Source organism: Populus trichocarpa, chromosome 16 (assembly GCF_000002775.5).
Source record: "Populus trichocarpa isolate Nisqually-1 chromosome 16, P.trichocarpa_v4.1, whole genome shotgun sequence".
Classification (NCBI taxonomy): Eukaryota; Viridiplantae; Streptophyta; class Magnoliopsida; order Malpighiales; family Salicaceae; genus Populus; species Populus trichocarpa.
The window spans coordinates 4,139,531-4,211,619 of NC_037300.2; the positions used below are offsets into that span (position 1 = coordinate 4,139,531).

A 72,089-nucleotide genomic window follows, 5' to 3' on the forward strand; every position below is an offset into this window, starting at 1 on the left:
CATTATACATAATAACACTAGTCTTTAGGTTGAGTGTTTTACAAGGAAAATATATCAAGTCGAATGTTTGCATTCCTAATATTCAAGCTAAAGATAGAGACTCCTTATTATGGAAAATAATATGTAAATTTTAGCCTTAAGTTATTGATGTCGTGGATTGGTCTATTGGTAATGGAGCAGATATTTAGTTTTGGAAGGATAAATGGTTGAAAGGATTTGGGCCATTAATCAATCATGTTTTGCAAGAGATACCGAAAGAGATATTAAATGCGACTGTTGTTGAGATGGTTTCCATTACTAATTAATAGAGGTGGGAAGAGTTTGCTCATTTAATTCCAATGCAGGTGGTAATGGTTATGGCTAGCTATCCCCCTTCAACTAATATAATGGAAAGTGATTCAGCTTTTGGCGCAATTCTTCTAATGATATATTTTCTATTCGGTCTGCTTATGTTGTCAAGGTGGAGACATTGAACCAAAAATGCTACATAAAGCCAATTTGAAAACTAATTTGGAAATGGAATGGGCTAGAACATATTAAGATATTTATATGGACTGTTGCACATAATAGCCTATTAACGAATGAGAATTGAGTACGTAGAAACCTGACTGAAGATCCTAATTGTCAATTGAAAATGGACAATGTAATTTATGTATTGAGAGATTGTTATTTTACTCATATGGTATGAAAAATGTTAGTCAAGTGCAATGATAGGTTAAAATTTTTCAATGTAGATTTAAACCAGTGGTTAATAAATAATCTGACATCTAGTTAATACAGCAAAAAAAAAGTTCTATGGGCAATATTGTCTGGGATTGCTATATGATATTTATGGAAATGGAGGAACTTGAGAATTTTTAACAAGGAAGCTATTTTTCATTCTAACCCATTAAATGCTATCAAGTGTTTTGTGGCAAATATCAAGGATACTAATGAGACTATAGTTGGTCATTCAAATAAAAGTAAACAAGTTTGTATGGTTGGCTAGAAATATTCCTAGTTGGAGTGGACAAAATTAAATAGGGATGGTTGTAGCAAAAGTGACCCGAGTAATGTCAGAGCAGGAGAACTTCTTCGAGATATTTTTAGAACTTAGATTATTGGTTTTGTTATCAACATCGAAATTTGTTCATTGATCAAAGTTAAACCGTGAGTGATAATTATTAGGTTAGAACTTGCATGGGTGTTGAGTAATAGTAAGTTAATTTTGGAGTCAAATTCTATTCTTGTTATAGATTTTATAACAAAAAAAAAACTGTGAAAATATATTCAAACCATATGTTAATAGCAAGGCCATAAAATTGTTGGCAAGACAGTGAGAGATTAAAGTACAACAAGTATTTTAGAAAGCTAATTTGGTAGCTAATTTTAGGTTGTTTGAAAGTTATTTAGATATTGATCACTGAATTATTAATGACCCTCTATTGATTTGTATTTGATTTTGTATTACAACTTCATTAAGTCTATTCTTTCTCGATTAATTTAAATTTTTTAGGATTGTAAGCCCTAATTTTTTAAAAAACAAATTGTGATTCATCTAAGCATGAATTGAAGCACACTAATTACCTAGATTTGTGCAAAAGTATTCATTAGAAATGTCATTTAATATGGTGTATTCACAAAAATATCCTTAAAGATTTTTCTCATGGTATTTAGAAGAAGATAAGTTAATATTATAAATAAAATAGATTATATTAAAACGAGTTTAATAAAAAATTTAGATCATTAATTGTTTAGTTTAATGACACTCTGTTAAAGAAAAAAGAAGGGAGAATTGAGTTTAAATCACACTTATCATAAAAAATAAAAAAATAAAAATTATGACATGAGTTTAGATGGTAAGTATAATACCTTTTATATTATTACTATTTTGATGTTAGAAAATTGTGTGAGAATAAATTTTTTTTTTTGGATATCTAGTTTGAGTGTAAAGAAAAAAGAAGAGAGTATAAACAGCTCAAAATATTTTTTCATACTATATTTAAATGTGTTTTGTTAAAAAAAAATAATATTCATAAATTGGAGGTGAATTCCAGATAAAATAATCAGGGGGGGGGGGGGGTGGTGGTTGTAATTCAGGAATAGTTGACTAGACTCCTGAGCAGAAGACTATAGGTGGCTGTTTCTGAAATAAAGAAGGATTTGTTGTTGGAAATTACCACCCAAAAATCCCCCACTTAACAGGACACCAAACACCCCCTTAAGTCAAAATCACACACAACACGAATCGGACTCCTCCATCCATCAAGAACAAGCCATCTCTCTGACTCTCGAGAATCTCAATGGCTACCCCGCAGTTCTTCCTCTCCTCATCGAAATACTCAGACAGCTTAACAGTTGTCGGAATCTCAATCTGCACTGCTATTATCTGCGAAACCATTTCATGGATCCTTATTTACCGAACAAACTCTTACAAATCTCTCAAATCCTCCATCGACAAAGCCTCTAAAAAACTCGAAACCATGAAAACCGATACCGCTAAAATCACCACCAAGAAATCCAAAACCAAGAAAATCGACCGTGTCGAATCTTCTTTGAAAGAATCAAGCCGTGACTTGTCCCTTTTCAAATTCAAATCTGGGGCTGTCGTTGCTTTAGTTTTGATCGTTGTTTTTGGGCTTTTGAATTCGCTCTTTGAAGGTAAAGCTGTTGCCAAATTGCCCTTTCAGCCTATCACTCTTGTTATGAAGATGAGTCATAGAGGGTTACCTGGGACTGATTCCACCGACTGCTCCATGGCTTTCTTGTATTTTTTGTGTTCCATTAGTATTCGTACTAATTTGCAGAAGTTTCTTGGGTTTTCTCCGCCTCGTGGTTCTGCTCCTGGTGCTGGTTTTCTCCCCCTTCCTGATACCAAGACCAATTGATTCATCCATCTTCGGGTTTGTTTTTGTTTAATTTGATGGATTTTTAGTTTTTTTTCGATTTAGATTATGAATTCTACGATTCTCTTCGAATGAGAAATTATTATTGTTGTTGTTGGATAATAATTTGATAATGGGTTCTTAGAACTTGACTGAAATTATGATCTATCGCCGTTTAATTATGGTTGGATTGAATTCAACCGTTGATTATTAGTCTAATAAATTAGATTTATCTGCTCAGTTATCTTGATTATGTGATGTTTTTATTGTTGATGGAAATTGTTTAATTATCATCATTTATGTTTTTATTTTATTTTATGAACTAGAAGATTTTCAATTGTTTTGATTGCGTTGTATGTTACAGTGAGATTGTAATTTGTTTAGCTAAATTTTGTTTAATAATTAGAATCTTAATTCATTTAACAAATTAGCATACAAAGTTACCCCCTTGCGATGGTTTTTTTTTGCTTGCCATAAATGTAGTGCCTTTTAGGCTTTTATTTATTATCTGATAAAAGTATGTTAGTCATGCAAATATTTAAGATCATTTATTTAGAGCTTGGATGTGCCGTTTATATATTTCTCCGTTTATCAAACAAAGAGTTGTTGAAAGCTTAGAATACGTATGGAAACCAAGAATTTTAGGTGCTTATTGTTGTTCTTGGTTTAACATTCTGAATTGAACAGCTATATGTAGTGATTAAGATTCAAGGACAGAGATCTTCAATGGTAAAATTAATACGGATTATTGATTACTTGAAAGTTAAAATTTAGTGGTTTAGAAGAAGCCTAGCTTTACCTTTACTTTTTCTGTGATTTAACTGGTAGGATGAGGTTCAAATCTGAAGTTGATTTTACTGATTTATGAAAGTTGTGCATCCCTATTTATTTTTCATTATAGATTACCCTTTCTTGGTTTCCAAGATCAGAATGATTGTTTTGTGGCTTAAAATGCACCTTTGGTATCTGTATGATGTGGTTTGAAGGTGTGTTTGGTAATGCGTGCAACCTGCTTTTCGCCTGAAAAAACAAATTTTTAGGTGTTTTTCAATGATTTTGATGTGCGATGTCAAAAATAAAAAAATTATTTTGATGTGTTTTCAATTGAAAAGTACATTTGAAAAACACAATATACCGCATTACCAAACACACATCGAGTTAGATAGCATGGGGATGACACTTGTTAAGGGACATTTTGGGAAGTCGAGTGGAGGAATAAAAGTGTCCTTTTTAAGCCATTCTATCTTTAAATGTGTTCTTAAACATAACCATTCTAATTCAAATGATGTTTCAAACATTTTCACTGCTCTGAATTTACAGATTCCGTGCTGTATAGGAGGTGCATCTTTATAAGTTTTCTTGCAAATTTGCAATGGAACTAACGAGTTGGTGTGGTTCCCTTGTGGTTCTGGATGCTTAAAGTCCATATTTTGTAAAACTTCTCCCATGCCTTTTAATCTTTATTGGAAAATGATTTCGCATAGCCGGGAGAAAGTTTATGCAAGGCTTTGCTCCGGGATTTTCTGGTTAGTAGTTGGCATTGTGCATGGCATTCAGATACTTCTGTTCCGATCAACTCTATTACCACAGGACTTTCCACTTTTGAAGATTACTGATTACTATATAGTCTTCTGAAGGCAGGACAGAAGCATTTCGTAATTGCTGAATAGACACAGTCCAATGCACGAAGTGATTGAGAAACAGAACTAAGGCTTTGCTCCGGGATTTTCTGGTTAGTAGTTGGCATTGTGCATGGCATTCAGATACTTCTGTTCCGATCAACTCTATTACCACAGGACTTTCCACTTTTGAAGATTACTGATTACTATATAGTCTTCTGAAGGCAGGACAGAAGCATTTCGTAATTGCTGAATAGACACAGTCCAATGCACGAAGTGATTGAGAAACAGAACTGCATCTTGTATGTTTGGTATTTTGGTGTAGGGTGTTTTTCAATTGAATATGTTTAGTATTTTGGTGTAGGATGCTTTTCAATTGAAAATTCACCAAGGCTTGTGAGGGCAAAAGGGTTTGTGGCTGCATACAAGATATATTCAGCCTTTAGTGTGTAGCATAGACTCGAGGACCATAGCCCCTAAAGCCGGCTAGGTGGCTGACCAGCCAAGGATCTGGGTTGTTGGGTCATGGATTAACCCATTAAGCATATGCTGGTCTTAGTGGGTTGATAATGTTTTTTAGGATAGGTTCCAAGTGATTTTGTTTTTTTTTTCAAAGTCAACATTTAACTGGAATAGATATTGATTAGATTAATTGAATATAATCGGATTAATTCTTTATTTTGTTGAACTCGAAATTTGTTTAGTGCATGTTCCAAGGACACGTAGTAATAATTGTTTTTTAAAGTATTTTTTATTTTTAAAAATATTAAAATAATATTTTTTTAAAAAAATAATTAATTTTGATATTAGAATATAGCTAAAAACACTAAAAAAAAAAAAAATCAAATCAAATAACAAAATTTAAATTTTAATGAAAAACAGGTATACTGGACCATTTATCTTGCTCCTACATATAACGATTGCTATGAACGACAAGTCATGGAAAGTTCAAAAGTTATAGATGCACATCAATAAATTCTCTGTAAAGCCTAAACAAATCATGTCGGTTGAGAGTGTTTGAAATGAAGAATGACTTTCTTTTTTTCCCCTTCCTAATCATAAACAAAATATATATCTCTTGCTAGTTTTTTTTAGCTTGAAAAGTTTGTGTTCAATAAACTTTTACTAAAATCACTCGCACACTAAAAAACAAAAGCAAAAAATGGGAAAGCATGTTAAAAAATAAAAAAGTTTGGACAAAATCAAAGCGATGTCTCATCAAAAATAAACTCTCAAGGAACAATCAAAGTGACGAGATTGATCGTGAAGTGATCTTGGATAATCTAAATTCCTTGAACATCTTTCAAGTTTAAGAAATCCTTTTCTTTTATAGCTCGAAGTCGAAGGAAGGATCTCAACCAATACAGAGAATTCTTTAAAAGTGGATCATGGTTTTTTATTTATTTAGAAACTCTATTCATTATTATGACGATGGGTGGCAGTCCCTCGAATGAATTTAAGTGATTAAGAATATTTGACAGTTGATACAAAGATTTGTAAGAATGTAGTAATACTCCCTCCGAGGGGCAACCTGGAGAACTAGTATAAAATTCTGATGTCCGTCTCACGTTCCCTCTCTCTTTTAAATCATCTTATTTGTTGTGCGCTTGCGTTCTTTTGACTTTAATTCTCAAATTATTCTTCACAGGGTCACTTAGTTTTAATCTTTTTTAACACTTCAATTACACACACACACAAACTTTGCTTGATATAGCATTCACAATTGGATCCACCTGAACCAACCACTGTTATTAGTTCATACAAATATTAACAGACAGGCTCAAATTTAGATCAACGTATTTCAAGTACCAATAAAAGCATCATTTCAAATACACAAACACTCCTAACTTGGAATGAGCTATGCACAACACAATTCTCTACACACTAGACTCTCAAGCCGACTACCTGAAGACTGTTATGTGACTCCCTCAAAAGCCTTAAATCGTCACTCTTTGTTAAAATTCAGATTCCAAAACCGTCAGTTGTCTCGGAGCCATCCATTTCAGCTCTTTGGTCCATCTCAGCTCCTTGGGATTTCTTCAGCTTTGCAACGAGAACCCACATGTTGGCAAGTTCATTTTCCAGATAGGATTCTCTTTGTTTGGATTCCTCGACTTTCCTTTGAAGTTCAGTCTCTCTTTGATCCTTCTCGATAAGGGCAGCTTCGTATTGAAGTTCTCTTTCTCGACTCACGGCGAACTCTCTCTTGAGTTCCGAGGCTGCCCCAACTTGGTCTTGGCGTTTCATGTGATTGTCTCTTCGGCCATTGCGAACAGTACTGCCAGTTCTACGCTGAGTGGGCGAGTTCTTCAATGCTGTCAACTCAGCAGTTAATCTCTCATTATGATTCATGAGCTTGGCAACTTCTTCTGATAATGCCTTGAGCTCAACAGCAGCAGCTGAGGCTAGCCCTTTGGCATATGAACTCTCCTCAGCCAATTTTTGGTTCTGAGTTTCTAACTGCTCTTTCGATTCTGTTAGTGCAGCAGCTTTTTGCTTCAGTTCTTCTATCTCAGTGGTCTGATCAAGGAAAAGCAATGATTCAACTTGTTGTACTAGTATGAGAAATGAAACTTCAAAGGCATCAAATAATGGAAATTATGCTGTGAAATTTGCCACTAATAAAAACAAAGTATGAAGATCTACAAAAAGCCAGGCATAGAATTTTCCAACTATATGTCTGCAATTTGCCAAAAGCTTATTTTTCTTGACAATCCACCATAAGTACAAATGGCAGAAGAATACATTTCTTCATGCAAATAATTTGTTTAGCTTCAATAGAACAACAAACCTCGCTTTCATCTGCTAGGCTACGTGCTATGCTCGATACATAGTTTCCTAGAGACGGTGATCCTCAAGGTCTACAAGGTTCTATTTTGGTTTCGTAAGACATGAGAAACTTGTTAACATTTCAATGGTATTATCAGAAAATTTAGCACCGGAATTTAGAATACAATTTTCCTTTCTTAATTTCTTTCTAGGTGGGGAAGCACGATAAAAGGAAATAGTGCTCTAGCAATCAAAATAATACTTGATTGGGGTGCCAAAAGGTTTAAATACAAACCTGTGCTTGTAGAAGCAAATCTTCATTTCTATCTTTTGATGCTGCAGTTTCCCTGTCCCCATGATGCTGTGCATGAAAACTTTTTAGTTCGGAAATTCGTTGAGAGTAACTTGCTAGAGGGCTAAGCTTTTTCGACTCCAGTGCATCTGAGAGCTGCTGCTTCAAAGAGACTACTGTTTCCTGCAATCCTTCACATTCACAGATCTGGAGACACAATATCAAGTTACAGCCGGCCATAAACTGATAACACAACTTGCAAGACAGTGAAAGCTATATATATATATATATAATTGTCAACTTTTTGACCTTTTCATTGAGCTGCTCTTGAATTATACGATTATCTGCTGCTTTAACCTGAAATGGTAAACAGCAACACAACAATCATCAGACCAGATTAATAAAATCAGATGTCCAAAAGAAGACCACAAGTATGGATAATTGACAAAAAATAAAATAAAATAAAAAAATATTACCATTATTAAATAAGCTCACACAACTTAGGAACTAACCCATGACTATAATGTGTACTGTTTTCATTGATGACTCCAATTTGTTATGCAAATGAACTTAAGATGGAGGATGAAAAGTTTTCCAATTAGTCTTAACAAACAAGCTCAAATGATTTTTTCAATTGGTTATCAAACATGTTTTTATATGCAGTGCCAAGCTAATACAATTTTTCTCAGGTCAAACTGTATAGGTAGATCACCTCAAGTTCAAATGACTTCTCATTCAACTGCGCTGTCAGTTCAGCAATCGTCTGCAAGCACACAAGGACAAAAAGCTTAAAGGTGGACTTGAAGCCATACATGAGGAGTTTGTGCTACCATAAAGGAACTAAACTTACTTGTGATGCTTCCAAGTTATCCATATTGTTGTGAGAGGCCATGATGGAATCAGCAATTTGCTTTTCCAACAAAGCTATTTGTGCATTCTTCACCTTGATTTCATCACTCAACTTCTTCATCTCCAACTTGAATGCAAAAGTACGACAAAGTGAAATTTCTCAGTTCGTCAAGAGCAAATAATAATGAAAGGAGGTATAGAAACAGCCAAATACCTGAATCTGTTCCTTCTGGGGATTCCTTGAAGCCTCCTCAGATAATCGCTTCAAAGCACTTGAATGGAGTGCCACCTCTCCAGATAAAATTTTCTGCTGCTCCCTTAGAAGATCAATCTGATCACTTGTTTGTATGCTAGTCTAAAAATAAGGAAAGCATGAAAATTAAGCATGCAGACCACCATAAGGCATCCCCAACCAGAAAGATAACACAAGTAAATGAAAGGACCATTAGCATACCGAAGGAGTTTCTTGCCCAAGGAAATTGTCCTCAGGAACCTCTCTATCCTGCCTGACCTCAGATAGAAGATCAGCTGATGGAGAGCTTTCTGTAAGTGAAGGATGTGAAAGTCTGGATTCTGTATGATAATTGCAATTTTCTGCTTGATGTGTTGAAGGTGCACCATTAGATTTAACTCCACTTGATTTGTCACTGGTGCTCATTCCCAACCCACTATCTCGTTTCTAATCAAGGGCGATAAATATTTTTGAGATAAAAGCAAATTGAATTCAAATGTACTAGAGCTGAATTTTACAAAAGCAGAGCACTTCCAATCAATTAAGGATCACTCGTTATAATGACAAGTTTAACTAGTTTTACAAGAGAACCAGTTAAACTCAAGTAAAACATGCATAAAAACTTTTAGCTATGCATACCCGTAGCTTTAACCAGTTCAGCAACCCATGCTTTCGGGTTTTCTTCTCTTTCAGTGTCTCATCTACACTTTCAGTATTCCCTTCTAGAGAAACATACGGGTCAATGTTTTCGTCATCCAATATCAAGTCCCGCCTCTTGTACGGTAGGTATGCAAGCTGCAAATTACACATAAACAACCACAATCGGATAAAAGCAAGTGCAAACAATGGGGGTAAAACCCTGGTATACAGAGGCTCACTCTACCCCTTAAGAGTTCCAGACTAGGAAATAGTAGAAATAAAAGCCATTATCCAACATTTTATACAAGAATTAAGTCATAGTCCAAAAGAAAAATAGATTGAAATACAAATGAAATCAAACAAATTCGCTCTTCATACCTCTTCTTCGCCAAAGGAATGTCTCCTCCTTGGACCTGGGCGGTGAGAGATCCTTGATGGATGTGAAGCTTTTGTGGACACCAAAATTAACTTTGTCAACCGCTGTATTCTGCTCAATAGAGCTGCTTTAGCTTCCTCTTCTTGTTCCAATCTTGATTGCAGTTTCACTTGACCATCTTCTAGCTTTATATTTAAAATCCAATCAAGGAAATTGTATCATAATGCTAGTTAAATAGACTAAATGTATCAGACCATTATGCATCAACTATGTCATGTCCAACATTGGGAAACAAGATGAAAAAGTAAGGAGAAAAACAAAAACAACAAATGATAATGTTGCACTGAGAAAAGGACTACAATAAACTAACATTCATATCAAACATGACATAAATTAAATCTTCCAGTTATCTTTTGAAAATCTTATAAAATTAAGAAAGAATGTTCATGTGATGGTAGAACTCTCTATGAAGTACCTTCTGCTTGAGGAGGACAATGTCATCTTCTACAATGTCATTCAATTGAGGAACTGTCACAATACCCCTTTTCAATTGTTCCAACTCTTCCTTTAAACAGCGTATCTCATTTTGGTACTTCTTGATAAGCGATTTCTCATCAATAATCTGTGAATTATTAAACATTATTTCAAATGTTGGCAAATGAGATTGTTTGAACGAATGCATACAATCTATGGAAAACTACCTTGTTCTGTGCTGCTTGAATCTCAATGTGCTTTGCACGGTGGGCAAATTTTAAAGTATTGTGTGTCTCTTCCAAATTACTTGATGAGGGAGTGACAGTGCAAATGAGCTGTTTATTCAGACAGGAATGAAAAATGGGTCTCTTAAATGCAAGCAACAACTGTTCTGAAGGACAATGGTGTGAGTACCACACATTATAAAAAAAGACAAGTGCTTTCTTTTACCAAAATTTATCAAGCACTTACTGATACACGCCCATGACCACTTATTGAAGACTGAAGAAGCCTTGTCAATTTTGAGTCCCTGTATGGAATATGAGTGGCTCTCCCATCTGTCAACTTCGATATAACCTATGCAAGTCACAAATTACACATTCCAAGGTAAGTTTATCCATACAATTTAATCATTTATGATTGAAAATTATTTGGGACTATCAAATGAAGCATATAGCATCTTTTCATGAGGAATTATAATGGCATAAAAGTCATAGGTCATTTAATTCTAAATAACAGGCACCAAATTGATGGTTTCCATTAAGCACAATATCTTGCCAACACGATGGGGCAGCTGATAGTGAAAACCTGATATTCTAAAATTAGAACATATTTACGTACAATCAAGGTGTGCATGTACATGTACATGTGGGAAGGACAAAGAGAGAGGAAAAGAAGGATAGAGTGCATTCAGATCTTGGCACATTTAAAGAGCATAAATATCAAATTATGATATCAAATCTCTAAAAGCACATGGACCTAGAAGCATGAAAAGATAGATAAAACAAATCAATCAATCTTGAGGTAACCCAGTCATACTGGTTTCTCCTTTTCTATCATGTTCCTGGCTCAGGATAGTTTTAAGATTATATATCATGTAGAATGTGGTCAACTATTGTTGCACAGATGAATAATAAAGGTCTAAGAGGCCTCACTGTTCCAAGTGTCAACAAACTTTTATTAATATAGGATCCTTCTTTCCGTCTCAAACCAGTAGTTTCAGCCTTCGAGCTTTCAGAACCTGCCAGATCGATGAGGTTCTGCAGGTATAAGTACAATATTGAAAAGTTAAAAAGAATTTATTGACATCAAACATAGCAAGCAAAATCATTAATCATAGTAAATCAAGGGGAAGAAAGAGCTGTTGTAATTCAAGAAACGGGAAAAAATCCAGTGACAAACTTAAAAAGGCAACCAACAAGTCTTTTGACATCAATTCTAGATATAAGCCTTAGGAATTACCAGCTGGGACAAATTTACAGCCTCTCCTTTGCTATTTTCACCATACAGGCTACTCTCTATTATCTGCATTTAGAATAGTTGGAAACAGTTAATGGAAAAGGATAAAACCCAATGAGATGGATATATAAATGACCAAATCATCAATAGTTGATTAAATGTATTATTCCAAAACAGGGTTGAAAATGATTTCCTGCAATACTTAAAGTTGTGACAATATTGAAAGAAGAGTAGCATTCAACTATACCCCATAAGGCATCTTCCGTTTTGGAAGGTAATGCCAAATATGGAATGAATAATCATGACCTTAAAACATACTCTTAAGGCTGAAACATTCATGCATAAAAAAAGTCATGAATCAGGTTGTGGACCTTGATAGGAAAGAACCAAATTACATTTTGATGATGACATGTTACAAATAATGAAATTTAAGCAGACAAGGAATGCATGAATTATTAAATTAGAAATCTTTATCTCTTCCTTCCCCAAGCTCAGTTATTGAAGGAGAAGGTACCAGCAACAACAGGTTTCAATATAGGGCAGCTCAGAGTATATGGAGATTTATAAGAAAGAATCGTTAACATTGCTTCAGGAGTGCCTTTGAGAAATCTCGAAGAAGATACAGATTTTATTTTTTATTTTTTATTTTTCATCTTTTTCATTGATTTTTTATCTGCACTCAAAGGCATAATTCAGAAACTGCCAGAAAGACTGGATATTGACCACCGAGAGGGCAGGTGGTGAAAAGATGTGGATAAGTGAATCTTCAAATATTTCAGGAAAATGGATAAGTTTAGCACGCAGGTTGATGAATATGCATGTGCAAGTTGGTTAGATGTATGCTAGAACTATAAAAGCCACTTGCAAATGCAATGTAATATAAGAAACTTGGAAAGCTTAGAATTATCTTAAAGGAAGAGCATATGAAATGCAACAATCAACTAGAGCTGCATGAAGATAGTGGAATACCAGTGTAAATATTGTATGGCTCCTGCTGCTGAGTAAATTAAAGTTTGTAGACCCAACATGTCTGTGCTCTGTGTCAAAAGAAAAATCCCAATAAGAAACTGCGGAAAGAATTGCGATGTCATGGAAGTAGACATTGCAGTTTTGCTAAACATAAAGGAAGGGAGGGAATCAAATAGCATCTGTGGTAAGACAAACGAGTTCACCAATTTGTAACCTTTTCTACCGGTCAACTTTCAACAAAATTACCTACTGCATTAACCTTCACAGTTCTACCAGTATAAGTAATGCATGTCAATTTTTGAAGGATACAATATAGAATTTTCCATAGATGTCGGCTCATTACTTGCATAAATGATTCAATTTAAAGGGCTATACGCCAATTAGATTCTAATTTATATAGTTTTTTTTCCCTCCAAAAACTTGAGATTTTGGGTTAAATTAGTTTTGGTAACACAATTATTTTGTTGTTGGAATCATCATGCGCTTACTGCATATGGTGTGACTTGAGAGTTACCTTCTCCAGCTGCTATAAGGGAGAGGGCATGAGCGGGGGATAATACAACTTCTTCTTTTATTCCCTCGACAAAGGTTCCCTACAGGCAAGAATCAAAATAAATTAAAAGAGGCTTCTTTCCAACAACTAAAACTGACATTTATGAGTAATTAGCTGGCTACATCCATTAAATCTCTATAGTAGGAATTGAAATTTATACCATTTACCAGCCTATTTTTCATTAAGTTGCCCCCCCCCCCCCCCCAAACAATATTTTGAGGACAGAATACAAGGGTACTCATGATCTAGATACTGATTCTGTCATAAATGGGGAACCAGTGGTATAGACAATTGCCCAGCCAGCACATGACCATTCAGTTTTCCATTGAGGTCCTCCTCAACCAGCTACAGCATATCATGTAAGTAAGAAATAAAAATCTGCTGCCTCTGATAATCAACTGCTCCATGCAAGCACAGATAGAGTTGCCTCTGATGATGCAAAGACAAAGTACTCCATATAACACCAGATGCTTCAAAATCCCATTCCTTAACCAAGAGTGTGAACTGATATAAATAATGAAACAGCAAACTGAAAACCCACAGTAGCAAAAGTGTAAGAGACACCCAGCAACAGCCCATTCCACCTAAGGAAACAAGCAGGCTAGCAGCTTGCACCATAAGATGTATGCATATTCCAAGACCTTGCACAATTTATTGTATGATAGAGGGAGCTCCCAGTCACAGGTGAATTATCACTTGATGTTGTGCCTCGGTAGTAGAGAGGTGGGTCTTGCCATCATTTTCATTATTAAATAAATACAGCCCTCACAACTTTTTCTTCATTTAACGTGGCAAACCATCATCACGAGAACCTAGATTCATCTGAGGCCCTCTTTGAACTGCTGTTCATAATTTCGCAGGACATGGTGCCCACCTCTACATTGATATGGTCTCATAATTTATAGGTAACAGTTGAGGGAATGGTGTCACCATGTGGAGCCTTTTGTGCAATCATTAAATGTTCGAACATAGGCCAAAACTTGTTCCACTTAACTTAATGTCATCCAGACTAGAAAATGAAGCATTAAAAGCTGAAATACCATGCCAACAATAGCAACGATGTCAATGGCATTTGTGCAGACTACTTGACTACATGATTGTCAAGTCATAGAAGTGCCCCAAAAGTAAGGTTATGTTGTTGTATAAACTATAGAAGGATATGAGAAGACTAAGATGCCCAAACTTTGGGAAAACTACATATACTGGATGGTTGTTGGCCCTCTTTGCTTGGCTTTCAGGCTTGATGATTGTTAAGCATTTATTGATATATTTATATTTAATGTACGAAAAACTCAAAGTTGTTAAACAAATACTCTAGCAAGTTGCAGTCGGGCAAGCAACTGCAAATAGTTAATTGTATTCTGGTATTAAAACAACTGTAAAAGTTGTTGCCAAGAGCATGATAGTATCAGTGTGGAAGGTAGCATAGAAAAACATAATATGGAGTTGGTAAGCAAGTACCTGAGCATCTTCTCTTATTCTTAAATTTTGTCCTGCTGGATTCAACAAGTCATTAACAACCTGAAATGAAGAACACCAAATAATAGAGAAGTTTTAAACGGAGCATCAGTGGAGCTAGCTCATATCCAACAATAAAAGGTAAGAATAAGGAAGATTTATCGCAGTATTATAAAGACAGTAGCTAGAGAGAATGGGAAGCGGCTGACCTCATTATAGATCTCCAAGTATGAAACACGGAGAAGGAACTCTCGGTTTGGAGTCTAGAGCAAAGAGAAATGTTAAATTGCTTGCATTCAAACTAGGATCAAATAGAGTCATATAGAGAGGTCAAATTCATTGTAAAGTACCTCTTGAATGATACCAAAAGCATCCTTCACTGCTAATGGTATAATTCCAGGCGACCTTTGATCCCCCTGCCATTGTTATATGGATCAATGTAAGCATTGTGTTTTGAAATTAGTAAGCAGGCCATGAATAATCCACCTCAATTGCACAGACAACAACCAAAAATATACAGGCCAAGGAAAATATGGCATTTTCATTTTATATTACATGAGTTGTAAGCAGGGAATGATTTATAGTTTGTTCTTTTTTTCCTTCAATCCAAGAATGATACTATGAGATTTAAGGCATGGAAATATGCACCCTTGAATTCATACATGCATACATGTGTGTGTGTAGATATTAGGAATATATGACATTTCTATTTAATTTTGCATGCATCTTGTATGCATCGTAAGAGTAAAACAAAAAAGTATCTCAGGTAGTAAAATCTCACATGCATGGTATGGGTTTTCCCACTGCTTGTCACTCCATAAGCAAAAATGGTGCCTGTAAGAGCATGCAAAAACAAAGGTAAAATATTGTAAACATAAAAGGAATGAAGAAATCGAAGTTCCTTAGCAGAGGGATATCTATTTTGTTTACCATTGATCCCTTCCATAGCACCATTGACAACATGCTGCGCAGCAACATCATATACATGGCGTGTTGTAGTTGTAGGACCGAATACCCGATCTAAAAGCATGGGAAAGTAAATAGACAAAAATAAAATGAATATGTGTTATATAAAAAAGGTTCATTTGGCTATTATCCCTAAAGGGGAAAAAATGAAGAGACTAATTGCTTATTAACTAATCCTGGGTAGCAAAAATCCCTACATTTTTTGCTTTCTGATTTTGGTAATGTTTCTGGCATGAGACTTGAGAGGAATAGAATCCTCCTAGAAACTCAAAAGAAGTATATAACCATATAGTCTGAACAACAATGTCTTTATTGTACCAATAAAGCCTTCGAAAGATCAGTTATCAAAATTGAAACACAAAGCTAGTCCATCTACAATGTGTTCTCACATTCACCACCATGATGCAACAACTACGGAAATATCATTCAGAGTTTCACAAACAAATGACTAAAAACATATAACCTTTGAATTGATTACCCTGCGGCCATGGACTTCGGACAACATTGCAATTTCAGTTCCAATTAAACTCATAGCACCAACAATCCATTATATGGCTTAATTTCTTCAAAATTACCATAAAAGACACCTCTCAATCAATTCAATAAAAAACAAACAAGTTCTCGACCACATTCTAACTTAACTTCGAACTACCTATCGACGCATAAACTAATCCCTAAATGCATCAAGCTTACACTACCAATGCCATTCCAATTCAATCAATCAAAACTAACTCTCCTGTCCATCCAAACAAATTACATACATTCAAAGAAATCTTAACAACTTACCATAAGCATACGCGATAGACGGATTATATTCATTACGCACGATAGTTTCTCCATCTGCATACCACGCAATCTCTTCTCCTTGCCTAATTTCCCTAGGACTAAACACCAAAAAAATAGCAAAAACAACCATTACTTATTTTCAATAAAATGAAAATAAAACTTTACAAAAAATGCACGAACCTTAGAGGCCGAAACCGGACAGTGACAGTTACATTTTCTTTGGATCTTTCAGTATCTAAATTAGCACTTTCAGAGTAAAAATACTGTGGTTTGCTTAGTGCCGAGGAGGATGCAGGCGAGCTTTGACCGTCAATTGAAGTCTCTAGAAATTGCTTAGAAGATGATGTTGTTGATGTCGACGGTGAATTCGCTGCTGCTTTCTTTGAATTATTAATTATATTTGATCTTCTTGATTTTGATCCCTGTGTGGTCGCCATTGTTAATTAATCCGAAGCCAGTCCTCCAATTAACTGTAAAAACAAGAGGAAACAAAAAGAAGAAAAAAAACTTGAAGAATTATGTTTGGAAGCTGAGAAAATGTTGAGAAGAAAGAAAATGACAGAGAGGTAGGTCTGTTTGGTTGCTGAGAAAAAAAAAATATTAATAGCATTAGTGTATAAGAAAAATAAAATGAGAGTAAGAAATTATTACCTTTTAAAAAAATTAGAGGAGCAGCAGCTGCAGCATTGTAGAATAATAAAAGAAAATAAATAAATAAATACAGAGAGAGAGAGAGAGAGAGAGAGAGAGAGAGAGAGAGAGAACGAGGAGTGGTCGTTTTGGATTGTTAGAGAGGGGGAGAGGGAAGCTAAAGAGTGAGAAAGAAGGACATCATCATAATCACCAATCATCAGTCAGAGAGAGAGAGAGAGAGAGAAACGTGGATAATAGACCCTTTTTCCTTTCTTTTCACTGCTGTTTCTTTTTTTTTTAGCTATTTCTGCTTTCTATTTTTTCTTGCCTTGAAAGCGAGGACGATGCCCTCAATCTAAGGCTTGATTGCATTTTATATCCTTTTTGGTTTTTTTAGATCTTAACTTTTTGAAAAGGAGGTTACAGGTAATCTGAGGACTAATTCGCTCACCATTAAAGTCAGAAAGGAAATGCAATAACCTTATTTCGAGATAGTGTAGTTTTTTTTTAATAAAAAAAATATTTAAAAATTATTTACAAGATATATTTTAAATCAATTTTTCTGACAGAATTTATCCATTTTATTGATTAGTCGTAGCGAAAGAGCAATCTCTTGAGCATGATTAATTCTCTTTAAGTTATTTATTTTGTTATATATAAAAAGAAGAAAAGTAGATAGTAAAAGAGCGAAGGATTGGCAGCCGAAAGAAAGAATTTACATATACCGTAATTTTATAAATATAAGAAAAAAGAAAAAAGAAAAGTAAGGTTTTTATTTATTTATTTATTTATTTTTCTAAAATACTTCTGAGACAACGGGAGGGAGACAGAGTTGCCGGGGAAACAAGACGAGTCACAGGAGTCGCGTGTGAGAGAGGTGGTCGAGGGCGGGGCTGCTGTGGGTGGGTCCCATAAGGAGTTGTATACGTGTTGGCTGTTTAAAGCTCGCACATCTGATTTGTCAACGATTTTCTGTTAATTTTTTCTTTATGTTAACAATATAACTTTCTGTTGATTAGAGTAAGAAGTTTATTGTTTAATGCATTTCTTGCTCCGTCAATGGAGTGTTCTTTTTTTTTACTTTAGTATTTTGAAAAAAAAAAAAAAACAGATAAAATAACAAAGTTTAAAAAAATATTTAAAAAAATAACATAGTTTGGAGAGATTCTAAAAACATATCAAAACTTTAATAAAAACATTACCGGTATCTTTAGAAAAATCTTAATAATTTATAAGAAGCTCTAATACCATAAAAAAATTTGAAAAACTCTAGATTTGCTTACAATTTGGACAACTTGTGCTATTTATTTTTGTTATCATTTGTGATTTTTTTTAGTATTTTTAAATTTATTTTATTAATATTATTATTAATAGTGTTATTATTAAAGTTTCAATGTTTCTCTCTTCTCTCTCTTTTTATTATAAATTATGTGATCTTATTTTAGAATCCGAGAGACTCGAAGATCAATACTGCTTGTCATTTTACTGCCTGTGAAAAATATTGTATGTTTTATCCTCGGCGTCTTACTGCTTGTCATTTAGTGCTCAGAGATGGTCTTGATTCAATCAATTTTACAAACACACATTCAAAGAAATCTTGACAACTTACCATAAGCATACGCGATAGACGGATTATGTTCATCACGCACGATAGTTTCTCCATCTGCATACCATGCAATCTCTTCTCCTTGCCTAATTTCCCTGGGACTAAACACCAAAAAAAATTAGCAAAAACAAGCATGATGTTCATCCACGATATTGTCTTGATGTTCTTCTAATAATTTAAAATATTTTTATTTTTTAAAATTAATTTTAAATACTATTGTATCAAAAGGATATAAAATCACCATAAAAAAATTAATTTAAAATTAAATATATCTATATATATATATATATATATATATTTTTTTTTTGTAAAAATGTAGTTGGAACAAAATATCATACGGCACTGAAACCTCTAAAGAAATTTTGATTTGAATAAGAGACCAAGCTTGCATGTGTTTGAAAGCTTCTGTCATTGTGGTCTTTGGTCCATACAGTACTAAGGTTGTTCCAACAGCAAAGATTATCTGTAATGAAATAAAAGAATAGACGAGGATATTGAAAACAACAACAACAACAATAATAATAAAAAAAGCAAATCATATTCATCTAATGGTTGTTTTAACAAGCAAGACAATAATATTTATATATTCAACCTCCAATTCCAATTGATAAATGCAATTTGTTGCTACGGTGGTCATCAGCCTGGAAGAATTATGTTAAAAAAGGCTACCTTTTTTTATTATTTTTTGGGCATGAAGTCACTAATATTCCATTACGCAGTCACATTGTGTGAGCTGCTTCATGTGGATTATTTAATTGGTTCAACCTCAAATGTATCCTTTTCAACAGCCTGCATGCAGTTTTTCCACCCATAATTTTGGCAACACTTTCACAATTCTTATATACGAAAATTACCATAGTTTTTAGACCCGACCCGATCCAAAACCCAGATTTCAGGTTTTGACCGGGTTGCCCGGATCAATTCTTTTTTAAAAAAATTAAAATGACATCGTTTCAGTAAAAACAAAAGTCAACGGGTTGCAGCCAGGTTTTTGACTGAGTCAATCCACCGGGTCACACCGGATTTTTCCTTTCCCTGTTTTTTCTTCAACCCGGCTCGGTTCCAGCTTCAGATCGGCCGGGTCCCGGGTCGACCCGCCAGGCCGGCCCGGGTTTTAAAAAGTTAAGCATATTCACAATTCTTCGAGGTATCGTTTTGTAAAATTGAAACAAAAGTTTTAATATTCCTAATATATGAAAGGAATGAGGTTTAAATAAAAATGAAATCTAAACATAGTTTTATTTCTCTTAAGGTGAGAATAAATAAATAAAAATTAGAACGAGATTTTTTTTTCGAAAAAACAGTATGGTATTACCAGTCGTTATGTAACCACCGGTTCCACCTCCATCATTATCAGGGCCGCCAATATCAGTAATAGTGATAATATATATTTTTTAATTTTTTTATTATTATTACAAGTATTGCCACTTTCATAACCTTTATATATCATTGTTACGACTCCATTAAAATCTAATTTTTTGTTGGGATTAATTAAAAGGTTTGTTTGAGGATACATTCACACTTGATTTAGCAAATATACATCTAATAATTTCCTCGTACAGTTTTCTCTATTGTCGTGTAATGATAAATGACTATTCTAATAGCCTAAAATCAGAAGACCTAATAGGGAAAAAAAAATAATACAGTACATAGTATCTTTTTAAAATGATTTTTTAATTAAAAATATATCAAAATATTTATGTATATATATATATATATATTTTTAATATAACCCATCAAAATCATCAAGAAAAACATATAAAAACATTAATTTTTATAAAAAAAATAATTTTAAAAACATTTTAAAAAACAAATACAAAAACAAATTATTCCTTTTAAAAAAAATTAATTGAAAATATATCAAAATAATTTTTTATATTTTTAATATAGATCATAAAAAAAATATATAAAAAAACATTATTTTTTATAAAAAAATAATTTAAAAAATATTTTCAAAAACAAATGATTCCTTGAGAGTCTAGCTAGTTGGTACGTTGGTATAGGCATGGCGCGCGTTTTGTACTATTTTGGACGTTAAAATTGAATAAAAACGCCGGGGATTGGCATTTATCAGGCTCGCCGGCAAGACAGACAGCATGGAAGTGATCTACAAATGCGCAGGCACTGTTAAACTGGCACTTTGATAATAAATCCTCACATTACAGCCATTTGAATTAATGGTTTTTCTTTTTGATATTAATGTTGTTTTCAAAACCCTACAGAGTTGATGAAAAGGACGACTCTGCAAACACCATGCATGCCCTATCGTCTCATTGCTAGTTTTACACATACCAGAACACAAGTTATTTTGAATCATATATATTCCATTAGTTTTCTAGTGAAATGACATTCTGTGGTCACTCATTTCTGTTTTTTGCAAGGGAATACTGGAATGCTACCAAATGAATCTTTTGTTTTTTTCTCAAAAGAATGTACTATTTCCATTCAAATAATTCGTTTTGTTGGATTGCAATAGATTGTGCGTATCTTATTGTTTTTTAAAGTTGTTTTTGCTTGAGAATAATTAAATAATATTTTTTTATTTTTTAAAATTTATTGACATCAGTATAGAAGAGAACTTAAAAATATTTAAATATTTTTAAAACAGCATTTCTGCCAAGAAAAAAACTAAAACAAATAAAATATTAATTAATTAAATTCATATAAATTCGTTTCATCTATTTTCTCATGAGGATAGAAAAAAGAACGTAGGGACAGTTGTAATGTGAAGTGAAATCAAATCATAGATGTGCTTTTAAAACTTTGATTAGATATAAGATTCCATGATGTAGTAGTGTAATGCAATGTGGTTTAAACTATATTTTATTTTAATTATGGTTTAAAGTGTTTAGTTTCGTATAGATACTATTAAAAACTATTTTTTTAATTTTTAGTTAAGAAAATATTTTAATTTGTAATTTTTTTAAATTTATTTTTCAAACCATAATCCCAAAAGATATTATATTCAAATTATCACCTGCTATAGTAAATAACTATATATGTGTGTGTATTTTTGAACATTATTTACTTGGGGAAATGCCAGTCAGGACCATTGTTGACCCTAGGTTCACGGAATGATCTTTTGGGCACTTACGTGTACAGAGAGGCTGCTGGTGGAGTAGATTATTAATACAAGTAAAGTTTCCGTACTACCAAACTATAACCAAATAAAATAACTACCCACTAAAATGCATAAATGGTTAGTTAAGATTTTGGTCAGATTTAGTGCCTTTCTGTACCAATTCACATCTAGAGCACTTCTTTTGGTCCATCAGGACATGAACATTGCGCCAATGGAACAACTGCTTCGTGAGCGCAAAGAAACTAGAAATACGTAACTTGTACTATCATCATCTATTTATTATTTATTTATTAATATGTGTATTTGTATCAGCTTACGTGTATTTCAACTAATCTCATGAGCCTTGAAGTTAACAACTATATAAACCTCCAGTGGCCAAGAGAGGACTCGTATGAGAACGTAACATATCATAGAATAATATAAATCATATCTTATAATCTCATCATCTCTATTTATTTGATAAAATAATTCTTTGATATGATATCAGAGACTCGATGACTAAGCGGTAAGGAGTTTGAATCTCACCATCCATATTTATTTGATAAAAAATAAGCACAAGATAATATAAGTTTGTTCAAGTTTCAAGGTCAAAGAATTTTCACTTGAGAGTATATGTTACAAAATAATATAAATTATATTTTGAAACCTCACATAATATCTTAAGTTTTTGAATTGAAATAATTCTTTAATACAACAAATAAATATTATTTTTTAAATTTTTATTTATTTATAAATATATCAAAATAATACAATGGTTTTACATTTGTTTATGGTTTAAGACAATCTTTCTAGTATAATGTAATGTTTTTTGTTTTTTAATAACCCCATGCTAGAGGAGAGAAGGTTGCACTACCATCCACTCATTTGCAAATGGCAACTAGAGGATTCCTTCTGTCTGGGTGTTCACTAACTTCCTCGGATTCTTCATCCGCTTGGAATCCGCTGTACCTGAAACCATGTGCACCTATCTCTATATTCTCAGGAAAGTGAAATTCCTCGTAAAAAGAAATTAATAAAGTAAAAAAGTGAAGTAATTAAACAAATTAAAAGGAAAATCCCTACTTTCCAGTGTGCTCCTTTTATTTTGGACTTAAGGTTCATGGCAAGGTAATTTATATGACGTGGACCATAGTATACTTGTAGTAAATTAAAAATTAATCGATGGGATGGTTGGATAGGACCCACATATACTTGCATGATTATTAAATGGGCTTCCTCCCTCCTTTAATTTTAAATTCAAATAATAAATTCGGTGATTTATTAAGTAGCGTTCACTTTTCTTGAATTTCTTATCTTAAAACTCTAAAATCAGTGTTTATAAAAATTTATTTCTCTGACGTGTTAAATTGATATAAAGGGTGTAGCTTGAAATTGTTTGGAAAAAAAAAAGAGAGCTAATTTCAAAATATATTTTATTGTAAAAAAAATTATTTTTGTATTAAGTACCCATAATCAAATAATTAGCGCAGTACTCTTTAAAAAAGTAGAAGAAAGTGTAATGCGGAACATGAAAGAAAACTGAAAATACAGTAGATACGATGATGTCGAGCACAAAAGATGCATGTGCAGAGCAATTTTTATTTAATATATTGAATTGTTTATTTTTATGTTTTAAAAACATTTTAGAAAAAATAATATTTTTTTGTTTTAAATTAATATTTTTTTTATTTTTAGATTATTTTGATGTACTAATATCAAAAATAATTTTTAAAACATAAAAAAATATTATTTTAATACATTTCCGAGCAAAATATACTTTGAAAAGCAACTTAAACACCCCTTAAATAAAAACTAGCATGCTTCTATTCCTATAGTAAACACTAAGAAGAAACACTTTTATACGTAATCCATGAATGAATAACCACTTTCAAGAATCAAATCATATCACGGTAGAAAGCTTGTTAACTCGAGGTTTCTAATAATCACATATTTATATATGAATTAGAAAATACAAATAATAAATTCAAACTAACAATATCTTTTCCATCTAATTAATTCCTTACCACTTGATTATTGTCGGTGGAGCTCTTAGCTCTCCCTTGCAACTTTGAAGGCTATGGGTGACCATATCGTTATATAACAATAATAATAATCCTTGTCATATACAAGAGTTATGCTGATTAATTCTTCTTAATTAATTATCCTTCTCAATCATCTAATGTCCATTTCAATATGCATTAAAAAACACTAATATATAAATCAATGGACTATAGAATAAAAGTTTATATTAAGAAATATTTATATAGCTAGCTTTTCCATCTCTATCAAAGACCTAACGTCCAGCTTTATCAATGATCTATAGAGGGAAACATGCATAGCATCAATTAGGTGGCTCTCGTCATGTTCTTGTTTTTTATGTAGTCGGCATATCAGACACGTTCCAAAATGTTTTGGTTCTACTTAATCCAATAGGAAACAAAAATAACAACAAAGAACACGAAACATCTCATTCTAAGCATAATTAATGCGACCTATCATCTTCCGATACCTTACAGTAACCTAGTCATTGGCTCCATGCATGACAAGAACAGAAAAGGCTTTCATTTTGGGTCCTCCATGTTACACTCTACCAGAATTTTTAGATTTATAAAAAAAATTTCAATTAATATTTATATTTTCATTATGTCAATAAAATTTTTACCGATATACTCACAAAAAAAACAATTTCATTGATAATTTGTGGTTCGTCAATAATAATTTTACCGATGAATTTACTAACGACAAAAGCTTCTCAAAAAAATTTACTCGTTTTGTTCCGTTAACATTGTGTCAATGGATATAATACATCACCGACAGAAAAGGTTAGGATTTGTTGATGCTTGGAACTTCTTTCATGGACTGATAATTTCTAACCAACATGGATAGTCATCTAATTTTGTTTCTTTTCTTTGTCACAATGTCATGAAAGTTGGATTACTGATTAAAGAGAGTGCAATTAAGTTTTTAGATGATATATAGAAATTGTTATCTTCCTCTTTCCCATTTTTCTTAGATTTATATGGGATTCCCAATTTGGATAGCATTCCATAATTTGGGCACATCGGATTTTGTCTGATTTCTCCATTAGCTCTCGATTTGTTCAAGTCTCTTCATTTAACAGAAAGAAAAGAAAAAAATGGAGGGAGGGAGTCGAGGGACTAATCTTATTCATATTGAGAAACTACAACGATTTGTAGCACAAATTGGTTTGATCTGCGAGAAATCTTTTAGTGCAGGAACTAAGAGGTGTAACTTAACTGGTCAAATCTAGATTTGTTCTCTAGAGATCACCAGTTTAAGTTTTATAAATTTTAATGCCACTAGAAGCTTATATGATTATTAATTTTAAAGACTGTGAGATTAGTTAAGGCGCACGCAAACTGAGCCGAACATCGATGTTAATCTAAAATAAAATAAAAAAACCAAAATAAAATTAGCTGTATGGTAAAAAATAAAATAAAAATCCAAAGTGATGCCCCAATGCAAAAACCAAGTTCAGTGTTTCCAGCTCAAGCTATCAATGCGTTGTTTTTCTTTTGTTAGAGCTTGTTTGACAATGTGGTTGCGGGTGCTTTTCAAATAATTTTTCGTGTCAAAATGCATGCCAATGATGTTTTTTTATTTTTAAAAAATTATTTTTGATATCAGCACATCAAAATGATCCAAAACATACAAACCATATTAAATTTTAATAAAAAAAAAATTTAAATTTTTTTGAAAATACAGATTAAACTGCGTTACCAAACGCTTCCTAATGTGCAGAGCAGTGGAAATCATGGAACAAGGGAAGCCATCATTTTAAAAATATATATAATTAATTAATAATCTTTTTTGTTAGATATTTATGTGGTTAGTGCTCAATGTTCTCATAGTACAACTGGAGAAGAGGATCTGTGCTGTATGGCAGTACTGTCTTCTCTGTTCGAGGACAAAGTGAAGCAGGTACCACTATATATAAATTAAGATTTTATGCGCAAATTAGTTTGGTAGATGAGAATATTATAAAAAAAATAACAATAATGATGCTCAGCAATTGTTTATGTAAAACCTTATAATAAAGTTTGTTATCCCAAATATAAATAGATTAAGGGTCGCCCTGTCTTTGCGGTTAAATCATAGTTTAGTAATTTTTTTAAAAAATATTTGTTTTAAAATAATTTTTTAAAATAATTTTAATATGCTAATGTTAAAAATAAATTTTATAAAATAAAAAAATATAATTTTATTTTAAAATATTTATTTTAAAATATTTGACTTATTTTTCTTTTATTTATAATTTATTTTAAACATGTTAATGTTTCATAGTATTTTTATGGGAGAATAATCATTAACCTAAAAAGTAAGTAAATAAGGATTCAATTAATTAAAAAAGAAAGAGTGAAAAAAAAATTTACCTGCTGAGAGTGTGGAAGAAGAGATAAGTTGTTTTTAATAAATATATTTTTATTCATCGTTTTAATTATTTTTATATTTATAAAGATGATTGAGTCATATTAAATTAATTTTATACACTTCAAAAAAAAATTATTAAAATTTATGTTAGCGTAAAGTTGAATATTTTTTTTAATTAAAAAAATTTAATCTCACATGCAGCAGAGCGCTCGCTCATAAATAATATAGCTGGAAGTTGAACCAATTATACAGTAAGTTAATGTTGTTGGGCCTATCTTCTATATTGTAATGTTGGGCCTACTTCTTACAACCGACACAATCAAAGATAGTGTTCCTGAGCAAGAAAGAGAAAGGAACAGTTGAAGAAAGAGATAAAGCCTTCTTCATGATTTCAAGAACCAAGCGTGAAATTCAAGTTGCAGCAACACGTTAATGAAGATTTATCACAACAGTTCATAAGTTCAGCAAAGGTTTTTCTATTCACCTCTGTCTCGTGACAAATGAATGGCTTGGATCAGTTATTCACAGCGTCCTTTTTTGTACTTTTAAGAAGTTTTGAGATTATAGTAATAATTAATTTTTAAATTTTTCTTCATTTAAATTGAAAAAATATTTTTTTTAATTTATTTTTATATTAATACATCAAAATAATAATAAAAAATATATAAAAAAATTAATTTGATAAAAAAATAAAAATTAAAAAAAAACTCCAAATTAAAACGTTATCTCAAACAAATACTTAGTATATGCATAATTAATTTTTTTGTAAAGAAAATTAACTTAATTTATTCTTGCATCTCATGACTTCTCTAATATATCTTTTAGACATACAAAAAGGATAATTAAAAGTATGGTAATAGTTACTTTTTAAAGTATTTTTTATTTAAAAATAAATTAAAATATATTTTTTTATTTTTTAAAAAATTATTTTTAATATTAACACATTAAAATAATCTAACAATATAAAAAAATTAATTTTTTTTTAAATATCTTTTGGTTGCATCCTCGAACTAGTTTTGTCACTTTATTCTTATATTTGTTTTTGTCAGTTTTATCTAACCTATTCTTCCAGCAGATAATTCATAAAAATGGATAAAAATACCTTCACATAATAAACTCAAATCTAATCTAATTATTAAAAAAAAAAAAATTGAAAAAAATAAAAATGAAGAGGACTTAGTGCTAAAACTTGTCTCTTTCAACTCCTTTTTCTTTATAAATTACACTGGACTAGACCCCACATGAGAGTATTTTAGTCGGTTTGCTAGAATAGAAAATGGTCCTATATCCAAAAATAAAAATAAAATTAAAAACATTAGATTTATAAGAACAAATTGAAAGCTAGATCTAAAATTTAAAAACAAATCGAACCTAGCTTTAAATTGTCACCATCGATGACATTCATGTAATCATTGGAGCACCATTTTTCACCAGAACACCCTTTTGATTCATCACCACCATCAATATTTTTGGATGGGCAAGCATGCTCCAGGATTCATCATTATCCACTTCAAATATATTTGGAATCGAATGTTCAATGTAGAATCAAAGGAAGCATAGGGACATATTACAGCAAAATTACTTCATAAAAATTGTGAAAATGGTTTTCAGGTAATAGAAACAGTCGCCTGCAAGTTCTGATCATTTCTCTTGCTGAGGATAGAAGGTCAAAGCGTTTCTTACCCCCAAACAGAATAATGTGCTAATTGGGATTCTGGACACCCTACCCAAATTTAAAGGCCGCCAGCGAGTCCAGAAGCAAAGAAGAGAGAACAAGAACCTTGTTGGACATAAACAAATATTCAGAACAAAAATAAGCACACAGTCAGTGGTGGACCTGGGATCGTGAATAGAAAGGGTAAAATATTAAAGTATTTTTGGTCATTATCCAAGGATAAATTTTTATTTTGACGTTCTAGAGTTACAAGTGGATACCGGGTTGACATTCAAACAGCTACATCTGAGTTCATCTCCTTGAGAATCCGACAGTATCCATGGCAGTCGGTAGTGTTTTTAAATCCTGGAGTAAAATCTGAAAAGAATCTCAGCACTGCAGCAAGGAGTTGAGAATCATTGGAAGACACAGCTGCTTCAAGAAACAATGATGGCCGGACAGTCACAACCTGGACAATGAATGGACTGTTTTGTCAGGAACGATTGAAATCCTTTCCATCTAATATTTGAGCTTTAAGATAAAATTGCTTAACAATAGCAACTAAAGACATTTTCTCTTTGCTCAATTAAATACACAGGAGGTTTTATTCAGCATAACACAACATCTCCCCCCATGCTTCAACTGGAAACTTAAAAAAAAAGAAAAAAGAAGGAAAAGGAAATAAAGAATACAAAAAACTCTCAAAATAATTGATTCTCTGATCAATAAATGCACGCATGAAGTAAACGCAAAGTAATAGCATGATCATGAATGCAACAATAGCTGCTGCATCCATACCAAAGTTTTAAAAAACAACTCATTTAGCGAAGCACATTCACATCTATACCTGAAGTTGGTAGTCTAGAATTACCTTGTGCTTCCTAGCATAACGCATGGCTTCAAGATAATACCCATCTTGAACTAGTAGCAACACGTAGTCATGATGCAAAGAGAGCTGTCTCAGCATGTCTAGACCCAGCTTCCTAATCTGGGAATTTTGACGACCTAATTCTAGGAGCTGCATTGCAACTTCTTTTGAGGGTTCAAGAATCTGTAATGAAACAGTTGCACTCGTTAAAAAAGGGTTTAAACATAAAATAGAGAGCTTTCATGACTATTCAAGAGATTTCAATACTTCATAAGCACACTTTTAGATGATGTTTCAAAACCTTGTTTATGATGAACAATGAGAGTTCTGCATATCGCTCATTGCGTGCTAGAAGTTGTATTGTCAGCACATAGATGTTTGGTTGAACTTTAATCTTTTCTGAACTTGCACTGCAACATTGGAAATAAGTCTGTCATTAGGTGCGAGCCTAATATACATAAGAGATATCAAAACGAGCAAAAGAAAAAGAAAAACAAAACTACATCAATCTTTCCCAAATACTTTTTCATTTCAGTTCATCTTTCTAGTCACTCGCCTGGCTCAAGTTACATGATAGGTACATGAACCATCAAATACACACTTTCAAAAACCCAAGTTCCCCAGTCCATTGGATGAAAGAAAATCACCAAGTTGACTATTTTCTGAACTGGTCCAATTGAGAGATAATTACCCAGTCAGCAATTGTTTCTGCATTCTATAATATAACAACAAACCAACCTGCATTATTGTTGAATTTTATTATGCATTTCACTTAATTCTTTTTATATATATTAACAGGAGCTCAAACATACTAGACAAGGCACATTATCTTTCTTTCATGTTGTACCTGACAGGCTGGCTAACACAACTGCAAAACCAGAATGGCTTAAAGTTACCCAGTTCCACATTATGAAGTAGCTTTGCATAAACATACACGCAGTGGTTGATAAGAATATGATATCACTTTCCACATATGTAAGACCCATTTTAATTACATTAGAAACATTGCAGAGCTGTGAGTCAAATATAAAGAATGACATACCTACGAAGAAACTCAACAATGATGGCAACCAAGTAAGATGGGTCCCCCACCATCTCTTCCTCAACTGGAGCAAACAGTAAGCTATACATCTCATCAGTTGAAATTGCTGGAGACATAAGTTGAGACTCCTGCCTTTCAGAAACACTAGCATTTAATGGACTGTTGCTTGGTCCAAGATTCTGAGATTGTAAAGATGACGGGTGAACTTCAGAGCTAGAACTCTCAGCACCACCTGATAATTTCTCCTTGTTCACTTTCGGGTTTGCTTTTATTGAGTTGAATTGGGTATTGTCCTCAGAGTCCGAAGTTGAGGAGTTTCCAGATCTATTCGGAGATTCATTGTCAACTATGGCACTAGATTGGTGTTTGGTGGATGTTCCATGTGCATCAACTTCTCCTGTAGATGCACTGGCACCAGATCGGGGGATACCAATTTGTGTCCCAGCAGAATGTGAGGTTTTCTCTGTTTTTATTCCCTTGAGATAACTGCCTGTCTTTAGTGACAGGGAGTAAGACATAAGCAGTATATCTATCGCCTTGGCAACCGTGGACACTGGTCTCCTTTCAAGAATAACATTGCGTGTTATTGCCAAGCACAGCTGCTTGGCCTGAAACACAACAATTAGCCCCAGCAAATCAATAAGAGATCATATTTAAGAAAGGCTATTGAATGAATGCAATAAAGCATAAAAAATAAATCCACTTTGTAGTAACTTCTCCTTTAGCTGATTCTCATATATTTTATTCTTGTCAAAATGACCAGTGGTGGATCCTCATAGAGACAGGAGGGCAGCAGCCTCCCCTAGGATTTTCATTTACTTCAACAGTTTGGTTACAAACATTTAAGTCGCTGTATTTTTCAAATTATTCAATCCAGTCCCTGCATCTCCAAATTTATTTGCAATTGGTCCCTTGGTTTCAATTTTACTTCTTCCTTAAAAGAGTGTTTTCAAAATATTGTTTCCTTTCTCACACACAAGAATAGTGTTTATACAAGATGTTCTCTATATTATATCATCAAAATTAATACAAAAATTTTAAATTTTAAACTGTTGTTTTTTTGAGTTTTGACAAAATTTGTTGTCTAAGATTGACATGCGTAAAATTGACTGCCAATACAAACTTCGAGCTTGTACTTTAGCCATTCTCTTGCATCCCTAAAATTTTATTGAAGATCCACCATTGAAAATGACTAATTTAGGTTTTGGGTAATTGATTTCATTTTCTTATAAATATCCCTTACAACAATGAAAGAGCATATCAAAATGTAAGAAAGGCATCCACCTTACTAGCTTCCAACTTCCGTCGTTGCAAGAACTCAAGCACTGATGGAGCTTCAGAGCTGCTTGCAGAAATTGCCTGCAAGCAAAAGAATCTAATTTCAAGATATCATTTATGCGGGGAAATAAAAAGCACTATAGAACAGGTTAAACTTGCCTCCAAGTCTAAATGGATCTTCCATAAAAGCTCATTAGAAACATCACATATAAGGTCAGGAACAAGAAATGTCCAATCATCTCCGTAAATAATTGCTTCAGAATCACTTATGCTGGCCTCTGGAATTTCAATATCTTTTGCAGTAGATCGAGAGGAAGAAGTATTAGACCTGGGGAAGCCCCTAAACAGTAGGGGAAGTGGAGCAGAAATGGGTGATCGAGAATCCGCAAATATGTCATAGAGTATTACAACCTTAGCACCCACTTGATGGATAAGAAGTACATTATCAACCACACTAACAGCAACTTTGTTTGAATATATTGGCAAGGAACCCTGCAAAAAAGGCACATTACCATTTCAGATTCTAGCAACTGATTTGTGTCTTATTATGTAACAAGTCTAGTATTTAGATGACACAAAGAGGCACAAAATACTTGGAAAAATTGGGAGTTTCAACAAGTTGGTCATAACTATATGAATGCTATGATCCATGGAAAGGTACTCCATACATTAATCAGGGAACAAAAATCAGGTACAGGAACACTCATTCATGCAACTAACAATTTACAGATAAGTATCAAGTTCAACTTTTCACCTATTAAATAGAGTGCAACAAAGCATGTTCCTCAACTCTACAGTCACCTTCCAAAATTCTACCAGTTCTGTTCTTGAAAAAAAATTAGGTGACTAATTGTTATTCACAAAAAATCCAAGCTTACCAGAGACAGAGAAAAGAAAATAAGAGAAAGGAATTACCTGCTGCACAACAGCGTCTCGATAAAATCTATAAGAATGAAGTAGCATTGCAATTCTGTCAATTTGCAAGCAGTAAATCCTCCCATAGCTGACAATGTTGAAAAGTTTTAACATCAATATAAGCAAACAAATCATTCTTTTCTTGGTGAAAAATGTCAATGAACAAGTTATATGTATTAAGCTACTAGCAATCGGAGTACCAAATAACCTACATGGTTGCAATATAGACATCTTCATCTGCTAGGACAGGCTTGCTGTTAGCCTCAGATTTGGCCATTACCATCTCAAACTTTGGCAAGCGAACAATCCCAGCAGATGAAAGCTGAACAAAATAATAACAAACTCGTCAGATTTTCAGAAGAATCTTCAAGTAAAGAAAGTGATCATAACCATGGAGCAGCTTTAACTGATAGCCATTTCAAAGTGTCAACATTGAATAAGCTCTTCTAATACATGCCCTAAAGAATTGAACAAGTCAGCATCTTCTCGACATTCTTTTATAGAAACCATAGCCCATGAAATCAAGGTTAATGCTTGATTTTTTAATTCCAGAAATGCTATGTACACAGTGCATGGCCCAAAAACATTCAGCCAATAACCAATTACAATTGAAGCCAATGATGAAAATTTGGCATACCTGGAATCCATTGAAGGTCTTGCATTGCATTCCTGAAGCAAGAAGAACCAATCGACTCTCATGTGTATATACATACCAGCTCACATTCAATTTCCTTGTCTCTACAACATTAAGTGATTTTGATTCAGCATCACAGGCGAGCAAATCCAGCCCACTGCAATTAAAACTCCAATTTAGTGAAATCAAAAGGAAAGATCTTAATGGCATATAAAGACTGAACCAAGTCTGGACAAAATCGAATAGAAGTGAGTGCTACTAAAGAAGCTATTGCTAGAGAAACTTTCTATCTCTATCTCTATTTTTTTTTATTTTGTTTGAACCAATAGCCATCTGCAAACAGCTCTGTGCCATAAAATGCCCCTAACATTGCATAAACTCCAAATCACACTCAGGGGTCTCCTATATATATATATGAGAGAGAGAGAGAGAGTTCTGCAATGAAGATCTCAATTTTAGCATATTAGAAAACAGAATTTCCTCGTCTCAGTAGTAACAAGCCCATCAAAGGTGTAGATAGCGAGGTATGGAATTTTCTGGTATTATGTTCAGGATGGCTAGATTTCAAATTTGAATCTCACAAAGAAAAATTATGGCTGGAAGTTCAAATAGAACAAAAAAAATACAAATCCATTTCCTTCTCACAATACCCAAGTTTCAACTGATTCCTTTTTTCCCCCCTCTCTGAGCAAGAATTGAAGGAAAATAAACACATTGAAGAGTTAACAAATTTAAAACGAACAAAATATGTTTTTTTTCTTTCATAACCACATTAAACAAAAAGAGGGCGTCTTACCTGGTTTTTACTAGTACAAAATCGCACAGCGGACAATCTGTCCAAAAAAACCCCAGTATACTATCTGACTCTGGCTTACACTTGTGACAAAAGTTTTGTCCAGTTTCCCTATGAAAAAACTGTATCTCTAGACTGGATCTCTGGATTGCTATGATCTTTGCATCCAAAGAATACCGTATAGATAGGATAGGCCCTTCACTTATTGAATCAGAGGTAGGTGCAACATGAGGATCAAAGGGTACAGCTTTCCATGAAAATACCTGAATTACCAAAAAAAATATCAATTTCAAAACAAATAATCCACAATCATTTAGAATATCATGTCAATGAAAATGAGCTTTGAATAGCTGATTTTAACATCTGATTACCTGATCAGATGTTGGAGAGATCAGTAGCTTATTTCCATCATCATAAAATAAACCCCTTGTTCCTGGCACATTACATCGTAAAGGAGGGTGCTGAATATAAACATGCGACAACCCTCCAGACCCACTTGAACTAACACTAAGCTGCGAACTTGATGCTTTCGCAGACATCCCTGACCTAAATTCTTCACCTCTCAAATTCAAGCTACTAAGATTATGCTTGCACTAGTCAGTGTCTGCCCACAAGGTATCAAAGATATGAGACCCTCAAGCCTTTCCTCTAATCTGCCAAGCAAAAGGATATAAATTTGAGCAGATCCTAAAAAAAGAAGCAAAATAGCAAGAATGTTCACTTTCTTCAAAAACTCAAGCTTCATACTGTATTCTGCATGCAATTCTTTAGAGCAAGAAATTCTTTCAAACACATATCACGCTCAATTTCTGGAACCTTTGCCGCAACACATCCCCCGTATTCTTTTGCCTACAATACATATAATCAATATATATATATTCAATCAAACTAACACTTTACACTTCTTTCACATCTATCAAACATAAGACCAAAGAACACGTCTTTTCCACATTCCACATTTACAGGAACTAAAACAATGCTAAAAAATTGATGTACAGTGATTATATATATAAAAAATATCTATACTTGATTTCATAAACAAAACAAACCTGGGCAGCACAATTAACTAAGACTCGTCTCAGCGTAGAAGTAGTATTCCTTTCTTTCATCTCCACAATACTGTAAATATGACATTTTAGCTCAAGAATTTGACCAGATGATTAACGATTCATAAAACCCAAAACAAAATCCGAAGCAGGAGCGAATCCAATAAATCAAAAGGGCATTTCATAGAAAAAGAAAAGCAGAATTGACGAATTCGATTACCAAGAATCAGGAAGAAAATGCGACAAAATAAGGGAAAATACCTGGAGAGGTAGACATCGAAAGGTATGTAAGAAAATGAAGCGCGGTGGTTTTTTTTTTTCTTATTTATTTATGTTGACTAACATCGTTACAGGCGGGTCGTATGGGCTGAGCACAGTCTTGGACTCACTGAACCGGGCTTCCGACTCGTGGTTTTAATTTTCTCTTTAGGGCTAGTAAATTTCATTATTGCATTTGAGATTTTTGGAAATTAAAGAATTGATATTATAATTTTGTTTTTGGGAACTCAATTTTCTTCCAACTTTCTCTCTACCTCTCGTCTCTCCCAAGTCCCAGCCTCAAGTCTGACCTAAGAAAGGACCTCAGCCTCAAGCAAAATTTTCTAAACTTGAATCCATAAGTTTTATCATCTTTCTATTTTTCTTAAATAGTTAAATGATACATTTGCTCTTGAAGTCAAAATTTTCTATAGCTTTGGTCCCAAGGTCTTTACAACTTTTCATATTTTTTTTTTGTAATAATATTGTTGTAAGAGGGGTTGTTCAATAATTGACTATATATATATATATATATATATATATATAAAGGCTTGCACATGCTCCATCATGTGAAATGCTCCAGTGCCTTTTGAATAGCATAAGATGTCTTCTAGAATAACATTAGATTCATCTCGACTCCCCTTCTGTTCAAGTGCGATGTGTTTTATAAATGGATATTTGATTTGGTGCATATAATTTTTTTTGTCTTTTTTCTTTTTGATTTTCACATTAACCCGTAAAAAATAAAAGCAGTCTTTCACTTTGTTATTTCTTCACATTTAAACTATGTTTTTTAATTACTATTTGTTTTTATTTGAAATGGTTTATGAAATTAGATTTTGTTTTTAATTTCATTCCCCTTCAATTTTTTTTATCTTTCATATTTGGTCTCCATTCTTTTGATTGATATTTGTTTCATTTAAGATTAATTTTAAAAGTTTATTTTATTTTTTATAATTTCATCTTTTTTAAGTTTTCTTTTTTAACAATTTGATCTGTATTATTTTAATTGCTATTTTTTCCCTTGGTAATTCTTTTATATTGATCATTTTTTATTTATTTCATTATCCAACGTTTAATATGTTGAAAATTCATCTTTTTGATTTAGACAGGGTCTAGGATTTCACATGCTGCCAGTTCTAGAATTTCACAGGCTGCCAATTTAAAAAATTAACCCAAATTTAAAAAATTCATTCGAGCTTGCTTGTTTTTTTTCCTTCCTTATTTTAAGCTCATTTTTTTTAGTTTCAACCATTAACATTTATTTTATTAAAGATTGGACTCTGTTATTTTTTATTTTCTTTCTATATGATTTTATACTAATTTTGATAATGACCTAAGTTATCTCGAGTCTTTTTATTTATTATTCTTTATTCAATTTAGCTTTTTTTTTAGAAATTTGTTTTTAAATCAAATCAAATTAATTTATTAAATATAAGCATGGGATGTTTATCTCATGCTATTTTGATTAACTTGTTTTCTGGTTTGTTGCTCTAATAGAACGTGCAGCCTCTTTTATTGTTGACATGTAACCTTTTGTAATGACATTTGAACCATCTTGATAAATGTTTTTTAGTGGTTGAGCAGTGTTCATAACAGAGCGACGATAAGTTTCTGATTGACTTTTCTTTCTTTTTCTCTCAAGCATGATTAATTTTTGTTTTTTTTTGTTTGTGTTATTTATGAAGTTTTTTTTTTTAAATTATATTATTAAATTAACAAAACTTATTAAATCCAATTACGTCAATAATCTGTATATCAGATTTTTCTTATTTAAAAAAAAAAAAATTTCGACTTCATATTTTTTTCATGTTAGAAAAAAGTTTACCCAGCACGCTATATAGCATGACTACCTATTTAGTTATCCTTGATTTTATTTTTCTGTCCATGCCAGTTTCAAAATAGGCCTCGTAGGAACTGCATCTATGGGCTCAATCTGACTGGAATTTAAAGGAACTTCCTTAGAAGAAAGAAAGAAAAGGGAAGATTGCATCTTCCTAGAACAAGACTTTATGTTATTTAGAAGAAAAATTAACATATAGTCCTTCAATTCTAGGATTGAGCTAGGCTTGTCACTATCTCATTTAATATGGGATACTATTTGGTAAATCTTACCATTTCAAGTTGTTAATACTTCCAAAATTAAATAAATTAATTATACAGAAGGGTCCCATCCTCCTAATCAACCAAAATAACAACATTTATATAAGTTTTACTATAATTTCATTTGTTTCCTTCTTCTTTTTGCAATTTCTCTTTAATTACTCTATACATCATCTTTTTTCTTTTTTTAATCAAGCATAGGTGTGTTAGTTATAGTTTGTTTTTGTAGCTGGGAAATGTTCTTGCAAAAAAATATTTATTTTTTACTTTAAATTAACTTTTTTTATATATTTTTAGATCGGTTTAAAAATAAATTTTAAATAATAAAATATATTATTTGAATGTATTTTAAAGTAAAAGCTATTTTAAAAAACAATCGCCACCCGAAAATATCTTAGGTGTAATTATTCAAGTCTTCAACTGTTTGTTTAACATTTAAATCAGTACTGGATAAGCCTACAGAATTTGGTTCTTCATTCGTACAGTTAGCACATCTCTATTATTTGCAAATTAACGATGAAAATAATGTCAGTTTAGCTGTTTTTTTTAAGTATAATTAACATTAATTATAGAATAAATAATTAATTACAGTTGTCATTGTTAAATCAAGATATCTAGATCTAGTAAACCGATTTTTGTATATTGATTAACATTTTAGATCCTGATTTAGCTTTGCCTAACCCTGTTCTTCCTCTAAAATATTCTCTCACACGCGTTTATCCTTTGATTAGATTAACTTTTTCTGTTTACCAGTAAATCACAACCACATGCATGTGGGAGCTACAAGGAAGAGAATTCTATTTAATTTACCACTCGGCCACTCAGCAAATTTAGCGCTTACTATTTATGGTTTTTTTAAATGTTTTTAATTTAGAAATGTATTAAAATAATATTTTTTTTATTATTTAAAAATTATTTTTGATATCAACGTATTAAAATGATCTAAAAACACTAAAAAAATATTAATTTCAAAAAAATTTAAAAACATAAAAACAAATAAAACCTTAATCAACAAGTATCTTTCACAGACACGACAACTATTCTGATCTTCATCTATACAAAATGAGCTACGATTGTCCCATCCTTCTTAAGACACACGAAACTTTGTTTTGCAGGCTACAAACCTAGACCAACTCGTTATCGACAACGAAAGCCCAGACTTTCTTGAAGCATTTCCCGTGACTTCACAAGGTACGTCGTGTGGGGATATGTCTTCAAGATTTAAGTGTTTGTTAAAATTTCCAATCGAAAGTTTTTTTCAGGTATTTAAAAGGATAATAACGATTCTTTTTAAAAGTATTTTTTTTAAATATATTAAAATAAATAAAAAAATTTATAATTTTTTCAAAAATAAAATTTGCTCAACCATATTATATCATTATCAAAGACCCCATTGTCCTTCCTTTGATCATCGACTGAAGCTAGGCATGGTGACCAGCCATATAGTTGGCAGTTTTGCGACTTGACACTTGGGCTTTAACTATATATATCTTTTTAAAACAAAACAAGGATATCTCGAAAAGGGATCTCAAACATTAAATTGTTATCGCGAGGAAGAACAAATCATCTGTTATTAATTCTCTTCGTGGTTAATTAGACTTATGTTTTTGATCGATAACATATTAATTTCAATTTTGATCATGGGGGTGTCTATGTTTTCTTTTGGAGGTTGAAAGCTTACATCAATGGCCCTACGCTAAACAATGGAAGAAAAAGTCAAGTAAGTTAATGTGTGGAGGAAATAGTGCAAAAGAAGATAGAAACACAAGACATAACAAAGTACTTGGTTTTGGACCACTCAAGGATCGGTGCCGAAGGAGCATTGGCTATCAAGGCCAAGTACTGTGTCCCACCAAGTTCATGAACTTAACCTTTCCAGCTTCTCCCTGTCTCTCGTCTAAATTGTGGGGTTACCCAAGTACCGTAGAACAACAACCGCAAAACATAAATAGAAATGTCCAAGTTACCTCCTATGTTTCGCAACAAAGAGTGGGGACAACGTAATGTAGAAAGAGGTTATTGTTTCTTTGGAGGTAAAAAAAAAAAAAAAAAAAATTGTTATATTACCGACAGAAATAGCCCGTTAGAGATTTATATATTGTCAGTGACAAGTAATGTAATTTTTTTCAAATTTTCTTGAACTTTCAAGGGATTTAATCTATCGGTAATTTCATCTATCAGTAATTTCATCTGTAATTGTCAGTGCTAAAATTCTACAATTTTTTTCTAACTCTCTGAGATTTTTTGAGGGACTTATTTCGTCAGTCATTCTGTATATGATTCATATTCTATCGGTAATTCTGTCAATATTGTATTTAATATTTTTTTAAATAAAATAAACAAAACAAGAAAAAAATAAAAAAGAATAAAACTAAAATAAAAAACCACCACAATCGAACCCCCCTCATTGAATGGAATATGTTGACACCAAAAATTAACATCAAGTTTCATTACTGAAAAGTGGCCATATCAATGATTTTATCTCTCCTTATTATTTTTTCAAGTAGCTTTCTCTTTATCTTATAAAAGCTAGGGATTGAAAAATAAATAAAATAAAATTTTGAAGCAAAATAAAAATTGTCAAGAAATTAGAAATAGGCACAATTTTCTTGTGTTTTATATTACAACTAAATTTCTTCTAATTTGGTAGTTGTACCATTATTTTAAAATAAATTTCATCTAATTAGGATATGAAGGATTCAATTGAAATGCAAAGTAGTTTTGAAGAAGAAAAAAGAAAGATAAAAATACTTATTAAAATACCTGATCTCATATTGCAAGGAGCTCTTTAATTTTTTTATTAGAAAATAAGTAATTTAAACTCCATTGAAAAACAAATTATACTATATAATTCCTGGGGTTTTTTATTAATATATTGTTTTCAACAAAAAACATATATTTTATTTGCCATGGGTTCTTAATTGTGTGTCTTTTAATTTGATATTTTACCATAATTGCAAACCTATTTTTATCTACTTAGGCCATAACAAGATTCAATTGAAAGGAACGTTTTTTTGTAAAAATTAAAAAAAGGACCATGTAGTCAAGCACCATATGAAACCCCAAGTCTTTTAGTATCATGTCTAATATAATTAATTATATATTTTCACCAGTCTTTCTACTAAGATGCGGTCTTTAACCTGGTAGAATTGATATCATCAAACACATAGTCAAATTCGAAAGATTGAATTATAATTTATCATCTGCTTCGTAGTTCAAAATTCAATTACCAATAAAAAACGAGAGAGAGAGAGAGAGAGAGAGAGAGAGAGAGAGAGAGAGACGTACGTAGCTGAGCTAATGATCAATCAAGCTATACATCATAATTGCGATGATCAGTTTGAAGGAGATGATTCAATGTGATTGTGGTCTCTGATATCAACATTAGAGATGAAAGGTGTGGACCAATTTTCCAGTGGTTGAAGTAAATGAGAGGGAACATCATTCATGTGAACGCCGATAACTTACAACTACCGATTTCAGATGCTACGACAGTAATGTTTTAATGCTGAACTCATTCAACATAGACATAAGAATATTTCTCCCCCCCCCTCCTCCCCTACACACACTGGTACTGTATGCATGGAGACCAATGTGCGTGGTTGTGGTCATAACATGTAACAAAGAAACGAGGTTTGTTGTGTACGGCAAAAAAAGAAAAAGAAAAGGGAACACAATAATAAAGTATAGAAAAAATTCACAAGTCTGAATATTTTGAATCAATAACTGAGTTAAAAATCTAATATATTTTTTTCAAAATCTAATTTTTTAAAATAACAATTGCAAAAGTTACTACAATGTAAAAAACATTTTTATTTTAATCATGCATGCGGTTGTCTGTGTTAAGGATAAGATTCAACTGTTTGAACTTCAGCTACGTAGCTCCTAATACAAATATGACATGTAGAGAAGCGAAAGGGACCAAGGATATCATATAATTAGGGATGCTGCCCCCACATTGCCCTTTTGTGGTCCAAACCCTAAGTTCAGACGACAATGACCATATTGACAGTTAAGAGTCTTTACATGTTAATTGAAAGCCCCACGACCACGATCCATCATCATCATCCAAGAGTTAGCCCCATGCATGTTGTCATGTGTTTTGATCGATCGATGTAGCCCTAATTGCTGCTTTTTATCTCCTCCAATGAGAAAGAAAAAGAGTACTTCATGGTGGGCTCTCATGTTCTCATCTCCACTTGCATTGGTTTCCCAGTTGCATCCACATTCTTACTTTCTGCTCTCATCTGCAAAGAAAAAAACCTCCCTTCGGAAAACATTAAATTTGCTTTTATAGCTAGCTATAGCTAAGAATTTGAAGTCCGATTCGGTGATCTAGATGACCAACTAGAATGTCTGGAAACCTTTTCATCCTTAGCTTCCACATCCTACAATCCAAACAAATGATCTGGTGGAGTCCAACTGCTGGATATTAAAGCACCAACCAATCTGAATCCAACACGTATACATGCAGTCCATGGTTGAAAACTACCTCTCACCCTTGAGCATGTGACTTATATACCTAGAGTTCAACATTAAATGATGTTGAATTTTTGCTTTTAGGGACTTTTAGAGAATTTAGTGCCGTCAGAGATAAAAGGAGAGCATGTATGGATTTGATTTACAGGGAAAATGATTAATTTTACTGTTATCTTTTGATAGATATACCATAAAATAATTAGAGCCTTGCAAGAGATAATATGCAAGAAGGATACCACTATCTTTGAGAATAGACTTCCTTTTTTTTAATACTCCTTGGGCAAGGTATTTATTCAACTTCAAACACTGCTGATCAAATTTTAGCAGCTCTCAAAGACAATATTTGTTATAAAATAGGTGATTAGAAATTGGCATTCTCAAGTATTTATCGATCCCCTCAACTATTTGTTCTCTCTACTAAGCGAACAGCTAGAGCTGAAGAGATAGAGTTCTGAAATCAGAATTGATGGTATTGAAATCTATCTTGGAAAAAGCCTTTAAGAACAACTTAATCTTCTTTTTACATAGCTAAATTATGTAGCTTGCTTACAACAACATCATGAAGACTCCAAACACTAGAGTATTGAAAAAAAAGAAGAAAAAAGAGAAATCCATTATCAAATCATGTAAGAACAAAACACATCAAAATATATTTTTACTTTGACAGTGATCAAGTTTGTAATAAACAATTGATGGTTTAATTTATTTCCAATAAAGATCAATTGACTAATACTCTTTACAAAACCATTATCACTAGTAAAATTCAAACAAGTACTAAACAATCTGAATGTTCGTAATCTATCCTTTAAATTACAAGGGTGTGTAGAGAATCAAGTAATTATAACTAAAATCAAAATTAAAAAACAGGAAAATATATAAAGATCCCGTGTTATTGATATTCATGTAGGCCACATGAAGTGATGAGATTATACCAACAAAATAAAAGGATAACTATGAGGAGATATTGTTAGAGAATAATATAAATTATATTCTGGGACCTCACCTAACAGCTTAAATTTTTGGGTTGAGATGGTTCTATAACAAATATAAAATTGAATAGGGAATTATTCAAGTAAAGTAACAAAATCTGTTGTAATCATATTAGAATGGGTTAATCTCATAAAAGTAGTCTGCTATTAAAATAAATTTTCTTTATATACCAATAAAAAGTATTATTAAAATATAGGATGCATCAATTTTTATTACTTGAAACCAATCAACCACCGGTACATCATTGTGAACTTTGTAGCACAATAAATAAACATTAATTTAACGAATAATTACTACTTGATACGTCCTTCGTTTGGCTACACTCCAAAATCCAAATCTAACTCTTTATCAAACGAAGTTAATCCTACAAGCAATATGGACATGTAACCTTTAATTATTGAATTGGACTTGGCAAGCATTCTTTTAAAACCTTGATGAACACGGATTTATGTATGACACAATAAAAATCTGCTAAGAGATAATAGTGGCAGTGGAAATTAATGTATAATTTGTCTCTTTCAAAAAGACAAATTAGCCCTATTATCAGCTTGGGAGATTGCATTGATTAATTTGGTTCACATATGGGAACTCACATGTTGCAAGAGCATGAAGCAATGTGGGAAGGGTAAAGAAAGGAGTTTATTCTCAGAGGCAATGTCCTGTTCAATCCACCTAATAGGTAAGAGTGATGAGGAACAACGAGATAGCGACTTTAATTTCTCCTTTTGCCCCAAACAGACATGAATCTGGCTGCTAGTTAGCTATAGAGAGTTTACAAAGATAATAGTACGTACCATGCTAAGTCAAGCCAGAACAAAAACTTATTACAGTTTGTAATAAAGAATATATAATTAGGTTTTCTTAGACAGTGACCCTTTTGTTGGAAGGTGAACAAGTCTGGACTTGGAGTTCTCATGGTCACGTCACGCATCTTTTTGTTTCTAAATAAAAATAGAACTGTGTTTTTTCAAAATAAATAAATAAAAAATATAACCACTTATTATATATACGTATCAAATGAACATTCAAACCAAAGTACTTGAGCTACGAGATGCATGTCTTTTGAAGAAATTCAATAAAATTGTAACGATAGAGAAGTTGCGAGGATAAATACCAAAATCCCGTTTTTATATCATGAAGAAATGTGTCTTGAAAGGCTTAATTTCCTATTTGTAATGGTAGTATATATAAATCAAATGACCCAAGTAATAATCATGAGAATATCAGCTTGATATATTATTTATACTCAATCAAGTTCTAAATCATGACCTGACATAATTTTAGAACGTCTAGGGAGGGCCTAGAGGTGGTTTATTGCACACTCATGCCTGTCAATCACTGATACAAAAGAAATTAATATTATGAATTAATTCGAATGATAATAATATGTAAGAGAAATATACAGTAGGAGAAGAGCTGCTCAAAGCTGGTTCCATTGCATTAATTAAATTGCTGCCCACCAGTTCAAGTTGCATTGTGATTAATAATGATGCGGAAAGCATCTGTATCCGTGAACACATTGCAACTCCTTAGTCTCTCTACAATAAATTCTTATTCCTATTTATATATATGAAAAACAATTTCATGTATATGCATTTTTGTTAAAGAATAATATCTTCAAATCATTTTACTTAATAGTTTAAGTTATTGAGTTGAGATGATTCTTTAGCATAGTATTAAAATCTTGATGACCAAGCGATCACGATTTCAAATTTTATTATCCTTTACTTGATAGAATGTATTGAAAAATAATATAAATTATATTTTAAAACTTCACCTAAAATTGTAAGATTTTGATTTGAATTGAACTAACATTGTTGTTGAAGTAGAAATCAAATAATATTAACATTTAAACATAAAAAAAAAACAGGCATTCCATTTGTAAATTGCTATTGGCAAATGCAAGCTCATCAAGTAAAGGTACGTTTGATGAAAAAACACTGAAGCGAAGGAAAAACAGCAAGAGTGCTATAGCTAGGTGCACATCAGATAATTTTCTACTTTATGATGAGGGGGCAGATAAGTGGTGCAGTTCCATTGAAATGAAACCCAGAGATGGTCCCCCGCTTCCAAGCCACAATTAAACCTCGGTGATTTCGACTCTAATGGCAAAGAGGAGCTTTACATGAATGAAGAAGGGCTGTCATTGTTGTTTAGGGTTGGCAAAATGCGGGTATTCAAAGACATCGTGTTGGGTACTGGCGTGGACCCGAAACCTCGAGATGGTGCAATCCATCAAAGGTACTTCCATTAAATCCAAAACTAAAAATGTAGAAATGTGGCTCAGCTCAAGTAGCATCTAAGAAAGCTCTTCTTAATGAAAATTCCAAGATACATGATGCGAGGGGGGGAGAGAGGACAGTGACTCGTCATGGGATGGCCTAGAAAAGGTGGAATTACGAACAAGCCAGTGAGACAGTTGAGGCTGCGAATAGCTGCAAAACGAGTCGAGCATGCATGAATAAAGCAGACTGTTTCTGCATAAAATAGATCCAAAACTATTCTTGAATTACCATTTCAGATAACACCCATGTAGATTGCATATATATATATATATATATATATATAAATATTCTATATATTACCCTCGTATAGAATCAAACATAGCGAAGAATCGACCTCAAACTCTTGTGCCATGAATGATAAGAAACAGACCTTTCAAGCCTCACAACGTTAAAAATATTTGGCCTTGTTAGTTCTTAAAAGAAGCGAAGAAAGAAACAAATAATACCTCATCATACAACATGGATATTGACATATATATCCAAGTGGCAATTATATTTTTTTTTCCCTTTTGTTTTTAATGTGATGGGACTCTATGATTGGAAAAACCAGACCAAAGGAGTATGATCCAGCTAAAACATTAAACTTGCTAAAGAGTTATGTGAAACAAAAACTATATTGTTGATTAGAATTGGTACTTTTGTAATTTTAATTATAAATAATTAAAATGCCTCTCAAAAAAAATATTACTTTTGTTGAGTTTACGTTTATGTTTCCCAATATTTCCTTATGTTATCTTGGACATGTTTTTCTTGGTGATTTATTAATTTGATTGGATAATAAAAAAAAATTCAAAATAAAAATAGAAAAAAACTAAAAACAATCTACTACACAGGAAAAAAAATTCCAACATAAGGACCCATGCATAAATCTTGAGTACTGCACCGAACACAACTTGATGAAGGCACACGAGTGCTTATTTTGAGTTGGAATCAGTACGCCACACCATGTTAATAATTGTTCTATTTTTTTTTAAATTATCTTTACACCAAATTTGATTCCGTAGGTACAATATTTGTTTTTGAAAATAATTTTAATATTTTTTCTTATTATAAGAGGCATTTTCATAAAATGTGAAAAAAAACACCTATTCAAAGTATGCAAACATATAGGAATTTAAGAAAATGATTTTAATATATAGGTACGAATGGATCTGTTTGTCTATTTACACAGTGTTTGAAAACACGGTTAAAATAACATCTTCTAATTTTTTTTAAAAAAACATTTGCTTAATTCTTTTAATGTTTTCAGATTGTTTTGATGTGTTGATATCAAAAATAAATTTTTAAAAATTAAAAAAATACATTATTTTGATGCATTTTCGAGCGAAAAATATTATAAACCATAACCGCTGTCACACTTTCAAACACCCTCAATAGATGACAAAGGATAACAAGAGCATTTATAGTAGAGAGAAACTTTTCGGATTACAATCACAATTAAAATTTAATTCTAATATTTTTATTGATGAATGAGTATTTGATAAGAATTTGATATTATTGAAACATGTAAAAAATTTAATTTATATTATTTTAAACTAGATAAATAGATATGAATTTAAAAAGAGATCTGGTAATACCAAACAATATGTTTATCGAAAACAAGTTCAATTTAACAGTGGATTGTCTGATTATAGAGAAGTACGTTCTGAAGATATTTTAATTAAGCTCATAATATATTGTTGATTTTATTATTTTTCTTTTTAATTTTAAGATTTTCAATTTTTAATTTTTCAGTAATCTAGGATTCATTTTTCTTTTTAATTTAGGTGGTTGCAGATCAATCTATTTAAGCTGCTATAATTTTTTTTTAAAATTAAGATATTGACATAACAATATTTCATAAATAAAACGCAGCTAGGGTTTTTGTTTCGACCCTTTTCATTTTCATGAACTTTGTCTTCACGTATTTCAGGTTGTATTATTATCTAGTGCTCTCCATGTTACTAATTAATCAGCTAGTTTTCAACGATACGAAGATAATTGTAATTCTATAAAATTTCGAAACCAATATAAACTTTGAACGAGAATATGTATATTTTGAAATTTTCATTTTTATTCAATGTATATTTTCCTTGTCTACTCCTCAATTACGATAAAATTAATTTACTTCAAATTTTAAGTATATTAATATTTTAATTTCAAATAGTCCCTTTCCTATTCAATATTTGACAATCACGTCAAACTTTGAACAAGTTATAAAAGTTAGGTATCCGTTATATGTGAGGTATTAATCTTAGAATTGAAACATTTCCAACTTTTAATAAATTTAGTTATTTAATGAGTTTATATCTCAAATTCTCAATTAACAATAATGTTCTCTTCCAAAAAACCTTTAAATTCGAGACACTCCTCTATAATAAAGAAAAAGCACGCGTCGTCTTCTATGAGCTATGGTTTTAAGAGGACGTGTGAGTATATAGGATTCATTTATAAAAATAAAATAAAAATTAAGACGTGTTTATCAAAAAATAAAATAAAATACAAAGGATGTAAACAGTACTTAACATATACTCACAATGAGTAGATATTTATCGAGCTTGTTTGGTGTGGGTGTGGTTGCGGTTACTTTTAAATAACTTTTCGTGTCAAAATGTATATTAATGATGTTTTTTTATTTTTAAAAAATTATTTTTGACATCAGCACATCAAAATGATTTGAAAACACTAAAAACATATTAATTTGAAGTAAATAAAAAAATAAAAAATTTTCAAATTTTTTCAAAAACGCTTTTGAAACGCAGAAACAAACAGACTTGTCATGGTAAAAATAAAACTCTCGCTCTCCACGAAATGTTTTCTTGAAAAAACCGCAAAAATAGGCCACAAATCATGAACAAATACTCAATATAGCCCCCAAAATAAAACTTGTTTTAATCTCCCATCTAAAATCTTACCAGTTCGTATCATATATGGAACACGCCAAATATTCTTCTAGAAATTAAGATGCTAGCTTATTGCATAACGTATAAATTTGCAATTTTGTTGACAAAAAACAATTAATGAACATGTGCAAAGAAACTCAATAGAGGAATGTCTAATAATTGAAGGACCCAATTAAGAAACATTTTTGTCTGGTAATCTAATTGAGAACTGATTCATTATGAGGTTTTCTTCATTTATTTCAACATGCAAGAAAAAAAAAAAACCCTCTTGGAAAGAGATAACAACCATACATGCATGCATATACACATATGAGTAAAGATTATGAAAGTTCAGAGGCATGAGTGCAAGAGAGAATTTGTCATAAATACATATGAAAAGGCAAAAAAGACAGAAGGGATACTTAGATGTTATAGCCAACAACGCAAAAAAAGAAAGCAAGAAAAAAAGAAAGAGAAGTGGTGTACTTTGTTACAGAGCTAGATAGAGGAAAAACGGATGGATTACTGCTCATCTACCATCGAGTAAATCCTGGGTAACATTTTTGAGGACCACTTTACATGCAGAATCCCTGCAAAAGATATAAAAACAGGCAACAGCCATAAAGAACCAACGCCAACTTCTTGTACCTGGTCCTGGAGAGAGAGAGAGAGAGAGAGAGAGAGAGAGAGAGAGAGAGAGAGAGAGATCCATGTACAAATGTACACAAAGCAAGAAATACTCGTCAATCATCACTCATTATCGCCAGAACCTATACTACGCAACATGGTCTTTTGACTGATGGATACACACGTCCACAATCACAGAGGTTTTTTTTTTTTTTTTTGGGTGGGGGGGGGGGGGGGGGGGTGGGGAAGACAGATCTATGTATGTGTGTAGAGGGATGGTGAACCTTCTTTGTCTCAAGCAATAATAATGGTGATGCATATAACTATAACGAATTAATTTCTTTTTTACCTATATGTTTTCTTTCAATAAATAATAAAAATACCATGACAATATATAAGGGCTTAGGGCAATAATTTATGGTGGTTGTGCTCGCTATAATTAAATCAATGATCTATATTATCTACTAATGATTTTTACTTTACATTAACTGTGTTCTCACCTCATTTTATAAATATTATTGTTTTTATATATCCTTTCATTAGCCAAAAAAAATATTTCATTAGACATGGTCTTTACATTATGTCTGAGTCCTCTGCCACCTCGTTGTCTCAAACTTTCTTGACTGCACATCGATCTATTTTTGCTGATGTCTGGTACCGTTAACTTAGACATCTTGCGAGTTCCCGCATTTTAAGTTTCTTAGTATCAAATAAAAAAGTGTCATGTACACCAAAACAATTTCATTTTGACTATCAGGCTTGTCTATTAGAAAAATTATCGCGTCTGTCTTTAGGACCTACGGGTCACAAAACGTCGGTTCCTCTTAAATTAATTTATAGTGATGTTTGGGGACTTTCCCCAAGTTGTCCTCTGATGGTTTTTTGTATTTTGTTATATTTGTTGACGCTCATACGAAGTATATTTGGTTCTTTTCATTAGTTGTAAAATTTGATGTTTTCACTATTTTTCATCAATTTCAAACTCAAGTTGAGCGTCAGTTTTCTGTAAAAATTAAATATGTTCAAACAGACTAGGGTGACGAGTATCGCAAATTAAATACATTTTTCAAATCTATTGGCATTCACCATTGTTTGATCTGCCACATACTCATGAACAAAATAACATGGTTGAACGTCGACATCGATATATTGTTGAAACTGGCCTTACGCTTCTGGGTCAATGTAAAGCCCCTCTAAAATTTTGGTGCTATGCATTTGAAACTTTTGTTTATTTAATAAATCGCATGCCAACTCTTGTTCTTAATTACAAGAGTTCTTAATTACAAGTCACCTATTGAATGTCTTTTCTGGTCGACTCCTTACTATAATTTTCTTTGTACTTTTAGGTGTCTCTGCTTTCCTTTTCTTCGTCCTTATAATGTCAATAAACTCGATTTTTGTTCCTCTTCTTGTGTTTTTCTTGGTTACAAGACCTCCCATTTAGGTTATCGCTATCTTGATTTATCTTCCCATCGTATCTATATGGCTCGTCATGTTCGATTCCACAAACACACTTTCTCTCTAGCAACTTCTGAACAAAATAACTCTCCCTTATAATCAGACACCAGAACATGTCTACCTCAACTTTTCCCCACACCCTCTCTATCCTCTTCCCTTTTATCACCATTTCCTACCTCTGTTTCCCCCGCCCAACCTACATCCCCTACACCAGCCCTGTCTGCCCTTGTTTTGACTTCTATCATGAGCGCTAGTCCACCCTTTTTATCTCCACATGCATTTATTTTTGTTGATCTGTGTCCAGGTACAGGTGTGGCTCCAGCATCTCATCATGCTTCACCAAAATTAGTAGCGTTGCAACAACCTGGTCCCGTGTTGGCTTCCCCACTGCTAGACATTTCTTTTTGGCTTGGTTCAAACTTGGCCACCTCACCAATAGGTCTCCCTAATGTTTCTCTTTCTGCATTGAATTTAGTCATTGATCTCTCCTATTTTGATCTTCACCAGGTCTCAGACAATGGTGCTTCAACATCTCCTCCTCTAACTCCTCGCCAACACACCATGGTTCTTAGGCCACGGAAAGCCAGGACGGCTAATCTCAGCATCACCTCTACTTTAGGCCTTCCTTTTTCCTTACCCATGAACCTTCTACCTTTCTAGGAGGCACAACACTCATTATCTTGGCAAAAAGCTATGCAAGAGGAAATCCAGGCTTTGCATGATAATGGTACATGGACCCTAGTCTCGTACCAACCCTCTATGAACTTAGTTGGAAGTCGATGGGTTTATAAAATCAAACAGTGCGCCGATGGTAGTGTTAAAAGATATAAAGCCCAGCTGGTGGCTTGGGGGTTTATTCAGCAAGAGGGGATTGACTATTCTGAGACATTTAGCCTTGTAATCAAGCCTACCATCATCCGACTAGTACTCACAATTGCTATCTCGAATGGTTGGTCAATCCATCAGTTGGATGTTCACAATGCTTTTCTAAATGACATTCTCCAAGAATAGGTGTACATAGACCAACCCCCTGGTTTTGTTCACTTTGATTTTCCTACTCATGTGTGTTGTCTTTATAAATCCTTATATGGTCATAAGTAGGCATTTTGGGTCTTATACAAATGATTAAGTAACTTTCTACTCTTTATTGGTTTCCAAACATCTATGGTTGACACCTCTCCCTTCATACAAATGATTAAGTAACTTTCTACTCTTTATTGGTTTCCAAACATCTATGGTTGACACCTCTCCCTTCATCCTCTTTTTTTGTGGTGCTCTATTCTATTTACTTGTGTATGTTGATGATATTCTATTGACTGGGAGTAACTCTGAGTTACTCCACCGATTGATTACTTTACTGAGCTCAGAATTCAAACTTCAGGATTTAGGTACTGTGCATTATTTTTTAGGCATTAAAGTAATAACCACATCTATGGACATTCTACTAAGTCAACAGAAATATGCTATTGATATCATTCGATGAGCAGGTATGTCATCCTGTAAACCGGTTGACACTCATTCATCCCATTCTTCCACGTTGACTATCCTGTCAGGTGCTTCGTATTCTGATTCCACTAAGTATAGACAGATTGGCGGTGCTCTATAGTATCTTACTTTTACTAGACCTGATATCTGTTATGCTGTCAATAAGATGTGTCAGTTCATGCACGCTCCCACTAAGGACCACTAGGTGACTATTAAACATATTTTACGGTATCTTCAGGCTACGACATCTTATGGTTTACATGTTACTCGAGGGTCTCCCCTGTCCCTTCATGGCTTTACTAATGCAGATTGGGCTGGTAGTGTTGAGGATCAGAAATCTACTAGTGGTTATCTGATATATCGCGGTAATACTCATGTCTCTTAAAAATCTAGAAAGCAATGTACTGTTGCTAGATCCTCCATAGAAGCCAAATACAAGGCTTTAACTGATGGCACTGCTGAAATCCTATGGCTTTGTTTGTTACTGTCAGAGCTTCATCTTTCCTCTCCACTTATGACTACCTTATGGTGCGATAATTTAGGGGCAATGTTTCTATTAGTAAATCTTATCTTTCATGCTCGTACTAAACATGTTGAGGTTTACTATCATTTTATTCGTGATTGAGTTGCCAAGAAGGAGATTCAAGTTCGGTTCATCTCTTCAAAGGATCAATTAGTTGATGTCTTTATCAAACCTTTACCGTCTGCACCTTTTACTTATTTTCGATACAAGCTTCGAGTGGAATCTCCTTCTTCAACTTGAAGAGGTATATTATGGAAAACTTATCATATACATAGTGTAATTATCATGTGTAATGTTTTCCACCATTACTATTGCACACAACCCTAAACATACAAACACACCCACAAAGGATGGTTGTTGCTCACACTAGACAACCATTACTATTTCATCGTCTCTTCCATTCCTTAACTATCATCAAGAAATTAAAACAATTTCAACCTCTTGGAAAAAAACAACCCAGTAATTAAATTATTAATTAAGGTTTTAAAAATAATGGCATTTTGTTAGCTGGATTATATTTCACAACTAAATAGGTCCATAAATATTCTCAATGAAAAATAAAAATGAAAAACAAAAAATTCTTCGTAGTTTTTATTCTTCTTATTATGTTAGTTGTATAATTATATAATAAACTCCCTTTAAAGCCTTCTAGTGATTGTGTGCAGGAGAACTCATATATTAACACAACTTATTGATTGCAAAACTGAGATTAGATCTAGCTAGTGATGGTGGAATATTGTAAAACACCTACGCACTCTTATACAAAATAGGATCCTCTAATAGATCATACTCTTTAGCAATAATGGGTTTATGACATAGACTAATGGTGTTGATACTAAATGGTAATTGCTCATTTTCATCTCATGTAACGAACATACCGGAAAATATTTATTTTGAGATAAATGCAAACCACACAAGGATTAATGAACTTTGATGCTAAAAAATAATGACGATGTCCAAAATCTCCCAAAGCATAATTCATCAGCAAGTTTAGTAACAATACAATCAATCAAAGATTTATTTGAACTAGTTACGACTATATCATCGAAATATATGAGCTTATAAACAGTTTTAATACTTAAATTATAGATAAATAAGTAGAGGATCCTCTAAAGCTTTGCTAAAAGAGATAACAAGAATCTTTAAAACAAAGCTCGAAGAGCGTTTTTAATCCATAAAATGCCTTGTGCAATTTACAAACATGATTAGGATAAGTTAGAAGCTATTTATTACGAGTAGAGTAATCTAAATATCTATTTTGTGCAATAGAATAAGAGACTTTAGATCATTTGTAATTCCATTGTTTTAGTACTTGGCAATTATAGGCAAAATTCTTACAATGATGGGGAGTATTCCAGTGCACCCTTCAGACTTTAAATTTTTTGATTTATTAATGGTCTTCTTTAGTGAAAGGTAGATTTTAGTATTGGGCTTGGAATCTCCTTTTTTTTTTTTTTTTTGCATAACATGAAGTGTTTGCCTCATAAGAAACGATTTTTTGCAAGGTACAATCGAATTGAAATTCCAATTTCTCTTCAATCTTGACTATTGGTTTGGTTAAAATGTAGTGAACCTAATTTCTGTTACACTAATATCGACCTAATTCGTAGTGTTGATGATATTCAGATATAGACAAATACACATCATTAATTCGATTGCTCTTTTCTATTATGTTTCTTTCTATTTTTTTATCTCATTTGTAACGCAGTCATTTTATTTTTATGTAAACAACCATTTAACTTTTCAGGAGTCATCTTTTAAATGATTACTTTTTTATTAATACACTCAATTATTTTATAAAAAGGGATAACCATGATGAATGAAGCCCTATGATGCTTCATATAAATCATCTCTTTTAAATAGCCATTCAAAAAAGCATTTCAGATATCAAGTTATCTCAAATGGCATCCCTAATTCACAACAATCACCAACACTATTCAAATCATAGTGGCCTTCATAAGTGGTCTGAAAGTACCAGTATAGTCAATACCATACTCTTATGGGTATCCTTTGGCCACTAACCTTGCTTTTCACCTCTCAATAGAGCCATCCAATCTGTGTTTGATGTTATATATCCACTAGTTGCTAATGGTATTGATATAATTTGGTTTGAGAACTAGAGACCAAGTAATATTATATATGATGTAGAGCCTTAATTTCTGACTTCATAGCTATTTTGTATTTGATATTCTTTGCAATGCTAGTATAACTAAGTGGTTCACAAGAATCAATTTCTGAGTCTTTTTATTGAGTAGAGTAATTGAATGACAAATGAACACAGATGTTGATTAAGTGTACCCGTTGATGAAGATAAACAAGAATTCGTTAGAGACTCGTTTACATCAAAATCAATAGACTTGGTGTTGTTGGTAAGAGGAGAGGCTATTGAAATCATGGAACATTAGAAGTTGGCTGCAAATTTGAACAAACTTTTAAGGGAGAACTATACCTATGTAAGACTGATGACGATTTAGGATGTGAGATAATTGAAGGCTTCGACAGGCAGAATGAGTTTGTGACTAAAGGAGCGTTGGAAACTATTGCAGCAATATCCTTAAAAGGAATTTTATCTTTATAGAATTTTATATGTCTAGTAGTTTATATATGTCCAGTGTCATTTATTGATCCCAAATATGATCTAGATTAGCCAATACATACATATTGCTTTGAAAATTGAATTTACTTATTTTATAGGGTTTACAAAAAGTGAAGGCTGCACAATTAAATGTTTTTAAGAATGAATAATCAAGGTAATTATCAAACAAAATTTTAAAGGGAGATTGATTGTGTTGAAAAGCTTTTAAAAACTAAAACACATATATATTTAACCTTCTAAGCTTTTTTTTTAATTGATTTAACACTCATTTAATTCTGAATACATTGACCTTTATATTTATATAGGGAGATTAGAACATCTAACTATCATTATCTAATAAGGATTTTAATTAACTAGTCTAACAGAAATCTTTTTTATTTATACTGTTATTCTATTTTTAGTATAAATTTATTGTTGTCGCGCTCAACATAAAATGGGATCTCTAAAAATTAAAGAGAAGTATAGAAAGTGGAGTTGCCACCTAGTTCTTAACCTTTTTTGTTTTTATTATTATTATTATCATTATTATTATTTACTAAGAAAAACATTGAGTAGAATACTACGCTCGACCCATGCCGATCCCTATACTAAGAAGATTCGTAGACTTATTATTGACTTTGATTATGGCTTAAAAGCATCGCACTAGGTCTATATTAGTTTCTAAAACTAGGATGTGGACCTAACTATTAAAACTCAAATTTAAGCTTAGTCAAAACTTGATGAAAACTAGTCGATTCATTATTAAACTCATTTTAAGGTTAAAAATATCAAGCTAGGCCTACATTAGTTTCTAAAACTAGAAGATACATCCACCTAGCTATTAAAATTCAAATTTAATAAATAACATGATGCTAATTTGACAAAAAATCATTGATGTTGTTTTTGTACCTTTTGAAAATAAATATTTATTCAAACACATATATATATATAAAAAGGAAAAAGCGTAGTTTTACAAAATAAAAACAACGTTAACAAAAAGCAATTAAATAAAATAAAAAAAAAATATGGTAGATAGAGTTTGGCAATAATGTAGAAAACCAGTGAAAGACAATTTTGGTTCATGAAGAATATATCAAACAACTGTAGTTTTACAAAGGAATTGGTAGTATCATCGCTACAATGATAAGTGAAGTTAGCAAAATATGTCATTATTAACTCATTGTCCTCCCTAAAGAACATTTTAAAATCAATAATCTTAATTTCTTTAGGAATTAGATGGAGTCAACCCACTTAAGGTATGGATGATGGTATGCTAGCCTTGTTATACATCCAACATCTTGTCTCATCTCTGGTATATGTTAGATTAGTTTCATCCTATTAATACTTCCTCTTGGTTGTTAGTGGTTACCAACAAGTCCGTGAGGTGAATGATGATAGATATTAAGTTATTATAAGGCAGTTTATGAGGTATTATATTACCTAATTTTAGAGCAATATGTATACATGTAAGGTTATAAAGACATGTAATTAGCCTGAGACTGCCTATATGCTTGCAAAATATATGACATCTCGTGTAATCATGCTCTAATGCTACTATGGTTGCTAGTGTGTTTACTACATAGACGTGTTATATCTAGGATATGATTGAGAACTTTAACACATTTTTATTAAGTGTGTTTTACTAGATATTATTTCCACGATTTGTTTAAAGAAAACAACTTCTTTACTTCATTCATTCATTTATTTTTTTCCATAATAGTGTTTTTTTTAAGATGACCTCAAAAAATATTTTCTAAATGTTACAGTTAACAAAGAATGTTGGTTTGAGTTTGATGATTACAAGGTTGGTTTAAGTTTTAGATTATGAAGTGAAAAGGAATGATTTGGTTTGACTACATCAAATTAAAAAATATTTTATGGTTAATTGTCACCATTAAATAACATACGTTTTGAGTTTTGAGTTTTGTTTTTAGATTTTTAAGTATTTTTGTGTGATTTTAGACATATAAGGAGATTTTGAGAGGAAAAGAATAACATACATATATGATTTATTTAATGAATAAAATTAGAACTTCATTGATTCAATTCTTAAAAACTATGTGGAGAAAATTTAAAATTATGATAAAATAATGAAAGATTAAACAAAAGAAAGCAAGGTAAATGGAATTCTGCAGATACACTAAAGAGAATGACTTGAACACTCTACTTTCTATTCACTCGTATATATATAGATTTACACATATTTATATACCAAATCAATAATTGAGTAATTAAAGGAGAATAAACCGGGGATTACAAGTTATTTGAATTTCAAGCTAGCTAGACTAGCGATTTTGCAGTCTAGTAGTTGATGCAAAATCTTTGGAATCCTCTCCTGATATGTTGGCAGCTGTGAGATCTTCTCCTAATTTGTTGGCAGCTGTTAATACTCTTAACAAATAGTGCTATTCTTCCTTGATTTATTGTCGAGTTTTAAAAATATAAAGGTTTTTAGTTGTTTTAGGTCTAAAATTAATATTCGATAAAGTTTTACTTTTACTTTGAAAGCAATTTTGGTAGTCATTCTTTGGTTCCTCTGATCTTTTCACTAAAGTTATAGAAATGCCTTCCCGAACATGCAAGTGAAATTATCCTTTCTCCCTATCGTTTGAAAGGTAAGATAAACAAATGTATAGATTTGTAAAAATTAAGGCAAGGATAAGGTTTCTAGATCCCATTAGTTTTTTTTATGTCTAAACTAGTCCTGGTGCTTGCGCTATACTGCGGGTTAGATGAAAAATTAATTCAATTGTAAAAAAAATTTGGATGATGTTAAATTTTGAGTTTACAATAAAATATCTGAAATACACATCGAAAACTTTATCAATGTGTTGAATAAAAATAATAAAAGAATATTTAATTAATGTCATTAATGACAAATAAGAACTAGATTGAAACATCAAATGATGATGCATATAAGAGAAATATAATCTCGCGACATGACATGTTATTCATAATATTTATTTAATTATCTATCATTTTTGTTTTGCAAGTGAAAAATAAAATAACGACCCAATAAAATATCTGAAATACACATAGTTCTTTTACCTTTTTATTTGTCTAGCATTGCCCTATGTTGTAGGCCATTGGATGATTCGGGTTTCAAATCTAATTGTGTTGGAGTTGGCTTGGCATGTGCCATTTGAACTAGGGCCCAATCACGACCCAATTACCCATTTTGAAACCCAATATGACTCTAAAAAAATTTCATGATGTTGTCATTTCAAACTCTTGCTTAACTTTATCAGGCTCAACTAGGAAAAAACAAAATGTCGAAGGTTAAATTTGTAAAAAGAAAAATTCAGGGAGCAAAATGAAAAGACAATGCTTGCCATATTGGATTGACCCTCACCAACCTAGTCTAACCCATTAAATGCATGGTTAAGGTCATGGCATGACCATAATATTGAGCTAACTCGGTTTAGCTAGCTGTCTCTTTTATTTCCCTGCGCTTCCTTTCTTCCCGATTAGGCTTTTATTGGGCTTAGATGAGATGAAGTTGGAGATTAAATATAGAGTCACAAAAGAACCAAGGACCAAGATAAGAAAATCAAGAGTTATTAGAGAACTGGGGACCAAATGAAAAAAGAAATTCTCTATCATTTCCCTTCCTTTCTCCTCGATTGAGACTTCATTAGGGCTTAAATGGGATGAAGTTTGAGACCAAATTAAAAAGCTATAAAAGAATTAGAGACTAAATAAAGAAATTTAAAAGTTATTAAAGAACCAGGAACTAAATTAAAAAAAAACTGATGAGGGGCTGAATTAAAAAAAAAACATGGTTGTCACATGCAAAGTACTTGCGATCGTGTGTGCTAACCACCATGTTTGGGAGGCATGTGCTGAAGAAATATGGAAATATATGCAGCGATTCCATACAGGATTCAAGGGCAGAAATCCTGCATTGATCTTCTGCACACATTACTCTATTGAGAGATCCCCTGCTATAATTCTTCATTTCATTTATGTCATGATCTCCATAATTTCTGTATCAAATCATGTATATATATAGTAAGAAGTAATGACCTGTAATGTATGAAATGCCTATTTAAAGGCACGAACAATATACATGTATACAAGTTCAGTTTTCCTACATGGTATCAGAGCCCTCTATCACTATGACATCTTCTTCTTCAGTTCAAACAACGTTTTCTGCTTCTTCTCTTGAGACTACACTCCCAAAATCACATTTGCCTGATATCTCCATCAAACTGGCTTCAAACAATTATCTTTTGTGGAAAGCACATGTTCTTCCTGTTTTACGTGGCTATGGACTCCTTGGATATGTGAAGGATGAAGTCCCTTGCCTAGAATCAACTATCATTGGTGAGAATGGTGAGTTGCAAACAAACCCTGCTGCAGCAGTTTGGCTGCGCACGGATCAATTGATCCTTGGATGGCTCAACAGTTCACTATCTGATGGACCCCTTTCCCAAGTCATCAATAGTGAATCTTCGCATGATGCATGGCAAGTGTTAGAGACCCTTTATGGCACTCACACTCGAGATCGCATCCAACAAATCAAAGGCGAACTACAGTCTTTGACAAAAGGTACTTCTTCACTGGAAGATTATTTACAAAAAGCAAAAGCTTTGGCTCTATCTCTCTGTGGTGCAGGCAAACCAATGGATGATGATGAATTCATCATTTGTATTCTTCGGGGATTAGGATCTGAATTTGATCCTATAGTAGCAGCATTAAATGCTAGAGACACTTTTCCATCTCTTGAAGGAATTATTGGCAAACTTTGTGACTTTGAAATTCGAATTCAAGGAGCAAGAACAACTGCTCCCTCTATGGCGTTTTATACAAATCGTGGCCGCACAAACTCAAAGCCATGGATAAACACCAGCACTCGTGGTCGCAATCATCGCAGCTTTACTGTGAGAAATCCCCCTAACAACACTCCACTACGAGCTAAAGAGACTCGTTTTCCTCGCCAAAATGGAAGCTTCAATGGAACCCGTCAGAAACAAATTTCACATAACAGTAATCGTGGGCGTGGTAGCATCACTTGTTTTCGATGTGGAGGACCTAATCACAAAGCAGATGGATGTTTCGCATCTGATGAAGAAGCTGATCAGTACAAGGCCTTTGCTGCAATCAAAATTGGTGAAACTGCAGAAGATCCATGGTATTCTGACACTGGAGCAAACCAGCATATGACGTCTGACACAAATGAAGTCCAAGGTATTATTTCTTATCCTGGAAATGACTCTGTTATGGTTGGAAATGGCCAGGGCTTGTCTATTACTGGTACTGGAAACGTTACTATTCCCACTACCAATCTCAAGCTAAAAGATGTTCTTGTGGTTCCTGAAATTAAGAAGAAATTATTGTCTGTATCTCAGTTTACAAGAGATAATAACTGCTATTTTCTGTTTTATCCATGGGGTTTTATTCTTAAGGACATGAAGACGAAGCAGGTAATTCTTAAAGGTTTCATGAAGGATGGGTTATATCCGATCAATCTGCAGCAATTCTCTACAATTCCAGCCAGTTTTTTAGCAAATAAAGTGTCCAGCAGCCTTTGGCATGCACGACTGGGACACCCTCAAGCCAGAATTCTTACAAAGTTATGTTTACCATCTATGGACAAACAAAATGCTTTCTGTGAAAGCTGTGTTTTGGAAAAATCAACAAAGTTACCGTTTGAATCTAGAAAATCATATGCTACTACTTTTCTACATACACTGCATTCCGATGTCTGGGGTCCTGCCTCTGTGCCTTCTTTTGATGGAAACCGGTTCTATTTAATTCTTGTTGATGAGTATTCTCGGTATATATGGTTATTTCCTATGCATCGAAAATCTGATGTAGCAATAATATTTCCTTCCTTTCTCAAGCAAATGGAAACACAATTTGATGCACATGTTAAAATATTTCAAAGCGATGGAGGCGGTGAGTTTGTTAATCAAAGTCTGCAGAATCTCTTCAAAACTAATGGCATTATTCATAGAATTTCATGTCCAGGAACACCAGAACAAAATGGATTAGCCGAACGACGTCATCGCCATATCGTAGAAACAGGATTAACTCTTCTATCACATGCGTCTGTTCCTATAAAATTCTAGACTGCAGTGTTTCACACTGCAGTGTTCCTAATTAATCGCTTACCGACTTCAGTCTTGGGTTACAAGTCACCACATGAAGTGGTTTTTGGCTCTGCTCCTACTTATGACTCCTTCCGAGTGTTTGGATGTTCCTGTTATCCCTTGCTGGCACCATTTGGATTTTAAATCCACACGATGTGTTTTTCTTGGTTACTCTACCAATCACAAAGGCTATATCTGCTTTGAGCCACGGACACATCGCTTCTACATTTCACGCCATGTGAAATTTAATGAACTCCAGTTTCCTTACAAGTGCATGCAGCCACCTGATACACATGCCTCTCAGTTGTTTCAAATTAAGGCACTTCCTCGACTACTCAAAACTGTGGCAGAAAAATCAATTGACACAGCTACACAGGTCAGTTCTCATGATCCAGCAACAATTGTTCCACATACTGAAACTGCTCAAGAAGCTTCAACATCTCAATCTGCAGCTTCTGCTCCATTATCTTCATCCACTGCAGCAGAAAATCCTGTCCCACCAGTGATTTCTCTTGCATCTGTTCCACCTTCACAGCGACAGCATCATATGATTACACGCACTCAGACAGGGAAGCTAAAACCCAAGGTCTTTATTTCTTCCCGACATCCTATCCCTGCCTGTTTTCTTGCTGATCTTGTTGCCCAACCACAAGAGCCATCCTCAGTTCAACAAGCTCTCCAACATCCACATTGGATTCAAGCAATGCAAGCTGAAATGGATGCCCTTCACAACAACAAAACCTGGACCTTGGTACCTAGACAAGCCACAATGAATATTATCAGCAGCAAATGGGTGTTTAAAATCAAAACACGATCTGATGGTTCCATTGAAAGATATAAAGCTTGGCTGGTGGCTCGTGGATTTTCACAGCAACCAGGGCTCGATTATGATGAAACATTCAGTCCTGTTATCAAACCAAGCACCATTCGGCTCATCCTCACCATTGGCTTGTCTCACGGATGGTCTGTCAAACAACTAGATGTCAGTAATGCCTTCCTTCATGGAGATCTACAGGAGCAAGTATATCTGGCTCAACCTCCAGGCTTTGAAGATTCCTCTCATCCAGATTATGTTTGTCACCTTCATAAAGCTTTATATGGGTTGAAGCAGGCTCCTCGTGCATGGTACCTCAAATTCAGTAACTACATTCAGCAAATGGGATTTACACGATGCCCCTATGATCAATCCTTATTTTATCTCCATCAAGGCTCAGACATCCTCCTTTTGCTCATTTATGTTGATGACATTCTTTTAACAGGCAGCTCCTCTTCACAGATTATCAAGCTTATTGCCCATCTCTCTGCTGTCTTCCATATGAAAGACCTTAGTGACATTCATTATTTCTTAGGACTTCAAATTGCACGTGATGAGTCTACAATCACAATCACTCAAACACGGTATCTGCTATCTCTTCTTCAGAAGTTTGGTCTTGATGGTGCCAAACCAGTAAGCACTCCACTGGCAGCAGGTTCTTCCATGTCTGCCACTGATGGTGTTCCCTTAGCTGATCCTTCTCACTATCGTTGTTTGGTTGGTTCTCTGCAATACCTCACCCTGACCAGGCCAGACATTTCGTTTGCTGTACATCATGTCTGCAGATTCATGCAAACACCTCATGATACTCATCTTATTGCTGTGAAGAGAATTTTTCGGTATCTGAAGGGGACACTCAATGTTGGACTACATTACATTCGCAATCCTATTCATGAACTTCGTGGTTTTTGTGACGCTGATTGGGCTGGCTGTAGGGATGACCGACGTTCCACTACGGGGTTCGCTATCTTTCTAGGCACAAATTTGATATCCTGGGGTGCTAAAAAGCAGGACACGGTGTCTAGGTCAACAGCTGAGGCAGAGTATCGCGCCTTAGCTTCCACTACAGCTGAGCTCATGTGGTTTGTCCATTTACTCAAAACTATTGGCCACTGTGTTCCTTCTCCTCAGCTCTTTTGTGATAATATTAGTGCCATCCATATGGCTAAAAATCCAGTTTTTCATCATCGTACAAAACACATTGAAATAGATGTTCACTTTGTCCGCGAACGAGTTGCAAGTGGTGCTCTTTCCTTGGCTCATATTCCAGGATCTGATCAAATTGCGGATATTTTCACCAAATCACTTTGCGCTGCAACGTTTGCATTGAATCGCGCCAAGCTCTGCCTCGGTCCAGCCCCGCCTTGAGCTTGAGGGGGGATGAAGAAATATGGAAATATATGCAGCGATTCCATACAGGATTCAAGGGCAGAAATCCTGCATTGATCTTCTGCACACATTACTCTATTGAGAGATCCCCTGCTATAATTCTTCATTTCATTTATGTCATGATCTTCATAATTTCTGTATCAAATCATGTATATATATAGTAAGAAGTAATGACCTGTAATGTATGAAATGCCTATTTAAAGGCACGAACAATATACATGTATACAAGTTCAGTTTTCCTACATGTGCAACTTTCTCATAAATTTGATACCGCCCTTCTTTGATGTCATCGGAATAGTCTCATCATTGCCTCCATCCCATATCGGGGCGTGTTGTTAGTACAAAAATGTTGCAACTCTAATATCTCTTTTTCTTTCTTTTTTTATTTCACTTGTTTTCTCTTCCTTGATTTTCATGCAAGACCTGGAAAAACAACTAATTTGGTCGGCCACGGTGATAAGTGAAACAATGCATGTTGTATTCCTCGCTAGAATTAGTATTTTCTATAATATAACATTTTAAAAAAAAATGAATGGATTGCTAATTTATTTATTAATGCTATTTTATCTAACCAAAGCACAAAATAGAACAATAGTCACAATAAAAATGCAAAACATTATAATATAGCAAACATGCCCTTGAACATCTTCTAAGCATTATGTTTCCTGTTCCGTAGAGTCTACAGGCCTCTCTGCCTAATAGTAAATTTCTAAATATAGCCACTTTAATTTCAAGTGCAAACCTGATATCTGTTTCTTTTCAATAATAATAATAAAAAACCCCATAGAGAATAGAATATCATAAATAAATATATATATATATATAAAATATTACCGGTGCCTGAACTATACATATAAATCAATTATACCACTAAACTAGGGAATTAACCGCCGTAAACTAATAAACTTGTATAGTTTGGAATTGCAATATTTTTTTTTCTATTTTCAAAACTTGAATCCAGACTAAAAAAAAAAAAAAGAAATAAGGAATATTAGTAGAATAATATAACAATTAAGGACATAAGAAAATCAAAAAAATTAGTATTGCTAGTGAAAATCTTGAAAGATAATTTTTTTTAAAAAAAAAAACAACAAGAAGACCAGATGGGCAATTTAAGTTAAAAAGTGTGAAAATAATTAAGATCAAACCCAAAAAAAAACTAAAATTCTGAATAATCTGTATATTATGAATGTTTCGTCTTAATCTAAATACAAATAAAATATATATAAGTTAAACTAAAAGTATTATTCTACCTTTAATAAATAAAAATACATAAATATTATTTTTTTTTAAAAAACCCTTGTGGGGCATCTCTTCCTGAAATTTGAGCTCTATATATCTCGCATGAAGGTGGTCGAATAATTAAGCAAGCTCTTCCCTAATTAATGGATATATATAGCTAGGTTTAATTATCTCCTTAACTTGTACTGGTAGCTCAAAATTCACTAGCGAATCTTAGGTGTTTTCCCTTTCCCATTAATTGGTGCCAACAAACTTACCAAACTTGGACCACAAAAGTAAAGGAAAAAAAAAGGATAGATTATTAAAGAAAACAAATCCTGCCAGACTATTAATTAACACCTGAACTACATTAATTCTTATATACACTTGATTTCTTTTCTTTATTTTTTCTTTCCCTCTTCTAAATTTATTTTAATCTATACTAAAATAAAATAAAACTTATATTCTTTTAATTATTTGTTTTTGACTCATGCTGCCCCAATATGTGAAACACACAGTTCACAAATGAATAGAATCTTAAAATTAGTTAACCGAAGGGTTGCATTACCAACAAAAAAAATTGAGGGACCAAAATTAATTAGAAAAACAAAAGATCAAAGGACTAGTTTTTGTTGACCAATAGCTGGGAGGTGTTTCCTTCAATTAGCCTAAATCAAAAGAAAAAAGAAAAGCTCAATCATAAGAGAGCCTATGAAAAAAGAGGGGAAACATCACTAGTCCTCTCCCACCTATAAAACTTTTATTTTTCACCTTGATTATGTTTTAGATTCCTTTGAAACTAAATAAGATCCTAGCTATAAAGCTAGAAACTATTATTTATTTCTCTCCATATATTACCTTCCTTCCATAATATTCATGGAGAGTTTTTTTTTTAAAAAATATCAACTTTTATTAAAAAAAAAAGAAAATTCTTTTTCTATTCCTAACAAAAAAATTACTCAACATTAGAAGTACGAAAAATGTTAAAGCCATGTTAGTATTTGGATAACATTTGATATTTTGGTAATAATTTTTTTTAAAGTGATTTTTTTGTTAAGAAATATTAAAATCATATTTGTTTATTTTTTTTATATTATCAACGATTTAAAAATATAAAAAAATTAATTTTTTATGGATTAAATCAGAAATACAGTTGAAAACATTTTTAATTGAAGTAATGGTAAACCATCAGCTACATTCATGATTAGTTTTCAATTATAAATCTTGCATAAATGTGTGAGAGAGAAAGATAACATTATTACACCAAAGTGTACTCAACAATTAATTTCTCTGCAAAAACACCTTATTATTACCACAATTATTACTGTCACTTCCTTAAAAATAGGATATTCTATTACATTAACATCGGCCCTGATCCATTTTAAGACGGCCAATAGGGGTGAAAACATAATTATCAAAGATCTTAGGAGGTATTCAGGAACTTTCCAAAACACACCAAGAGCTTGTGAAAGCAAGCAAAGATGGTACTATGAGTCTTGAGAAGCCAAAGCCATTCTCATCTGACCAGAACTTGTGGCCATGTCAGCCCTCACTCTCAGATGGGTCAGCCCCACTTGTCCTTTGATCGAACCACAACCCCTCTCCTTTCTTTATAGGCAGACCCTCCGCACACCCCACATACTAATAATCCCCCTCCCTCCTCCAATCCTCCTCCTCTTCTCCATCTCTGAAGTGCTCCATTGAAGTTGAGCCCTGCTCCTCCTTTCTTCCTTTTTCTTGTTAAACTGAACTCTAACCCTAGAACTACTTTATATATAGCTCGCTGATTCATGGATAAGGTTGAAAGGGAGACTCACGACTTCATGAATGTGGAATCCTTCTCTCAGCTTCCCTTTATCCGCCCCGCACCCATCAAAGAAAAGGGCATTCGCCTCTTCGGTATAGAGTTTGGCAGCAACAAAGAAAGTCCAGCAGCTGACGAGTCTGATTCAGCGGAAACTAATGAAGACGCCGCTAAAGAAAATGAGAGCAGTGACAACAACAGAAGATTTGAGTGCCATTACTGTTGCAGAAACTTCCCTACTTCGCAAGCCTTAGGTGGCCACCAAAACGCACACAAAAGAGAGCGTCAGCACGCGAAACGTGCCCACCTCCAGTCGGCAATGATTCATAACAGCCTCTCAGATGCACACTATTATGGCATTTTAAACTACAGGATAGATTCAATTTCCACCGCAGCCATGACTCACCCTTCATGGAATAGCCACACTAGCACTAATAGGTATTACGGCGGTCAAGGCTCCTATTCACAACAACCTATCAATGGGAGTCCACTAGGCTTGTGGCGGATCCCGGCTGTTCACGGTAGTGCTACTCTCCAACATCCTGACCGTTCGGTGCATCCATTACCATCATTTTCCGGTGAGGGACTGAAACCCTCACCTGCCGGTGGTTCAAGCTCACATGGGCGGTACGGATATGAGTCCAAGTCGAGCGTTCAAGACCGTGTGAGTTTAGATCTTCATCTTTAAATATTTGATAACTTGGATAAAATTAAGAGAAGATTTGAGATTTTTTCTAAGCTGGTTAAATCTTTAATTGTGCAAATGAGGCGCAATTATTCCATGGAGACACTCATGACCACTAGTGTTTTCTGCATTTTAACTTATTTTATATTAGAATTAATCTGTTGTGTAAATGAAGCAGATTTACGTGCGTGCTTTTGAATTGAACTAAGAAACACAAGTAAGTCTATTATATATCACCACATGAGCTGACGAGCTTTGTGCGCAGGACTGGCTTGGTCCTGTGATGCTTTCTAAAGGTACTAGTTTTTTAGCATGATCCATATCAGTTTGGAAACACTCTCCGGTTGATTTTAAAAGATAATTTTTTTTCCTTGTTATTGATTTGGTTCTTAAAAGTAAGAGAACCATCTTCAAAATGCTAACCCAACAGTACAAATACAAGGTTTTTTTCATTGTTATGTGTGATTGGAGGTTCACAGTATCCTAGCTTGAGCAAAACTGGTCAGTGCAATCTCTGTCTATCTTCAGAATTGGTCACACGTGTGAGGAATATATATTCAAAACTGGGCATCAGAATTGAGTGCATGAACATCTGTAGATAGACACGTGTGTGTATATCGAAATGTTGTCTAGACAGGTGGGAGTGGTGAGAGCTGTCGGTTTGATACAGTGCAAGCAGAGCGCTTAACAGTGATGAGAGAAATCAGGTGAAAAAGTTTTGCTATCTCTGCCTTCTGCATAAACTGCATATAGAAAATGATATTTCCATGGCATTTGCAGGGAGCATATCTAATATGGCTAGCCAAACTCCAACGCAAATTATTCTCCTTTTTTTTTCCTCATTCACTTTGTTTTTGAATGTTTTAGTGTGTGTGTGTGTGTGTGTGTGTGTGTGTGAGTGAGTGAGTGAGAGAGAGAGAGAGAGAGAGAGAGAGACATAGATATTTTATATGTATGTGTATGCCAATGAAACTTTAAATGATGTCTCATATCTGCTTACAGATTTAAGTGGAACCTCTGCAATGAGACCTGAAACTAAGGAATTAACAAAGGAGGCAATTTTAAGACCACATAAAAAATGTTCATATATGCACCATGCATCCGATGCTCATCGCATCTGTTTTGGACTGTGGATTCTTGGTCGACGTCGAGGGATAGATCGATTGAGATTAAGTGTTTATGATATTGGCACGCGATGAACTTACGGTAGGTAGAATGAAGAAATGAGATCATTTGACATATAAAGTGATACGAGTGATCATTATTGGAGTGAAATCTAACGGTGATAATTATATATAGGCATGGGAATTCGTCGATCATGGCATCGTAGCAACTCTTATATATTACGCGGATATGAGGTCCAAGACTAGTATGTAGGACATGGGCCACTCTTCTTTACCTGTTTGTAGCAGACACAATTTTCATTATTCTGAGATGTCAGCACCAAAGCTTTCATAGCTTTTACAATGGCTAAACCAACCCTTGGAAAAGGAAGTGTCAATGTTTGCTTCAGGAGACTTAAAAGTAACATATGAACATGGTAGTTAGACTGCCTATCTTTATTTTCTCACCTTTTATTTGTACCTTAGCTTTTATGTCTGCAACGGAGAGAGAAAGGTTAGGTGGGAATTGGTTTGAGTAAGTTGAGTTATGGGAATTTTTACGTGTTGACAGTAATATTTTCTTAGCTTTGTGGCTGTGGTAATTCAGTAATTGTAGTACAGCATTTTGTGTCTTCTCTTTGTCTCAACTTTATTCTGGCAGCACAAAAGATCAGATAAAGGTTCCTAGATATTAATTAACGTGATTCAGTGAATTGGCAACAAACTACTAAAGAAAGCAAGCAATAGTTTATGAAATTTGTAAGCTTGTGTTCCAAAGACCCTCTTGAATCTTGTTGGGATTTGTGATTCGTTTCGCCCTCTATTTTCAAGAAAAATGTATAATTATTTAGAGGCATCGTTGTTACAGTTCAGTGTTTCGAGCTGAATTTGGTGAAAGTTGAGACAACCAAACCTGACATGTTGTGCAGAAATCTAGCTAGGGTTCTATTTGAAAGAACTGCCATGTTTCCCACCTAGCTTTAAATGTTAATGCCAGTAGATGGACCCTTTTCTTGGTAGATATTCTGGTTAAACAGAGGGGAAAAAACATCTTTACTTTGCAAATCCCCGAAACCATGGGTATTTTACTATTTTAACACATTCTGCTAAAAATATGGAAAAAATAATATAGATTTAAAATTAAAAAATAATATAATTTCAACACAACCACGATTCTGAATTTTATTTTTATAACAACCACTATTAGAAATAACGTTGTTTACTTAAGAAATCAAAAGTGAATCAACATAAAATTTTAAAAAATGTAATTGTCAATATATAAGTTTCAATATTCATTTATTAGTCAAGAAACAAGAGGGGATATAAACTCATATTGTATGAGAGAGAAATAGGAGGGAAAAGAAAGAATGGGTTACCAAAGTCACACCTAGACTCTATTTTCTACACACTCGATACCGTTACAAATATTTCGACAAGATAATTTTAATCACGTCATGATATACCACCAAATGATGTAGTAATTAGTTAGTGGTCTTGTTTGGAGTTAACCAAACTCTAAGCTACCTTAACTCAAAATGAACCCAAAACAAAACTACTAACCAATTACGACCTTATTTGTTGGTCTTCCATTGCGTAGTTAGAATCATCTCATTGATATATTTCTAACAGTATTAAGTGTGTAAAAAATAGAGCATCGATATGTTTCTAGTTACCTATTTTTTCTTTCTCTTCTTCCCCTCCCTTATTTATCTCTCATGCCACATCAGCTTATCTCCTCTTTTATTTCTTGATCATTGGATCTTCTTAGCTAGGATCTTTATAAATTTTTATGTTAACTTCTATATATATTAATTAATTTGTATAAAACATGCACATTTAATCTTTAAGTAAACAACAATCATTTCTAATAGTGATTGTTACATCAGAATCACGGCTATATTAAAACTGTATTATTTTTTAAATATTTTTATAACATATGATATTTTACCGAAACACTTGCAAAACTGTGTTATTTTTTTTTTAAAATCCCTAATTATTTATATATGTCAATAAACAAGCAGGAAGCGGAAACATTCGGGAGTTAAAAAAAAAAAGGGGAAACGGTAAAGGAATTACATAATCTCGTCTGATTATCATAAGAAAAGGTAAGGAAATTTTATCAACTCAAGCGTTGGGTTAAGAGGGAATTTTCTTCACCAATATTATAAGGGAAAAAAGAAAGCTGGAATTGCATTCAAGAAAATAAAAATGTATCGGCTAGAATTTAATGTCTTGACTTGATGTATGAATAGATGAATTGAATGCAGAGGATGTCACTAGCAAAAAGCCACTTGATTAAAACAATTAATGAAGCTACTTGGTTTAGTCAGAAACTACAAATTACAAGCAAACTTCATCACCATCATGTGACTCCATTGTTCAAGCAACTCCTAAAAATGTTTAAAGCCCTTTCAACAAGTGTAACATCACACACACTGATAAATTAGTCATTTTAAGTGCATAAAATGCTCGATGGTGATCAAAATGCACTTCTTGTTATTTGTATTCGAAACTTCGAAGCAAAAACAACTTTGAACTTGCTAATTTACCAAAGCATTGTTAAAAAATTATTTGTCAGGTGAGATTTCAGAATATAATTTATATTATTATTTAACACACTCCTTCAAGTACAAGGTCTTTCATAAATTGTTTTTGCTTCAAAGTTTATTAAGGTTCTGATACCATGCCTAAGAACCATCTTAACCTAATAATTTAAGCTGTTAGATGATATCTCGAAATATATATATATATATATATATATATATATATATATATATATATATATATATATAGTTAGTGTTTAGGAACATGGTTAAAATCGTGTTTTTTAAATATTAAAATTTTTATATTTTTTAATATGTTGATGTTAAAAATAATATTTTTAATAATTTTTAAAAAATATTAATTTTATATATTTTTAAATAAAAAATATTTAAATCGCAATCACTAAATATCTATACTTTGAAGTTATATATCCCAACAGTGTAAATCAAATCATTATTGTCAAATTAACGGTCACATTAGTGCTTTTTCTACGACAGGTAAACTCAAATAATTAATTACGATGATGCAGGAGAACCCATCAATGTGGAATAACTCGTAAAGCTGCCATCCATAGCCCAATTATTGCACTGAACATTGAACTTGATACCCTTTCAAGTCACACTTGAACACCAAACTTTAACCAGAGCATCAGTCACTTTAGGCACATTTAAAAAATATTTGCTTGGAGTGCCAAAAATGCCTTAGGCAAGTAATGAAAACCCCACAATTGCCTTGATATTAACAGAAACTCTTAATTAAACCTTTGCAATTCTTTGTTTTGATTAAAAACGTTATAGCTAAAATTATTCTAGTTTTTTCTATTCGAGAGGAGGTATAATGCAAACTTTGAACCTCGACAGATGAGAGTAGAAAAACATGTTTGTTTTTGTGTTTTTTAAAAAATTAATTTTTTTAAAATTTTTTTTTGTTTTAAAATAATATTTTTTAGTATTTTCAAAATATTTTGATGTGCATTGATATCAAAAATAATTTTTTAAAAATAAAAATATTATTTTAATATATTTCCAAATAAAAAATATTTTAAAAAACAATTACTACTGTACTTCCAAACACCCTATCTTCATTGTATCCAAGTACCTAAGAGAACCTCCAAATGACTCCATCCATAGCTCGACAATGAAAAGTAAAGAAATAACATGAGAAAAACACCTACTATTTAGGTAACCCTAGGCATTTGTTAAAATAAATGTTTGATTTAACAAATACTTAAAAATGGAAAAATATATTCAACACCAGTTAAGAGGAGGAGCTGTTCTCAACCTATAAGAAGAAACACTTACTCCTGAGCTTTTTCCCCAATATTTTAATAATTCATAAAGGACAGCGTAGAGGTGACTTGTCCTGTGTCCATTCTTACCTTTGTATCTATTCCATTCCAGTACAGCTGCTGAACAAAGTACCGAAAAATTACTCCTTTTAAACTGCCAGAGCTGCAGTGAACTTAGTACTAAAACCTAAAAAAGCCCTCAACTGTAATTTTTAAGGAGATAAAGGGGATATTTTACCCTATGGCCATTCAAAAGGGACTAGCATGGCGCTGGATCTAAATAGTAACCTTGGAAATATCAGCCCCGTCGTCGAGGAAAAATAGGAACTCTTTTGAGGCTGCAAGGATCATCAGGGCAAGAACTAGAATAATGCATTTATGACGTTTAATCCAAATATTGACGATAGCATGATGCTCTTGGAGACATGGGTATAAACACATTGCAACTTCACAGTAATCCTGTAAATGGAAAGCCTTCACCTTTTTCTTTTACCAAGGTAATTTGGAAAATTTAGGGCACGCCCCAAAAAAAAAAAAAAAAAAAAGAAAAAGAAGAAAGAAAAAGAGAAGAAAAAATGCCCTCCTATTGTTAACATCAACCCAGCCATCAAGGGGGTCCACAAGTAAATGGATGTAGGAGAAGGCATGTGATGAGCAAGATGATATAAAGAAGAACAATAAAGACTTATGAAGAGTACATATATTATGATTAGGACCACATCCACTTCACTCCTCTTCTCCTGCTTCACATATATGAGAGAAAGACCAGTGGAATTTAAGAAGCATTGGTCCACAGCCCTATAAAGTTGCAAACGAGGTTGACAGTTTATACAGCAGCCCGCCCTCTTGATGACCTGCAACTGGGAGGTGCAGAACTGCTTTTAAATTAAAATGCGATTCACCGGAAAAAAAAAGGTTTGCTTCCCTTCCATTGTGCAGTCGGTGGTAGGGAGGAGAGTAGATTATGGCTTTTTTAAATAAATGCCACCAAACTTATCTACCATGTGGTCGGATACGTAGGTTCTCTTTGGCTATACATATGTTTCTTGCTCCGTTCATGTTTTTGTTTTGTTGTTTCTTTCCTCTATTTACTCCTTTCTTTTTCATTTTTCTTTAGCAAGGTTCGTAGTTTGCAGAGAGTAATGAAATAAATATTTTATATCTTAGTTTAAGATTAATTGAGATAATTTCATAAAATTTTATCAATTCAGATGATTAAATTCGTCTCTACTACATGTCCTCTAATACCATCTGCTACATCCACCGATGACTTAAC

At 33.0% G+C, this 72,089-nt stretch overlaps 4 protein-coding genes across 9 annotated transcripts; 2 read left to right on the plus strand and 2 right to left on the minus strand.

Moving 5' to 3' along the window:
• Positions 1-2,088: 2,088 nt before the first annotated feature.
• Positions 2,089-3,104, plus strand: LOC7488041 (uncharacterized). The gene has a single exon (XM_002322703.4). The coding sequence runs from the start codon at positions 2,283-2,285 to the stop codon at positions 2,865-2,867; it is 585 nt and encodes a 194-aa protein (XP_002322739.3). The 5' UTR covers positions 2,089-2,282; the 3' UTR covers positions 2,868-3,104.
• Positions 3,105-6,165: 3,061 nt separating this feature from the next.
• Positions 6,166-18,633, minus strand: LOC7488042 (kinesin-like protein KIN-7K, chloroplastic). Of its 3 annotated transcripts, XM_024587559.2 has the most exons (24): positions 16,956-17,203; positions 16,485-16,774; positions 16,305-16,402; positions 15,483-15,572; positions 15,334-15,386; positions 14,903-14,968; positions 14,762-14,815; positions 14,556-14,615; positions 13,056-13,134; positions 12,542-12,609; positions 11,576-11,638; positions 11,269-11,373; positions 10,586-10,690; positions 10,342-10,449; positions 10,116-10,262; positions 9,643-9,825; positions 9,265-9,420; positions 8,848-9,072; positions 8,608-8,748; positions 8,395-8,520; positions 8,257-8,307; positions 7,854-7,901; positions 7,548-7,751; positions 6,166-7,003 (listed from the first exon to the last, which is right to left on the minus strand). In XM_024587559.2, exons 2-24 carry the CDS (start codon positions 16,739-16,741, stop codon positions 6,446-6,448), a joined length of 3,045 nt encoding a protein of 1,014 aa, XP_024443327.1. In that variant the 5' UTR covers positions 16,742-16,774; positions 16,956-17,203; the 3' UTR covers positions 6,166-6,445. The 3 variants fall into 3 exon arrangements, with proteins under 3 accessions (XP_024443327.1, XP_024443328.1, XP_024443329.1); XM_024587560.2 differs by lacking the exon at positions 16,956-17,203 and having other exon boundaries at positions 16,485-16,897; XM_024587561.2 differs by lacking the exons at positions 16,305-16,402; positions 16,485-16,774; positions 16,956-17,203 and adding an exon at positions 18,547-18,633.
• An 8,857-nt stretch (positions 18,634-27,490) lies between these two features.
• LOC7484031 (uncharacterized) lies at positions 27,491-34,699 on the minus strand. 4 transcript variants are annotated; one of them, XM_024587764.2, is made up of 15 exons: positions 34,488-34,699; positions 34,230-34,299; positions 33,928-34,029; positions 33,552-33,833; positions 33,184-33,443; positions 32,391-32,544; positions 31,966-32,075; positions 31,754-31,841; positions 30,998-31,330; positions 30,845-30,919; positions 29,561-30,168; positions 28,820-28,928; positions 28,522-28,701; positions 27,932-28,119; positions 27,491-27,776 (listed from the first exon to the last, which is right to left on the minus strand). In XM_024587764.2, exons 4-14 carry the CDS (start codon positions 33,717-33,719, stop codon positions 27,943-27,945), a joined length of 2,262 nt encoding a protein of 753 aa, XP_024443532.1. In that variant the 5' UTR covers positions 33,720-33,833; positions 33,928-34,029; positions 34,230-34,299; positions 34,488-34,699; the 3' UTR covers positions 27,491-27,776; positions 27,932-27,942. The 4 variants fall into 4 exon arrangements, with proteins under 4 accessions (XP_024443532.1, XP_024443531.1, XP_024443535.1 ...); XM_024587763.2 differs by having other exon boundaries at positions 27,491-28,119; positions 34,488-34,694; XM_024587767.2 differs by lacking the exon at positions 33,928-34,029 and having other exon boundaries at positions 27,491-28,119; positions 34,488-34,697.
• Positions 34,700-64,889: 30,190 nt separating this feature from the next.
• LOC7454678 (zinc finger protein 8) lies at positions 64,890-66,114 on the plus strand. The gene has a single exon (XM_002322704.4). It carries the CDS (start codon positions 65,180-65,182, stop codon positions 65,879-65,881), a length of 702 nt encoding a protein of 233 aa, XP_002322740.3. The 5' UTR covers positions 64,890-65,179; the 3' UTR covers positions 65,882-66,114.
• Positions 66,115-72,089: the final 5,975 nt, after the last annotated feature.

Bases quoted from the DNA above. Each gene is read 5' to 3' on its own strand.
- LOC7454678 (XM_002322704.4), top strand. From the start codon at position 65,180: ATGGATAAGGTTGAAAGGGAGACTCACGACTTCATGAATGTGGAATCC.
- LOC7488042 (XM_024587559.2), bottom strand. From the start codon at position 16,741: ATGGCGACCACACAGGGATCAAAATCAAGAAGATCAAATATAATTAAT. The intron at 14,816-14,902 runs GTACTTTACAAT...TCTTTGCTCTAG, and splicing joins CTTTTGGTATCATTCAAGAG to ACTCCAAACCGAGAGTTCCT. The intron at 9,826-10,115 runs GTACTTCATAGA...TTAAATATAAAG, and splicing joins TTGTCCTCCTCAAGCAGAAG to CTAGAAGATGGTCAAGTGAA.
- LOC7484031 (XM_024587764.2), bottom strand. From the start codon at position 33,719: ATGTCTGCGAAAGCATCAAGTTCGCAGCTTAGTGTTAGTTCAAGTGGG. The intron at 33,444-33,551 runs GTAATCAGATGT...TTGGTAATTCAG, and splicing joins TCTCTCCAACATCTGATCAG to GTATTTTCATGGAAAGCTGT. The intron at 28,120-28,521 runs GTAATTCTAGAC...TTCATTGTCCAG, and splicing joins GTTATGCTAGGAAGCACAAG to GTTGTGACTGTCCGGCCATC.
- LOC7488041 (XM_002322703.4), top strand. From the start codon at position 2,283: ATGGCTACCCCGCAGTTCTTCCTCTCCTCATCGAAATACTCAGACAGC.